This window comes from Camelina sativa, chromosome 5, assembly GCF_030686135.1.
Source record: "Camelina sativa cultivar CO46 ecotype springtype chromosome 5, ASM3068613v1".
NCBI classification, from domain to species: Eukaryota; Viridiplantae; Streptophyta; class Magnoliopsida; order Brassicales; family Brassicaceae; genus Camelina; species Camelina sativa.
This window is the reverse complement of record NC_141884.1, coordinates 25,115,792-25,176,739: the sequence shown is the minus strand read 5'-3', so window position 1 is coordinate 25,176,739 and position 60,948 is coordinate 25,115,792. Positions and strand designations below refer to the sequence as shown.

At 40.7% G+C, this 60,948-nt stretch overlaps 3 pseudogenes; 2 read left to right on the top strand and 1 right to left on the bottom strand.

Moving 5' to 3' along the window:
* The first annotated feature begins 15,540 nt into the window (after window positions 1-15,540).
* On the top strand, window positions 15,541-17,566 carry LOC104789477 (uncharacterized; annotated as a pseudogene).
* A 74-nt stretch (window positions 17,567-17,640) lies between these two features.
* Window positions 17,641-23,538, top strand: LOC147944325 (uncharacterized; annotated as a pseudogene).
* Window positions 23,539-26,954: 3,416 nt separating this feature from the next.
* Window positions 26,955-27,697, bottom strand: LOC147944324 (uncharacterized; annotated as a pseudogene).
* Between the last annotated feature and the right edge of the window lie 33,251 nt (window positions 27,698-60,948).

Here is a 60,948-nt window from a genome sequence, read left to right as displayed (position 1 = left end):
CTTTTATCTACCTTTATTCCATCAAAATTTATGATATATTGTTATTGAAATTTGATTTTAGGAAAAGAAAGAGAAACACATATTCTGTTGGGTTGATACTGCTCTTCTAGAAGAGATTAGGATGGTTGAAAGCAAACAAAAGCGATCTTAGAGGATTTCAATGACCTAAAGAAGATGGTGATGTACAATGTGGAGCTCCAAAAGGACATGGCGAAGGAGATGATGAACAAGTGTGACACAAGTGTGTGATAGATAATAAAAATATGTGTGATAAATAAGATATGATGTAAAACTTCTATAAATTAATAATGTTAGGACTTTGAGATTTTATTAATTTATAGTATTATTAATTTATCTATAAATTAATAATTATTAATTTGTTGTATAAATCAATATTTATTAATTTATAGAAATATTTACGCAAAGTACAATATTATTCACTGCATTAACTTTGAAATTATTCCTAAATGTAAATTTGGAATTTTTTCTTTAAAATTTATGTACTTTTTAGTATTTTTCTTTATTTAAAATTCCTTATACTTTGATAACATATTCAATTATGTTAACTTTCATATTTCTTTAGACTTCCTTAATTTTCTTTCAAGAAACTGTGTCTTTAATTATACGACAAGAACGTGAACGTGAATGTGAGCTACTCTTGTCTACATTACATCCACTACTTTTTATACAAAATATTAGCTATGAATTCTCATCTAAAAGGTGTTGCAAAAGCAACCATTACAGACCAAATGTAGTCAAAAATAGTTGCAATTATGGATTCAAGAAAAATTTCAGATACAAGTTAGTCAAGGTACAATCTCAAACACATTCAAACGTCTGATGAATATCTTTCCATCAATCTGAAATCCAAAAAATATATCAATCGCCACAAACCAGCAAAATATCCAAAGATGGAGAAAGTTTTTTTTGAATGGTTTCTTCATTACCAAGATCATGTGAATATGACCGAAAAACTAATTTTAGAGAACCCAAAAGAGACTATGAAACTTGTATACCCGGAACAAGATTTTGAGCACCAATTTTCTCAAGGTTGGCTTGAAAAATTCAAATTACGACACGGCATCAAGTCGTTTCGTCGGTTGGAGAAAGCGGTTCAGTTGATATTGATTACATGGAAAAGAAGCTGGAAGCTATAAGAGAAAAGATAGATAAGTTTTCTAAGAAAGATGTTTTTAATAGGGATGCAACTGGTTTGTTTTATAGGTTACAAGCTGATCATTCTTTTGTTACAAAATGTAACATCCCATCCCGCGGAACCCACTAGCCCCCCGCTAGCTGCCCCAACGGACCGTCCATGGACCCTGCTAGCCCCCCGCTAGCCGTTTCAACAGACCCCAAGCTGGCCCTGCAGGGCATCGATCCTAACCCCTCACCGTGGAAAGGAACTATTCATTCAAATCCACCAGTAGGTTATTGGTGCGCCAGGCGTTCCTCGAACCCTGGTCCCCACCCTTTAACAACCTTCCCACAGGACAAGTTGCCACCAAATGATCTACAGCTAGCGGGGGGCTATTGGGGTCCACGGGACGAGTTGTTACACAAAACTCCTTGAAGGGAAAAAATAAGACAAAGAAAGGTTAACGGTTGTTATTTGCTGTAATGAGGATGGGTCTGAAAAAATTCTCTTATGAATTATCGGAAAATATGCAAAGCCGCGCGACTTCAAAAATGTCAACATGAATAGCTTGAATTGTCAGTATTGTGCCAACAAAAGATCTTGGATGACAAGTCTAATTTTTGAAGAAAATATCTGTTGGTTTGATCAGAGAATGAATAGTAGAAGAGTTTTGTTTGTGATAGATAATTGCCCAGCACATCCAACAAACATTGAAGGATTACATAATGTTGAGTTGTTTTGTTTTTGCCACCTCACTTGACGTAAAAAATTTAACCTTGTGACGTTGGAATAATAAGAGCTTTTAAAATGCATTATTGAAGGAGATTTTACCTTGAGGTTTTAGAAGGATTTGAGTAATTGGAAAAATCTGATCCAATTAAGATCAATGTTTTGGATGCTATCAATTTTGCAGTCTCTGCTTGGACAGCTAATGTTCATCGAGAGACAATAGCAATTTGTTTTTGACATTGTAAAATCCGTTCGAGGGATGTCATATCAAGGAATTCAGAAGAGGAATAATTTTATGAAGATGTTATGCATGAACTTGAAGTGGTGATTAATAATCTTAGTTATCAAAATAAAATGGATGTCAATAGTCTACTCGACTATCCGGGTGAAAATGATGCATGCTGCCCTTAATGTTGATGAAGAAGCTGAAGATGATAATGTGGAACATTTGCAACCAGTTACACGTAAGGAAGTAAGTATCGCGTCTAAAATTATTCACAACTTTTGGATGCAAATCGAAAAGACAACACCAGGAGTTTTTGATGCAATAAGGAAAATTAGAGAAGAACTCCAACGAGAATCCAACTTTAAGAAGACAAACAAGATTCAAATTTTACAAAATTGCCTTAGTAGATACTCAATAATATTCTCTTATTAATTTATGATATTCTCATTTATATTCTCTAAGATTTATGATTATTAATTTATGATATTATTGAGAATATATTATACATGGCGATTTCAAAAAAATTATTATCTTATTATCTTATCGAATTTTGTTATTTTTTACACTGGCCTGACTTGGGACTACAATTTTTTTTTAATTTATAGTGTTTATTAATTTATAGAGTATTAATTTAATAATTGTAAGGTTGTAATATAAAGTATGAAAATATTTTAAGGAATAATCTACGTAATATTTCGTAAGACTTGTACTATAAATGGCGAAAGCTTGGTGAAGAGTTTCATTCAAGCTTGAGCGAGTGAGTTTGAGAGAGAGCGTTAAGAGTCTTTGTAATCATTTGAGTGTTTAAATAATAATTTTTTCCCCTTTGTATAAAGATATTCCTTATATCATTTGATAATCATTCTCTAAATACTTCCAAAACACTTAGCTTCTATATTTGATCGTGGAAACCTCCTTAGTGGTTGTACCACTATTTGTGTGTAATTTTGGTATAAGAGCCACAACATTCTAAACTCTATCATAGTGTTGAATGAAACTCTATCATAGTATTGAATAAACCTCCTTAGTGGTTGTACCATAGTGTTGTTTTCTACTATGCTAGTATGAAAGTATGCTCTATGGTTTTCATTTTTAATGGATCCTCCACATCAGAAATCTAACTAAGCTAATATAAAAGGTATAAAGAAAATTTTCTATGAGGTTGTACGGCTCGAAGTACCTTGAGGCTTATGCCTCGGTTTGCATAGCCAAGCACCTCTTGATTGCTTTCTCTATATTCATTGTGCATAAAAGAAAACAAGGAGACAACTTAAGGATTGTTATTGCTTCAAAGGCTACAAGAGAGTTATATTATTCTCTATTGGTTTCTGGTTCTATCGTATATTAAGGAAAATTCATCTTTTTTTCTAAAGACTCCTTTTTTTGACGATAAAATACTAAAAAAGTAGATTACTTTATGTGAGTGATGATAGTAAGGTTCATATTACCCAATTCCCATTACTTAATCCTCACAAAACTTTCACCAAACCAAATTCCACTTCTCCAAAAATCATTCGTCAAGTCTTTGTTCCAAAAAGGCACACCGCAAAGGAGTTTGTTCTAGCATCTCCGCTAGAACAACATCTAATCCCGGCGACAGAAACTGAACATATGATTCCCCTCAGGCTTAATGAAGGCATGATTCATCATTGGCGAACTAAAGGATATACCCATCTTCTCTATGGTGCAATACGCTAACCCTTCATGGCAGAAAAGGCTTACCAGTGGTAGCATGGTTTGCTCTCCTTGACAGTCGATATAGGGGAAACCAGCATGCTTGCATTGCAACTATCCTGACAATACTGAACGATGACACTGTTTTCATCACTCTCTTCCCAAATTTCAACTTGGCACTAGAAGACCCACAAATATATCAGAACATGTAAATCCAAGTGCAGATCACAGGCTTCACATATTGGAAACACCTATGCAGTAACACTTCACCATCAAATGGCGTATAGAGTCCAAAATCATGCTATGGACCTAAGTCTCCCCAGAGACACTGAATATGCACTACTTATTGAAACAACCCATCCCATTTTTTTTCTTTTAACATGACATTTAACTAGTGATCGCATACTCACTAACAACCTAGCAACCTTCAACAACAACGGATAACATAAACAACACCAATAGTCGAATAAATAACTTCAATACTTAACTAAACAACAAAAGTCTAAAAATTTCAAATCCAAATTTCAAGAAGCAAACAACCAGCATCCTAAAAATATTCTATGACCCAACTCTAGCATCCTAAAGAAGCAAGACCACAATAATCGAGCCACTAGAACATCCTCCTCTTCATCGCCCTGAAACCACGATCACACTTTGTCTTTACATGTGCCACAACACAAAAGAGAGGCGTAAGTATTACCAAAAATACTTAGTGAGACAATCCTCACATCAGCTGGGCTATACACACAAGCAATAAGATCTTAAGCACAAGCAACAAAACAAAAACAAGTCACAATCAGACCAAACCACAGAGCACACATACCAGCCGCCTGCTTGGAACCAATGTCGGCCGACACACGGCTTGTGTCGACCGATGCATCTCCCCTGCATCGGCTGACACACGCCTTGTGTCGACCGATGCATCTCCCCTGCATCGGCCGATGTACACCTTGCATCGACCGATGCAACTCCATTGCATTGACCGATTCACTGCTTACAACGACCGATGCACTCCTTGCAACGACCGATGCAATCCTCCAAATCCTTAGCTGCGTTGAACGATGTACTCCTCGCATCTACCGATACAGTGTACCGATTACTCGCATACCAACGCGACTAAGGGGCATCGAGTTTGGCCTTATATACTCGAGCCCTAGGCTTTCCAGCAATAAAACCGCAATAAGCTGGAGAAAATAGAACTAACCCTAACACAATCAGCGCAGTTGCATGGTTCGATGTACACCATAGTACTGATCGATATACAAACAAAATTTTTCCGGTTTGCAGGCGTTACACTTATACAACTAGAGTCACATCACAGTCCATCGTGCATCCATATTCCTCGAAAGATTCCTATAGATGAGCTTGTCAAGTTACTTCCAGATTCATGGGTCACCAATTACAAAAAAAAACTCCATGACCAGAGCACTCCAATACAATCGGTGGATTCGTCCTTTCACATAAGAAACGACGGAGCTGTAGAGATTGCTTTCAAGCAACAAGAAGAAAGATGTGACACTCTGGTTTGGGGAAAGGTTTAAAAGAATTGATTTGGCCACCTATGTCACCAAAGTTCACTTATCTTTTTGGTCAAGGGTTCTGAGAGAACTCCAGAGTTAAGCTTACTTGAGCTGGAGTAGTCTCAGGATGGGTGACCTTCTGGGAAGTGATTTTCGAACTGTGCAAGTGAGGACAAAACACAGGGAAAGATCATGTGGTAATTTTTAGGGACGATAAACAAGTTTTTAAAGCCTTCCGGACATAGCAAACCGACCGTCAGTTATGGATTGGATCATGGGCCTAGCGAGAGGACATGAGGCCCATTTAGTGAGGTGGGCCATGGGACAAGAATTGACATTAGCCCACTAGGCAAGGTGACGGTCGAGCATTAATAGTGGTATCAGAGCCAAACCCAGACGAGTGTGGAGTCGAGTGAGCTCACACTGTCAGGGTGATAGTCTAGATGCGCAACGTCGACATTGCGATCTGTTAATGAGGGTGAATTATGACACCACGGTTTACAGAGATGTTTAAAAGAATTGATTTGGCCACATATGTCATCAAAGTGCACTTATCTTTTCCGTCAAGGATCCTGAGAGAACTCCAGAGTTAAGGGTGCTTGAGCAGGAGTAGTCACATGATGGGTGACCTTTTGGGATGTGATTGTCGAAACTGTATGAGTGATGACAAAATACAGGGAAAGATCATGTGGTGATTTGTACGGACGATAAACAAGTCTTTAAAAGCTCCTGACGTAGCAAACTGACCGTCGGTTATGGGCTTACGGGCCTAGTGAGAGGATGTGATGCCCATTAAGTGAGGTGGGCCCATGGGTCAGGAATGGACAAAGGGCCCCTACTAAGCAAGGTGACGGTTGGGGCATTACAAAAATCAAGACTAACAACTTTCTGCACCGATATCAACACAATTACTCCATTTGAAGACGCTCAAATCTTGGAGTTCAATCCCCGCTTGCCTGGTGTTCCAATTGCATCTTTTGACTCGCTAGGAGATCCCATTTACTCGTTTGAAGATGATCTGGCCACAAATTCTTTGATGTTTGCGATTGCCAATATTGTTTGATGATAGCTCAGATGATGAGGATACTCCAAGGCGAAGAAGAAAGAAGAAATCTACGCAACAAATTCTCAAAGAACCATATGAGTCCAAAGACCCACAAGTAGGTCTTCTTGGAGAGCCAAGTGGCAAGAATTTTGAATACTATGTCTTGTATTCTGGTGGCTCAACTCCCACAACACCTGATCAAGAAAAAGTACAGATGAGATACATGTTTGGGCCCCCATCCCAACATGAGTCACCATTTCCATATAAGGAGTTTGAAGAAAACAATATCAAGCACTCATGGAAAATCTAGAATCCGAATGTTAAGAATCCAGATGGATCAGTGAAGTAGGTCAGGACCGCAGAAGCAACGTTGAATTGGCAATCAGAGAACGCGACAACCCAAATCCATCTCTTAAGCCAGATTGACAAAAAGGTAACAATCATGGACCTTTCCATTAAACAACTCACCAAAAGGATAACCTCTCTCCGCCAAAAACTTTTCCACCTTGTAACTACTGTCTCCATAAACTCTCCCCTCATGTCCTAAAACGAGTCCGAGCTAAAATCCTTACAAAATTAACCCAAAACCATATCCAATGCCATATGAACTTTTTACATCCATATCCCATCTACACACCACCTTACACAGCCCAAACACAACCGTTATATTTTTCCCAAAAACTAAGTATTCAGAGCATCCTCTTCTTATCAACAAATGTTGTTTCTGAACAACAAGCAACCAAAAAAAAAACCAACAAAAAAAAGATCAGAAAAGAAGCTATACCCGAACTACCCAAACCTTTGCCCGAAACATCTAAATCCCAAGACCAACCCAAAAAAATCAAAGAACAATTCATGGTGAAGCATGCTAATAGTAATCTTCTAGAAAAAGTAGCAAAACAAGAAAAGGGGTCTAAGCAAAAAACTGCCATCAAAAGGGCACCAAAAACACTTCATGATGGCTGAACCTATTGGTGGTCGAAGAAGACATGGAGAGTGAAGGAGGACATGTATATGAAATAAGTCAAGAATCTGCACAAACTCTGACAAAACAAAAAATCCGCAGTTCAGTCCAGAACCACCTAAGGGTTTCTCTTTTGACGATGTTCCACCTTCAAAGTGGCGTGACAAAATATACAAGATGCATGCTTGGCTGATAGAACAACTTCGTAACCCATGAGCCACTCTATCTACATTCAATCGATAAATTGGTGGCTAAATTCCAAGGACGCCTCAGAAAATGGTGAATAAGCCTAAGTCAATATCGACAACTACAAATCTGATAATCTCCGACAATCAATGCCTTGGTGGGACATATACACAATGAATTTATTTGCACATGAGATCACTATACTATTCAAGCGAGAGAAGAATATCTTAGCATGAGATGCTGCTCCTTCAACCAGAAGGATGTTGAAAGACATGATGAGTGAATGTCAAAGAGATTTTATGTCCTGAATGGGATTTATGATGTAAACCTCAAGTAGGCGTACTTGAATTCACCTCCAGAATATGTCTCTCAACCAAAATTCACTTGGAGAAATATATCAGATCTCTCTGGCTGCCCTTGAAAAGCTATGCAATCAGCAGAAGTTCCCACTATGTACGTACATGGTGTGCATAGAATTTCATGATAGATGGACTATATAGAGTAAGTACATTTGAAGCGAAGGCCGAATAAGACAATGTACGTACATGCAACTAAATTTACTGTGCAAGGACACACATGGGTAACATGTACACACATTGGATTGTATGCTTTTTAGGTTTTGGAAAAGAACTATTATAACAACCACCAAACAACATTTAGTACTTTGTTGTCATCTCACTATCTTGTCAAACTTTTATATCAAATACCTTTTAAATCGAACCAAAAATTCCCCAACTACATCAACAACTTTGTCTATTTAAGATTGCACTATAAACACAAAATTCTTACATTCTCATAAGAAACATGAGTAACCCCAATTTTCCTGACGAGGTGTTGGCAAAAATAGCTAAGAAGATGACAACCAAATTTTGGTTGTACCTGTTGTAACATCCGTGAACCAAATATTGTAGTTTTGGTGTGGGTGTCGATCGACACCCTTGGTGTATCGATCGACACCATGTGTTTCGGTTTGGTCGGGTTTGTTTTAATTGCTGTTTGGTTCGGTTTGGTTCAATTAGAATCCCTAAATCGCATTTATAATTGATTAAGCGACGAATTAAGGGTTTGGAGGGTCTTGTTTGCCGCCGTTAAGTGAGAAAAAAAGAGAAAAAGGAGAGGAAACATTGGAGAGTGGTTCTGTGAGTTTCTGGGTTTGTTCTTGGCATTTTTTGAGAGATCTGTGGCTGGAGAAGGAAGAGCTGTTGCTGGGAACAAAGGAGAAGCTTCCTAGGCTGTTGTTTCCACCGTTTCTCAATCTAATCTTCCTGTATTTGAGGTGAGTGCTTGACCATGGTTGATCTAAGCATGAGATCTCTTTTGTTTGGGGGTTTCTTTGTTGCTTGTGGTATTTGCTTGCTTGGGTTCGTTGTTTGTGTGTTTACCATAGGTTTCCGAGGTGTTAGAGTGAGTTTGAGACGGGTTCGAGGTGGATTGAAACGGAGGTTCGACGTTCATGTTCGCGCAGATCGTGTCTGCAGAAGAGGCATCGATCGACACCATGAAGCATCGGTCGACACCATTTCGTGAAGCATCGGTCGACACTGTTCAGCATCGGTCGACACCATGTCGTGTGGTATCGATCGGCACCGATGTAGCATCGGTCGACACCAGTCTTATCCGAGACTTGTTTTTGTGGTTTGATGTATTGTTGTGTGTTTGTTTGTTTGATTAAACATGAGAGTCTCAAATGCTTGTGTATAACCTAGTAGATGGGAGGACGACCTCACTAAGTATATATGATAATACTTACGCATCTCAATTGTTGTTTGTGGTGTGCAGGTATGTGATGTGGAATCATGGCGATGAGGAGGAGGATGAACTAGGGTCTCGGTTGTGTGTCGGATTTGTCATATTGTTTATGTTGGAACCTTGGTTAGAACTATGCTAGGTTGATGGATAGAATGGTTATATATGTTATTGTAAGGTTATTGTATATTAAGATGATTAATGTTATATGTTTCCGCTGTGCATGTTATTTGTTGTTGGTTATTATTGGTTGGTTAGTAATGTGTGGGTTGGTTGGCTTAATTATATATTGTATTTAATTATATAAAAAAAAGGTCGGGTTGTTTTATTTTGGTATCAGAGCCCTTACGGTTCTAGGATGGTTAAGAGAATGGTTTAGAGCGGATTAGGAATTTAATTGGTTGAATTGTTTTCCTGTTGCTGGATGCATGATGTTGTGTGGTGAAATTGAATATGTGTAGTTAGTCAATTTGTTTGTGGTATGGAGTCCTAGTATCATCCTCTTTGAGCCTTCAATGAGATTCCACGGTAAGTTGTTTTATGTGTTGTTAGTTGTGTAGTGTTTTTAGCTTCTGTGCGGTAGGTGCAGTTGGCTATTGGAAGTTGTTGAAAAGTGGTGGATCACGCCGGTATCGGGAGATACGATTGGCGGTGAATTGTGGAAGTGGATGTATTGCAAATGGAGTTCGTTTGGATTATTAACTCGTGTGTCATGTGGAAAGGAGATAGCTCGGGAATCCTATAAATAGAAAGTTTCAATAAATAGAAAGTTCCAGAAAAGAAAAGTTTCCATAAATAGAAAGTTCTATAATAGTTAGGACTTGTCTATTCTGGAAAGGGGATTTGAAATGCATGGAGTGGCGGGAATGTTAGAGGCTGACCGGATGAGTGGTCATAGATGAGATAACCAGTTCTCATGGATTTTTGATTGGTGATGTCACAGTGCTACAAGATGTGCGGGTTCTAAAAAAATGGGAAGTTTTATGAATAGTTAAAGCTTGCCTATTAATGAAAAGAGTTGAGGTAGATCTAGTCGGGAGGTACTCATTGACATCAGACTTGTTTGCTCAAGATTTTGTGGGCCCAACTCATATGATACCGATAGCTCGATGGACTTTGTGGCCAGAGAGTGGGAGTGGTATGTTTGCTTTGGATGACGATTCGTGAGCGCGCTTTAGGGTGACAACCTTAGAGCGGGATTTTGAGACTCCCTGGATACCGTAGCTGTGAGCCGCGGCTCGGCAGTGAGCCAGTATGTCTCGAGGGTTGCGACCCGAGAGTGGGGGGAGTGGGCGTGTGAGACTCCCTGGATATCGTAGCTGTAGGCTATGGCCTGGCAGTGAGCCGGTATGACCCGAAGGTTGCAACCTGAGAGCGGGGGGAGTGTGAGTGACTTCCTGGATACCGTAGCTTAAGGTGGTTAGCCTGATAGCGAGCCGGCATGATTCGTTGGTTGCGACCGCGGACGGGGGAAGCACTGAGTTGTGAGCAAATAATGTCTAGGATGTGAGTATATTGACTAGAGGGAGACCTCGTGGTTCAGTCGGAGGTGTGCGGGCTGTTGCGACAGTTGCAAGGGAAACCTTGGCTGACAGTGTTTAGTCCGGTCGGAGGACGTGCGGGCCGTGTTGACGGTGGCACAGAGGTTCTTGACGGATGGATGGTGTTGCGGGATTCGAGGACGAATCCTTATTGGTGGGGGAGAATTGTAACATCCGCGAACCAAATATTGTAGTTTTGGTGTGGGTGTCGATCGACACCCTTGGTGTATCGATCGACACCATGTGTTTCGGTTTGGTCGGGTTTGTTTTAATTGCTGTTTTGTTCGGATTGGTTCAATTAGAATCCCTAAATCGCATTTATAAGTGATTAAGCGACGAATTAAGGGTTTGGAGGGTTTTTTTTTTCGCCGTTAAGTGAGAAAAGAGAGAAAAAGGAGAGGAAGCATTGCAGAGTGGTTCTGTGAGTTTCTGGGTTTGTTCTTGGCGTTTTTGGAGAGATCTGTGGCTGGAGAAGGGAGAGCTGTTGCTGGGAACGAAGGAGAAGCTTCCTAGGCTGTTGTTTCCACCGTTTCTCAATCTAATCTTCCTGTATTTGAGGTGAGTGCTTGACCATGGTTGATCTAAGCATGAGATCTCTTTTGTTTGGGGGGTTTCTTTGTTGCTTGTGGTGTTTGCTTGCTTGGGTTTGTTGTTTGTGTGTTTACCATAGGTTTCCGAGGTGTTAGAGTGAGTTTGAGACGGTTTCGAGGTGGATTGAAACGGAGGTTCGACAATCGTGTTCGCGCAGATCGTGTCTGCAGAAGAGGCATCGATCCACACCATGAAGCATCGGTCGGCACCATTTCGTGAAGCATCGGTCGACACTATTCAGCATTGGTCAACACCACGTCGTGTGGCATCGATCGGCACCGATGTAGCATCGGTTGACACGAGTCTTATCCGAGACTTGTTTTCCTGGTTTGATGTATTGTTCTGTGTTTGTTTGTTTGCTTAAACATGAGAGTCTCAAATGCTTGTGTGTATAACCTAGTAGATGGGAGGACGGCCTCACTAAGTATTTATGATAATACTTACGCATCTCAATTGTTGTTTGTGGTGTGCAGGTATGTGATGTGGAATCATGGCGATGAGGAGGAGGATGAACTAGGGTCTCGGTTGTGTGTGTTGGATTTGTCATATTGTTTATGTTGGAACCTTGGTTAGAACTATGCTAGGTTGATGGATAGAATAGTTATGAATGTTATTGTATGGTTATTGTATATTAAGATGATTAATGTTATATGTTTCCGCTGTGCATGTTATTGGTTGTTGGTTATTATTGGTTGGTTAGTAATGTGTGGGTTAGTTGGCTTAATTATATATTGTATTTAATTATAAAAAAAAGGTCGGGTTGTTTCACCTGTTGTCAATCCTATGTGCTGGAAAACGAGGGAGAGATATCGTTTACAGTCCGGAAGTATTGAAAGAAGCCAACATCTTCAACTTTTGTAGTGAGCCCAATGACATGCATGTAGTTGGTCGACACAGGAATTTTTTTGAAATGTGCCTTAAAGTTGGAAATACGACTGACATATATTTTGAAGGCCTTTGTCTTGTAACACAAGTAGGAGTCATTGATGGAGCACTGAGGTTACTACAGTGTAACGTCTCATCACATGCCGACACAACTCTTGCAGCTGCTATGTTATCCATTTGTAATGGTACAATGACATGGGAGCTATTAGTTTTTGGTTGTTTGCTACAAACCACTACCCACTTGACTCTGAAGAGGTTGCAGACATGTGTGAGGAACTTATCAGTGAGCTTATAAAGTATGGGTGACCTTTCAGTAACACTTATGTTGTGTATTTTGATTACCTTGATAATAGTGAAATAACAACTGCTCTGTGCCTAATAAAGTGCGAAATTACATCATACATTAGTATGTTACGTCCTTACAAGCATCCTTGCAACACATGCGTAATTTGGTGGTGTGCTCGCAGCATTAGTCAAATACTTTAGTAGTTTAACAAAATGTATCTCTTTATCATAACTATATCTTTTTGTATTTCATCGTTTGCTACTTATTTTGCTTCTTTTTAATCTTCCAATAAAATGAAACAATTGTCAGCGACTCATTTTGTTAACTAAACGACGACTATATATTAAGCTACATACACAAACTAATGTACGTATAAAGCACATAATTTTAAATTACGTACACAGACATATGTACGTAATATGTTTAGTAAACTCTGAACTATTGTTACATTTCATACATAAAAGATGATACATACGATCATTTAACAATACATACACAAAGAATAGTACATACCTTAAATACGTACATGTACGTATATACATTTGTATTTAAACATCATATACAATAATGAATACAATAAGTTTACTTAAATATATATTTATGAGTTGGGGTTATCCACCTATTACTACAGTATCTTCCTATCCACCTAAGTTAATTAAATGTCAAATTTAAATTGATTTGACCTCCATCTTAGTCAATTTAAATCGATGAGATTTGCAATGAAGTATGTGTCAACTGCATTTAAACCACATATGTTATTAAACATATAGACGTACATGTATTTTAATGTACACTAGGATTTACTCTGTGGTACACCACAGTATAAATACCTTTTTTTACTTATATATATAACTTTTATGATTTTATGTAATAAAATGATTGATTTCTTTAATTTTTAATATAGATGTTGCGATGTTATAGATCTTGATTTATTTACAATAAAAAGTTGTAATTGTTACTGAATTTATGTTTTATATTTGAAAAAAACTATAAGTACTATATGTATATTTTAATATAATAAAACTCAGATTTGCTAAAATAATGTATGAGTAAAATACATTTATATCTGTAAATTTATTTATATTTCTAAGACTTAATACAACTCATTCTCCAAATTATGTGACTTAAATTTATTGTAAATATTGATGGTATTAAAAAAATAAATAATGAAGATCTGACCAATGCTCTATGATATTTTATATTTATTCTAATAACTTTTTACATCATATAACCCCGTTTTTTTATAGGAAGATTCGTAAATATAATTTCGGGTTATACATTCCGATTTTTATCCGATCGGTGGAGAATATATAGAGAAGATCCGTTTAGTGTAATTGGTTTAGATTTTTTGAGAAAAATCCGACCCGAATAAGGGAAAAAAAGTGGCACAAATTTGTACTCAAAAAATGTTAAGATAGATACACATCTCGTAACAAAAAAAAGAAATGGAACCTACCTTATATCATGTCGTAATAAGATACACCAGCTATTAAAGAAGGTAAATCCTCTCTTCTCTAATATTACCATTTACGTTTACCTACCCAACAACCAACAATTCAAAATTAACTTCCATTTATAGCAAATATTCCTTCAATGCTCTCTCTATATAAAAATGTTACGTATCAAACTATATATTTTCCTTCATAGCAAATTCCTCTCTTACCATATCATCCTTTCTCCTTGAAACCATGAATTCTCTCCTACTGAAAGGGGGTGTATTCAAAATAGGATTTTGGAGGATTTGTGATTTTTTTTTAAAATCCCTTGTTATTCAAGTAGTGATTTTAAAATCACTTCTCAAATCCACTGTTATTGAGTATGAAATTTGTTAAAAATCATTCAAAATCACTCACAATCCACTGTTATTTAATCAATAATTTGCAAAATCATAACAAATCCACTGTTATTCAAAATCTAACTTTAAAAAAAAAAAAACATAAAAGTGATTGTGAGAGACTTTGGTTATATATTTATAAGGGAAATCCTATTAAAAAAATCCCACCTACGGAAGTGTGATTTTGACCCAAAAAAAATATCATCTCTCTCTCTAACAAAAATCCCACCTTGAACCTTCCTCTTCTCTTTTCTCAAGGTATGTAATTCAGAATTCAGAATTTTTTCACATTCAAAGTTTTGAGCTCCATCATTGAATTTTTTGATTTCATAATACGAGTGCTTTAATTTATCTTTAACTTATGTTTTGTATTTTTCAATTTAAATCTTTGTGTTATGCTGTTTGGATCGAACTGAATATTTATTTTGGAGCAATCACTACAGGAAATGTGAGTATTGATAGCACCATAAGATAGCGTTTTGTATGTATATGCTATGTTTGACTGAATCGTGATTTAAAGATAGCGTTTTGTATATTGTAAACGCTACAAATTATATAAGCGGTATAATGAAAGTGACGCGGGACAATTTATTGGTTCGAGATCTTTATTGTCCCGCTATTGAAAATGGTAAGAGGAAAAAAACTAAAATTTTGTGTAAGGCAAAATAAAAGAAAACCCGAAAAGTCATTTCTCATTTTTTTGCTTAAGGCAAAATCATATCAGATCGAGAAGTTCTCGATCTCTTTCGATATCACTCTCTCTCGATTTCTCTCAATCTCACTCGCTTGCTCAGTCTCTCCCTCTAATTCGCACTTTATCTCACTCGATTTCTCACTGTGTCAGCTTGATTTCTCAGTCTCTCAACTCGATTTCTCACAATCTCCCTGGAATCTTCAATAGGTATGTTTTCATTCAATCGTAGCTTATTTGTTCGTTGGAATGGAAAACCATTTTCATTTGGGGTTCCGATTCTTGGGTTGTGTGAACATTGATGCAGAAGTTTGTGATTTTGAGTATCAATTTTGATTTTGCGTTTTGATTCTTAGTTTTGGTGAACATGCATGTCGATATTTGGCACATTTCCTTTTTCAATTTTGATTTTCTGTTTTGATTATGATTTTTCGGTTTCAATTTTCTGTTTATTGAAACTGTTCTTCACTTATCAATTCCAGAAATGGCGAAGACAAGAGGAGGAGGTCAAGTTGGTCCTCGTCGTAGTAGACGTAATCAAGGTTTGGAGGTAGAAGAGATAACAGCACAAGTTGCTCCAGAAACAACACTAAAAGTGAATAAGAAAAGAAAAAAAAAAAGAAAGTGGCTAGGAGAAGTAGTACTAGAAGCAAGAAAGTGGCTGCTCAAGATGATGAGGTAGAAGATGTTACACCGCAAGCAATGTCTGAAGATGAGAAAGAAGATTCTGAGAAGGGTAATGACAAAGATGTAACACCGGATGCTGATCAGACTGAGAAAGCAATGTATGATGATGAGAAAGAAGATTCTGAGAAGGGTAATGAGAAAGATGTAACACCGGATGCTGATCAGACTGAGAAAGCAATGTCTGAAGATGAGATAGAAGATTGTGAGAAGGGTAATGACAAAGATGTAACACCGGAGGCTGATCAGATTGAGAAAGCAATGTCTGAAGATGAGAAAGAAGATTCTGAGATAGAAGGAGAAGCTTGTTTGACTGGACAGGAACAACAGGAGGATGAAGAAGAAGCTGGCAATATGGAAGAAGATGGTGTTGGCAATGGTCAAGATAATGCGATTCCTAGCAACACTGATGAAGGAAGTTAGGTACCGGAGGAAAGAGTGAAAGAAAGAAAGAAAAAGAGGACCAACAAAGATGCGTAAAGTGGCTGAAAATCCTAATGAAAAGGTTTCAGTAACTTTCACTGACTTTGGTGATCATGTTGGACCTGTTTCAATAATATTATCATCTTTTCTTGGTGTCCTTGTGAGGGAACACGTTCCGGTTACAATTTCTGATTGGAGGAAATTTGATGCAGTGGCTAAACAAGCAACGTGGGAAGAAATTCAGGTATACATTTATATTCAACTATTTTTTGTTGAACAGATATGAAACATGTTTGACCTTTGCTTGTTGTATGTGATGCAGGGGATGTTTAACCTGCAAGAAGAATGGCAGAGAGTTGCTATTTTGAAGCAAATGGGAAATATCTGGAGGGCTTGGAAGTCAAGGCTATTGTCAGATGTACGTGCTGCGAAGACTGCTGCTAAGAGAATAGATTTAAAACCCACCAACATCCCATCCATTCAAGTGTGGAACTCTTGGGTTAGGAGCAAGACTAACGCAGATTTCACGGTTAGTTATCTACAACTAAGTAACTTTCTTGTTTATATGTCATGTCTGATAGATTTAATCACACTGATATTTATAATGTAGGAAATAAGAAACAAGTTCAGGAAGATGAGACAAAATCAGATTCCTCACACCACCATCCACAAAGGAATGCTTCGTTTAGCTGATGATATGGTAGTAATAGTTGTCAAATATCTATATATATTGTATATTTTGTTAGAATAAAATGGTATTGAGATATGTATATACTTTATATAGAAAAAAGAGTAGCGACCCAAGTAAGGTGACAAGGAGTAAGGTATGGATTGCGAGACACACTCATGCTGATGGTAGACCTGTGAAGCTTCAATTTGCTGAGACTATTGTAAGAATCCTGGAACTTGTTATATTGTGTATGATTAATGGATTACAATCACTTGATAATCACACTGAGTTTTCGTGTGTTTAAATGTTTGTATCAGGAACAAATACAATCACTTGATAGTCAAATGGACTCTACATCAACTGCTGATAACATAAGGGAAGATGCTGTGAGCAAGATTTTGGGAAAAGACAAACCTGGACGAGTAAGGGTGCTAACAGGATTTTCACCCAGGGTATCAATTCCCTATGCAGTTGTAGTACAAAGGGTTATCAATCCAAATGGTTGTTATGCTAGCAGATGAGACATGATCAGAACTATGCAAGTCAAGCCAAGCAATAAATGGGTTTGATCTAACAATCCTAAAATGATTAAAAGAAATTAAATAAACAAGAACCACACGACCTAAGCACTCGATGCAAACATTCGAGTACAGGATCAGGTGGAATGCTAAATGGCCAGACTTTGATGCTGTACCAAGGAATCTTTGACTTTGAATTTCTACAGATGGGGTGAACCCTTTCTCCATGCAAAACACCAATCACAGCACATGGCCAGTGTTGTTGGTGAACTATAACACGCCTCTGACTATGTGTATGAAGGCTGAAAATATAATGTTGACTTTGTTGATCCCTGGTCCAACAGCTCCTGGTAATAACATAGATGTTTACTTGGCACAACTGATAGACGATTTAAAAGACATGTGGGCTGAGGGTATTGAAGTCTATGACTCATTTGCGAAAGAGAATTTCACACTTAGAGCCATGCTACTTTGGAGTATCAGTGACTATCTAGCCTTAGGAACATTGTCTGGATGTAAAGTGAAAGGGAAACAAGCCTGCAATGTATGTGGAAAAGATACACCTTCCAGATGGCTTAAGTTTAGCCGTAAGTTTGTCTATATGGGGAATAGAAAGAGACTACCGCCTGGCCATCGTTACAGATATAAAAAGCTTGGTTTGACAACATTGTTGAGGAAGGGAATGCCAAAAGGATACAAACTGGCGCTGAAATGTATGAGACACTACAAGCTTTTAGGAATGATTTCTGAAAACCTCTAGACAAAGAAAATAAAAGGAAAAGAACTGAGTTGGAAGATGATGAGGTGGATCAAGAAGAAGAGTGTGAAGAATCAAATGATCTATGGTGGTGGAAGAAGAGATCAATATTCTTTGAACTACCTTACTGGAAGGTAAAGTAAAGTAATTGAACTATATTCTCTTATTGTTGGATCTGAACAAGCCTAACAGTTAATTCCTTAATGTGTTAGTATTTGCCTGTTCATCATAATATTGATGTTATGCACGTAGAAAAAAATGTGTCGGATGCTATATTGTCTATCTTGATGCAAAGTGCTAAGTCAAAAGATGGTTTGAAAGCAAGAAAAGACTTAGAAGATATTGGAATCAGAAATCACTTGCACACAGAGGTCAGAGGAAAGAAAACATATTTACCTCCAACAGCCTACTGGTTATCAAGAAAGAAAAGACCATTTTCTGCCAAAGGTTATCTAAGTTTAGAGGTCCTGATGGTTACTGTGATAATATTGTGAATAGTGTTTCAGTTAACCCTCCAAATATAAGTAGTTTAGAGTCGCATGATCATCATGTCCTAGTACAAAACTTGTTACCGGCTGCATTAAGAGGGTTGTTACATAAGGGTCCTAGGATTTCCATCAATAGATTATGCAGTTACTTCAACAGGTTGTGTCAGCGCATCATCAACCCGGAGAAACTAATGACAATAGAGACAGAGTTTGTGGAAACAATGTGTCAACTGGAGCGCTTCTTCCCTCCATCCCTTTTTGATATCATGTTCCACCTTCCAATTCATCTATCAAAAGAGGCACGTTTGGGAGGACCATTACACTTCCGCTGGATCTATCCCTTCGAAAGGTTTGATGTACTCATTTGCTTTAATATATGTATTTCCTGCAACTATGTTCAACTAATATACATTTCTTGACTAAGTTATAGGTACATGAAAACACTTAAGGCTTTTGTTAATGTAACATCCGCGAACCAATTTTTAAGGTTTTGGTGTGGGTGTCGATCGACACCCTTGGTGTATCGATCGACACCTTGTTTTCTGGTTTGGTCCGGTTCGTTTTAATTGCTGTTGGTTCGGTTTGGTTCAAGGAAAAATCCCTAAATCGTGTTATAAGTAGAGAAGCGACAAATTTAAGGGTTTTAGGGTGTCTTGTCGCCGTTTTCAGAGATAGAGAGAGAGGAGAGAGCCTATTGTGGTGTGAAGGAGATTAAAGGAGAAAGATCAGAATCGTTAGGGTTTGGGAGGAAACAGTTTCGGCATATCAAATCGTTCTCAAAGTTTCGTGAGACACGTTTTCTCAGACGCGAGTTGGGACCATCGGAGATTGTAACTGAGATCGTGGTCTCGTGTGGTGTCTGATCGTGCTGAAATTTTGTGGGACGCTTTGTTACGTCTAGGGGTAGCTTTTCACCGGAGAGATTTGATAGTTAACGGGCGTTTCTGGGCTGTTTCAGACGTTAGGAGGGTCTCAACTGGTTGTATTGGTTGTTATAATCAGTTGATAAGGTATGTGACGTGGAATCATGGCGATGAGGAGGAGGATGAACTAGGGTCTCGTTTGTGTGTTGTTGGTCTTTGTTATATTGTTTAGGATGGAACCTTGGATAGAGATATGTTAGGTTGCTGGATAGAATGGATAGAAGTGTTATTGTATTGGTTTTGTATTATTGATATGTTTCCGCTGTGCATGTAATTGGATGTTGGTTTATTATTGGTTGGTTACCATGTGTGGGTTGGTTGGTTTAATTAAGTAGTATGGGATACTTGATTATATCTTGTATTTAATTATTAAAAAGAAAAAAAAAAGGGGTCGGGTTATTTCATTTTGGTATCAGAGCCTTTACGGTTCTAGGATGGTTAAATGGATGGTTAGAGCGGTTAGGAATTTAATTGGGTGAATTATTTTCCTTTTTGCTTGATGCATGATGTTGTGTGATGGAATTGATTATGAGTAGTTAGTCAATTTGTTTGTGGTATGGAGTCCTAGTATCATCCTCTTCGAGCCTTCAATGAGATTCCACGGTAAGTGTTTTTGTGTATTGTTAGTTGTGTAGTGTTTTTAGCTTCTTGTGCGGGAGGTGCATTTGGCTATTGAAAAGTTGTTGGAAAGTGGTGGATCACGCCGGTATCGGGAAATACCGTTGGCGGTGACTTGTGTAAATGGATGTATTACAAATGGAGTTCGTTTGGATTTTTGACTCGTGAGTCATGTGGAAAGGAAATAGCATGGGAGTCTATAATTGGGAAGTTTCCATAAATAGAAGGTTGCTATAAATGGAAAGTTTCTAAAAATAGAAGTTTCCAGAAATGGAAAGTGTTGAGGTAGATCTAGTCGGGAGATACTCGTTGACATCGGACTTATTTGCTCAGGATAGTGTGAGCCCAACTCATGTGATACCGATAGCTCAATGGACTTTGTGGCCAGAGAGTGGGAGTGGTATGTTTGCTTCGGATGACGATCCGTGAGCGCGCTTTAGGGTGACGACCTTAGAGCGGGATTTTGAGACTCCCTGGATACCGTAGCTGTGAGCCGTGGCTCGGCAGTGAGCCGGTATGTCTCGAGGGTTGCGACCCGAGAGCGGGGGGAGTGGGCGTGTGAGACTCCCTGGATACCGTAGCTGTGAGCCGTGGCTCGGCAGTGAGCCGGTATGTCTCGAGGGTTGCGACCCGAGAGTGGGGGGAGTGGGCATGTGAGACTCCCTGGATACCGTAGCTGTAGGCTGTGGCCTGGCAGTGAGCCGGTATGACTCGAAGGTTGCGACCTGAGAGCGGGGGGAGTGTGTGTGTGTGAGTGACTTTCTGGATGCCGTAGCTTAAGGCGGTTGGCCTGATAGCGAGCCGGCATGATTCGTTGGTTGCGACCACGGACGGGGGAAGCACTGAGTTGTGAGCAAATAGTGTCTTTTGATGTGAGTATATTGGCTAGAGGGAGACCTCATGGTTCAGTCGGAGGTGTGTGGGCTGTTGCGTCAGTGCACGGGAAACCTTGGCTGACGGTATTTAGTCCGGTCGGGGACGTACGGGCCATGTTGACGGTGGCACGGAGGTCCTTGACAGTTGGACGGTTGTGCGGGATTCGAGGACGAATCCTTGTTGGTGGGGGAGAATTGTAACATCCGCGAACCAATTTTTAAGGTTTTGGTGTGGGTGTCGATCGACACCCTTGGTGTATCGATCGACACCTTGTTTTCTGGTTTGGTCCGGTTCGTTTTAATTGCTGTTGGTTCGGTTTGGTTCAAGGAAAAATCCCTAAATCGTGTTATAAGTAGAGAAGCGACAAATTTAAGGGTTTTAGGGTGTCTTGTCGCCGTTTTCAGAGATAGAGAGAGAGGAGAGAGCCTATTGTGGTGTGAAGGAGATTAAAGGAGAAAGATCAGAATCGTTAGGGTTTGGGAGGAAACAGTTTCGGCATATCAAATCGTTCTCAAAGTTTCGTGAGACACGTTTTCTCAGACGCGAGTTGGGACCATCGGAGATTGTAACTGAGATCGTGGTCTCGTGTGGTGTCTGATCGTGCTGAAATTTTGTGGGACGCTTCGTTACGTCTAGGGGTAGCTTTTCACCGGAGAGATTTGATAGTTAACGGGCGTTTCTGGGCTGTTTCAGACGTTAGGAGGGTCTCAACTGGTTGTATTGGTTGTTATAATCAGTTGATAAGGTATGTGACGTGGAATCATGGCGATGAGGAGGAGGATGAACTAGGGTCTCGTTTGTGTGTTGTTGGTCTTTGTTATATTGTTTAGGATGGAACCTTGGATAGAGATATGTTAGGTTGCTGGATAGAATGGATAGAAGTGTTATTGTATTGGTTTTGTATTATTGATATGTTTCCGCTGTGCATGTAATTGGATGTTGGTTTATTATTGGTTGGTTACCATGTGTGGGTTGGTTGGTTTAATTAAGTAGTATGGGATACTTGATTATATCTTGTATTTAATTATTAAAAAGAAAAAAAAAGGGGTCGGGTTATTTCAGTTAAGAATCATGCAATGCCAGAAGCATGTATGGCTGAGGGGTATTTAGCTGGAGAATGCGTTGCATTTTGTTTAGAGTTCCTTAAAGATTCAGTACCAGTACAAGAAACAGTTAATCGCAATGAAGGTATTGAGGCTGATAGAAGCGTGGTTGAAGGTCGACCTCTGCAGAAGGGTATAGAAGTTACCCTATCAGATATAGATAGAGACACTGCACATCGCTATGTGCTAATGAACATGGCATCTTTGGATCGTTATATTGAGTAAGAGTTAACCCGTTATGTTTCATCTACTAATTATTATTATAATTTTATTCTCAAAAAAGTTGTTTAATGTAAATCAGGATGCATTTGGAAGAATTACAAGCTAATGATGCTCGATGTGCTAAAAATGAAACTTTGTTATGGAAAAACCATACTGAGCAGTTTGCACAATGGCTTAAAATAAAGGTTTCCAGATGCAACTTGTCTTCTTGATTATTTGTTATACAGCTTGTTAAATTGACTGATTAGCTTGTTAGCTTCATGATAATGTTTTGCTTGATGACTGGTTAGCTAATCTTGTAGCTTGATGGCTGGTCTTCTTGGACCAGATTGTTAGCTTTTCTTGTAGCTTGATGAATGGTTTCTTGGCACAGATTGGTAGCTTCATGATCATGTTTTGATTAATGACTGGTTAGCTTAGCTTGTAGCTTGATGACTAATTTTCTTGGCACAGATTGTTAGTTTCATGATCATGTTTTGCTTAGTGACTGGTTAGCTTAGGTTGTATCTTGATGACCGGTATTCGTGATAATAATTTTAGCACTTCATCTTGATGATCAAGGTTGGAATTTTACTATGGCAGATTCATTCAGACTCAACAAATAGTCATTCTAAGGAGATAAGGTGGTTGGCATTTGGACCAAGAAATTTTGCTTTATCACATAAAGGATTTATCTTTAATGGGCAACGGTTTTATACAGATGCAGTTAAGCAAAAGACACAAAATAGTTGAGTAACTTATAAAGCATTTAGCATGTGTAGATCAAGTGCTCGAGATATGAGACAAGTCACTGATATGCTTACATATTATGGAGTGATAAAGGAGTTTTTACTTATGGACTATCACATGTTCAAAGTGCCGCTGTTTAGATGCAATTGGGCCAACACAAGGAATGGTGTGAAGGAGGAAGATGGTTTCACTCTTGTCAACCTTCATATGAACCAAATAGCCTATTTGAAAGATCCATTCATTCTACCTTCTCAAGCAAAACATGTTTTCTATTCTAGGGAAAATGATAATTCAAATTGGTATGTTGTTATGAGAGCACCACCTAGAGGCTATCATGAGTTGGAAACATAAGAGGATTTAGGAGCTGCACCTTTGCCTGTCCAAGAAGTCGATGATTTGGATAATGAAGCTTGTGATGATGATAATGTTTATGTTAGGGATGATTGTGAAGGCTTGTTAGTGGTAGATTGATAGGTGTTTGTGGTTTTTGTAAACGATGAAATTTGTTCTGGTTTTCTACATATTTAAATATTTCTATATTTTGTATTAATTTTAATTGGTCTTTTTTTACAAATATTCGAAATAAATTTTTTATTTTAAATAATAAATAATTCGTAATTCATTTTAGTAAAAAAAATTTGAATAATTTAAAAACAAACTAATAACACAAAACATTTGCTATCTTTGCTATAGGTAAAATCAAATTAATGAGTTTTAATAACATTTGTATCACGTTATTATAAATATTAACAATTGCACAGTAGCCATCGCTATCGTTGTATAGTTATAGCAAACCGACAATCCGCTATTAAAAGTGTCCGACCTACTATAACGGGCGATCTCAGAGCGTTTTAGGAAACACTATAATTGTCAACTCATAGCGTTTAACGGCCGCTATTAATACCCACACTTCCTGTAGTGAATGAAGCTATCGTTTCTGGATTTGAATTTGGAGCAATGAAGCTCTCGTTTATAATATATATGGGTTTGTAAACGAGATTGTGAAGAAGACACGAAAGCAACAAGAGGTGTTCTATTGTTCTTTACTTTGTTAGACCTAAGTTCGACTTTGTTAGACCAATATGACTTATAGTCTAATATGACTATTAAGTAGAGGAGAATGACTGGGTTTAAAAAATTAAAGAACAATGTATTTTGTGTGAGAATCTCTTAAAATAAACTAAAACCCCACTTAAAGTCTCACCAAATCTTATCAAATGACCAACTATTTTTAAAAAATAAATATAGAAAATAATAATAAATCTACCAAAATACCTTAAAAACTCACTGTAAATCTCTTAAAATCCAAAATATCGTAAATCCCACAAAATCCTCTAAAGTCATAATTTGAATACACCCACGAAATGTTTCTCGTACCAAATCCTACAAGCGTTCTCGTCAATTTCATCCCTGTTTCTGTAACACCACTCTTTGTCTTGATAGAAGCGGTCAACAGCATTGACGTCAACACTGTCTCACTCGCTCAGTTTGGCGCCTGGCCTCACTTAGCTTCATCCAACTGGATTCCAAGTTTAGGGCCTACTTTGAACTTCTCCTGCAACGGGGAAACATCATCGCGCTGTACCTTGAGGCGTCAGGCTTGCCTCTAACTTTCAAACTGTTGCAGAAGGTATGGAAATGTTCCGTTCAGTTGCACATATTGATCCATATGTGAACTTTGCTTATGTTTGTTTTGCAACGTGCACCGGTAATGGCGTCGAGGCTGAGACGTTTGCAAATATGTTCTGGGAGAAACTCCCTCAGTTGAACAACGCTATCGAAGTGGCTGAACTGGTCATGTTCCATATGTTATATTAAATGAACAATATAATAACGTATCCAATAACAGTTTCTATGTACGTAAACAACATCAATGATTTGAGTGTACGTACACAGATGAAGAAAACCGTACATCACAAAACATATAAACACAACACAAGAAGGACTGTAATGAAACCAATATATTATATTTAATGAACAATATAGTAACATATCCAATAACAGTTTCTATGTACGTAACAATGTCAATGATTTGAGTGTATGTACACAGATGAAGAGAACCGTACATCACAAAACATACAAACACAAGACAAGATAAGATTTAAAGAAAACAAAGGGTCGCAATTAACAACAGGTGAGACAAAGAGCCACGAGTAAGACGCAACGTTTAGTCGTGACTCTTTGTTTTCTTTAAATCGCATCCACCCTTTTTCTTTTTTGAAAACAGAGGAGAAAGAAGATAAACCCTAATTTGAGAAAATCATGAACTTGAGAGTCGATGATATTGCTGATATTTGTCCCGGAAGAACAAATTGGTGTATCCACGCCAAGGTCTTACATTCTTGGAATGTCCACGATTTCTTCTCAAAACGGGTTATGTTTCTTGTGGATGAAAAAATTAGAGTAGTTAATTGAAGAAGATTTTTACTTAAATTTGTAATTCTAACAGTTCTTATATAAAATATATTTTACACAATTGTTATGAAAATTTGTAGGGTGGCACAATCGAAGTGGCTTTTTTACGAAAAATCCTAAAAAAATCTCTGGAAGTATATCGACGATGGTGAGTGGTATGATATTAAGAATTTCAAAATAATCAATCCAACACTCAAGGAGAGGATTACTCATCATCCTTACCAAATCAATTCACGGATGATTCAACGATGACGCTGCTCCAACCATTGAGTCCCAAAAATTACTACCGATTTGAGGATTTTGATGATATATATCATGGCAGAGTTAATCATCCTATATCTTTCGGTAAGTTTTTCTTTAATTAATTTTATATTGTTATAATAAAATCCGTGAATATAGTTAATTGGTATCTTTGTGGTCGAGAATCTGGAGTCTTTTTAGGAATTTTGTAACTTTGTGTATTGGTTCCTCCCATAGAAAAATACAAACTAAACTTTTACCAAAAATCGATTTGAAAGTATCATTGTACACTTTGAAAAACTAAATTCTTTCTTTTTCCGAATTAGATGTTTGTGGGTGTATAGTAGATGTGGAAGACAAAAGAAGACATGACAGTGCCAATGATTGTAATGAAGTTGTCTTCAAGCTATTAAATGACAGGTAAAACACATTAATTCTACGTTTAAAGGACACTTACGTTTTAAAGTTTGTTTCTGTTAGGATTTATATTAACTTGCTAAACCTATAGAAATGAAACTGTAGAGCGTCATGCCATAGACAACTATGCTTCTCGATTCATGTCTTCTTGGGAATCAAACAGGTGTCATCTCACATATAAATCCAAACCCGTGTTTTGTGTATTGCAGTTTTGGAAGGTTGGAGGGACGTACGAGTAAATAGATCTCATTGAATCAACAAAAGGTAATCTAAAAATTCACTTTATATGGCAAATGTCTCTAGGTGCACCATGTCTTGTAAACACATTAGCCTCTTCGAAGATCTTTATAAAACCGGAGCTCGAAGGACTTGAACATCATAAGGCTATGTAAGTTGTTATTGTGTATATAAAAATCTAATTATGTATGTTGTTAGAGTAAAAATTTTAAATACACTTTCTATATTTACAGTTCTTAATCTGCTGGACGTTTTCGCATAAACCATGTGATGGAGCACGAAGGGGAGAGCTCAGGGACTCAAAAAGAAAGAATGGATCCTTAAAGATCGTTTATGTTTTTTTGAAGGTTTATTTATAATTCTGAATGGTATGAATGTTTGTACTAACTCTGAATATTTATAATTCTGAATGTTATATTTAATCAACAGTATAATCACGTTTCCATCAACATTGTATATGTACGTACATAACATTAATGACTTGAGTGTACATATACAGATGCAAAGAACCGTACATCAGAACACAGTACTAGCAAAACACATCGTACATTGGTCCGTTGACAAGAATAGTATGGTATTTAAATTGGATTTTTGCAAGTCTTCTTGTTATGGCCTAAGCTTCTGCACCTTGTACACTTATTTGGTAGAGAGCATTTTTTTTTCTGGTAATAATGATTAGAAAATTTCAACTTCAGGTCAACCATATATAATTTAGAAAATATAATCGAAATCTGAAATTTAGAAACCATAACTACTAACCCTGTTTTCTCCCTTTGACGGTATCCCCTTTGAAGTTGGCCTTCCTGGTGGTCGTCTACTATGTGGGAGAATAAATGAACTTCCGAGATACCAACTGGGATTTCAATGTCGTTTGGATCCTCAATAGGTAAAACTGGTTCTTGATTTGAATCTCTAAACGTGTTTAGCATATACCACCTAGCAGCCACAAACTTCAGATTTATCCCAAAATGAATTGCAGCCGCTAAACCGTGTTCACATGGAATTCCTAACTTGTGTACACAAGACAGGTACACGTACACCAGTAGAGAAAAACATGGAAATGCTCTCCTGACTTGCTAGTCACTTGGTAATTCCACGGTCCAGACATAATAATTGAAAACTTCCTAGATTCAGGAAGAACTTGCAAGAATCGGTCATCAACTTCAGGAGTTACTAAAGACTTACACTTGTCAGCTTTTTTCCTCCTTTCTCCAAACCATCACATTATTACCTCCCTTATGAACTCCAACATGTAGACAATCAGATATGTTTTGGCTTTTGTGAGGACATTATTCAAAGACTCACCAGTGTTGCTTGACATTATATTATATCTCTCCCCTTTACAATATGCTCTTGTCCAATGCTCCAGTCCAATATCCTCTAAATATTTTGCGCATTTTAGACTCCTACTCCTTAATTCCTCAAAATTTTTGTAAAATCTTTCACCCGATATACTTTTGCAGCGCTGATAAACAATCTGGATACTCCAAACCTACTATAGCTTGTAGAAATATTCCTCTCCAAATGGACTATGCACGCTCCATGATGCGCCTTGGGGTACACTACACTGATCCCTTTATATATTGAAGAATGTTGGTCTGAAACAATCATTTAAATCTTCATCGTCTGGAACAATCTCCTTTAATTTATCAAAGAACCAAATCCACGATGCATCTGTCTCCCAATAAACAACACCAAAAGTAATGGGAAATAAGTAGACATGATGATGAATTTTGATGACAATGCTAACATCGGATCCATAACCCACACCTTTTTTTTGAAGTAATATATACTACAAAACAATTTTTATATGAAAAGAAAAACTTTAGTTATCATTATAATTGTTTGGTAGATGATCATGATTCATGAATGAACTACTTGGATCATTGAGATTCACAAAACCCATCATCCCCTATAAATTGTAGAGACGTTACTATATGATGATGATGCCAAAAGAGGAAGAAAAAGGATATGTTACTACTTACACTATATTACTTTTTCAACAATGTTCAGTCCACATGGCAATTTATAAGGTCCCGGAAAATGAAGTTTAATTCAGACGGTGCTTATTTATTTATTTATTTTAATTTATCTAAAATTGGCCAGTTTTTTTTCTTTCTATAGTCGCGAGGAAGCTCGTTGGATTTCAATATCAATGGCGTCTGCAACCACACTCCTCTTCCACCATGGTTCTACTCTTGATCACCTCTCCAACAACTTTATAAGTAGCATGTTTACCATAATTCTTCCGGGTGTCGATGTCACAATTATGAATATCCACATACCGCCATGGACAAAATTAACAATGTTTTAGTGCATGGAAAGACATTGTCTTCTGCAATATTTTTTTGTTTGAAACAAACTTCCAACATACAGTGTCTCCCCTGTCGTGCCAATTTCAACTTATGTCTTATCTGCTCTCACATTGAGTAAATCATCAAACACTGGAGCATCAACAAGATCGTGTAACTCAGCCTCATCGCTTCGAAGCCATTAAAAAACTTGGTACGACTCTTTCAAGGTGACTAATCTGTCCCCTGATTCAGATATCACAGCCCTTGATGCCTCTCCAATTTCAATCTCTAAACTATTTCCTTCTCCTATAGCAGGTTCTTCTGTATTTGTGTACATAAAACAATCATCTTTGCATACTTCATCATGTACACATGCCATATTGTACGTACATACCTCAGACGGTTAAATATCACCATTCTCTTCAAGATAATCTATGTTTGGCCCATCATGTACACAACTGTAATAAGTGGCTAAATTCTCCTGGTGTACCCGTTGGTGGTAGATTGTCGCCAACGTCTCCATTATAGCCTATCCCATATTCTCGTTCCAAAAATTGTAATCATAATCTTCGTCATCTCCTTTACTACCTTCTATAGTTGGATCAAGCGTACACCCACCACTTGATCCATTATTGTACTCACCTTCATCATCCTCTTCATCATCCACTTCATCATCCTCTTCATCATCCTCTTCAACATCCTCTTCAACATCCTCTTCAACATCCTCTTCAACATCCTCTTTATTCTCATTTTTCTCGACCTCTACCCCGTCCTTGCGTTCATCCACAATTACTAACTCCAACATCGATTTTGTTGGATTGTCAGTCCATGTGCACTTTGTATTTTCAGTCCCTGACAACTTGTTATTTTCATGACTGTTAGTGACAACTTGTTATTTTCGTGACTGTTAGTGTCCACACATACCTTAACTTTTGGTCAAAATGAGACACACATGTTTACACTTTCATCACCACTACAGATGACAACGAATGTTTTCAAGCTCTTTTGATTGTTAATGTGCACAGGAGGACGTTTACATTCTATCATGACAAACATCATCAGTTATTCTATCATGATAGAATGTAAACATCCATTCTGGCATCCAATAACTGATTGTTGGAGTAAACTCTGTAGCCGGAATGATGAACAACTCACATAATGTTTCGTTTCAGTAATAAACACTTACCAAACTTTCCTTTCTCAGGTTCAAATTCTCATTCTTCTTGTTTAGTACATATCCAGTCACCAAGAACAATAAATACAGGAATATCCATTACACATCTGCAACATAAATGCATCATAAACACATTAAATGCCATGGCTATAACTCCATACACAAATAAATTCCAAACAACACAAATTAAACACACAACAAACATTAAACCCACACAGATTTTCCTTTTGCTTTGTTCCCCAATGAAATGAAAACTATTTATTTTTTCAATAAGGATTGTTGTTCTTATAGAATAGCTCTTTTTTTTTTTGTGCAAACATACGATTTCATTCATTCAAATCAAACCACATACAAGAACAGGGATAAAAAACCCAAAGTTTATAAGGTTACAAAGAAGGGCTTTCCCCAAAGCCTTAAACATAAAGATAGAAACAGAACACATCAAGTAATAATCCATGAGAGCTGTGATGCAAACTCCTAGAGGCAGCTTGGAACATGTGAGGTCACGGTTACTTGATTTCTCATCCTCGAGAGACTCGCAGGATGACAAGATTTTCTTGGTCATAGGACGCTTTGACGTTAAAGAAAGAATCATATCCAAGGATCTCACCGGATTGAGGTGCAATGGCATAAACAGAGCATTGGAAATGATTAGGTGAGCTATAGCCCGGTTGATAGAGAGAATGTTGAGCGCCGGTTGCCTAGCTTTGTCGGATGCAAACATTGTAGTCCAGGGCAGAAGACCATACAACAATAGACAATTAAAATCTGACCATCCAAAGGTAACAAAAGCCAGAGATTGCCAAAGAGATATAGCAATACGTAACAATACAGGTGGGTTCTCTCTCATTTGGCGCCCTTTGCCAAAGAGATTAAGAAGTCCACACAAAGCATGTAGTCGTATTGCTAATGGGATATAAAGATCAGGCTTGAGCTTTTGGGATGTTGGTAACACGGATAGGGTTTGGTAGGTGGAGAAGGTACTGAAAGATAATTGCTTTATGTCGTCATATGAAAGTATTGGAGTCCAGGGCAATCGACCATAAATCTACAAGCCTTTACATTCAGACCATACCAAGGGAGGAAGGCACAGGACAAGCCACCCAAATTTGCCAAACCGTAACGATACATGTAGGTTCTCTCTCATATGGTGCCCTTTGTCAAAGAGATTAAGAAATCCACACAAAGCATGTAGTCGGTTCGTCAATGAAAGATAAGAATACGGCTTTGTCTTTAGGGTAGTTGGAAATAGACACAGGGTTCGGCTGAAGGGTTTTGGAGGAGAAATAGAAGCGCTAAATGGTAAATATTTAGACAAGTTTAGGTTCTTCCAATTGTGATATACCACAGACAATGTCACACAAAGAGCAAAAAACAGGGTTCTAGCATACCCTATGCATATCCAAAACATTCTAGGTAATCGGAGTCTCAGATGCAGTCTTCGAACAACGAGAGCAATCAATGAGCCTAGGAAATGTCTAACAGATAACAGCAAGATAGATATAGGAAACCTGGACTTTGGAGGATTGGGCAGGAACATATGAGATGCTATTAGTCCGAAATCATAACTAAGGTTAATCCACAGAAAACCAAAGTCTTTTGTGGATGTCCCGGGAAGATGAATCGTGCAGCGGCTGACCGGAGAGAGTGAAGGATGTTTCATCATCTTCGGTGGAAGCAAGATCGGTTCTGTCAAGCTCAGGAGGTGACTTGAAGTTGGGGCGGGAGTCCAAAAGCGGAGGCAAGTCTCACCAGTGGAAGATTCCTCGCTAGCCATCTTCGCTTTACAGGACTCAGGTGATGGGGAAAGAGGGGGAATCAAGGATGGGAGACACAGTCCGGATCGAAGCATAATAGATTACAAGAACTCTGGATCCGCCGACAGAGAAGCTGGGACAATGAAGTAGAGAGTGGGATTCGCCGGATTCCACGCTGTTCTGAAAATAAAGAAAACAGAGCTTTCTCCGCTGTCTGGGTTTCTTAGTAGGGTTTTTGAAAAATACAAAAGGGGCCAAAAAGGGGAAAAACAAAACAAAGAAGTGAGCTAATAGGGTACATAAAGCTTAGAAAGGAAGCAGGAATCGGAATATCCCGACCCCGGCGAGCCGGAGCCCCACCGGCGTCGGAGAAAATGGGAGGTAGCGGCGCTTCGATGTTTGTGTCTGAGAGAGAAAGTTAGGGCGAACAGGTCCTTGCAGATTCAATAACCAAGTTCCTTTCTTATAGAATAGCTCAAACTTTAACTTAACCACTGCAAATATTACCTGCATACTCTCTTTCTTGCCTACGCAATTTGAAATTTCAAAAATTAATTTTCTTCTTCTCCAAAATCTCATATTCGTTCATCAATATTTTTTTTCCTCCTTTCTAACTTTCAATTATGTATCTCTGAATCTGCCAATAGCTCGTCTAGGGAAAGAAGACCTACTCTTGAACGCCTTTCACTAGCGACTCCTTCCGTCAAATCCAGATTAGGAGCAGGCACTTCTATTGATTCAACTCTGCTCCACGATGTAGAAATCAGGTACCAGGAGGATTCACACATCCCTACGTTTGGGACCTTCACCACCTATCGTGACTACCACTAGAGGTAGAAAACCGGGGAGAAAACCAGCTGTCCCAAAAGCTGCTCCCAAAAGGAAGGTTCCTTGTGTTCCAATAAAAAGCAGAGGAGCTAGAAGTCCACTACAAGGAGTCAAGTCCAGGAAGCTCAAAAACCATAACTGCTGCCAACCAACCAAACAAGCGAAGATGTGTAAAGAAAGGGCAAGGCGATACAGTCTCTTCAGACGTTCCTGGTCCAAGCACTCGGGCAACAGGAACCTACCCTGCAGGTGGATTTTCAATCCCCACCAAATCCTCTTCCTTAGTAATGATGAGCTGGAACTGTCAAGGGCTTAGGAACCCCTTCACAGTTCGACGTCACAGAGAGATTCATAAAACAATTTCTCCTAATATAATGTTCCTAATGGAGACTAAAAACCCTGATGAATATATTTCTGAAAAATTTGATTGGATGGGTTTTTCCTCTAAATTCACGGTTCTCCCCATTGGTCTGAGTTGTGGTTTAGCCCTTCTCTGGAAAGACTCAGTCGAAGTCACAATTGTACACTCTTCAGTGAACATGATTGATACTGAAATCAAGTACAAGGGAATCTCTTCTTTCATCACCTTCATCTATGGTCCTCCTAATATGGAGAATAGAGCTGGCTTCTGGAGCCAAATGACTGAAATGGGGTCCCTCTGATCCTCCTCGTGGCTCCTCACAGGAGATTTCAACGACATATTGGAAGACTCAGAAAAACAAGGAGGCCCTGCACGATGGGAAGGATCTTTCCTCAACTTTCGTAATTTTGTGTCACAAAGTGGTTTGTGGGATCTCAAACATTCAGGATGCCCACTATCTTGGAGAGGAACAAGATGCAGCCACTTTATCAAAGCTCGACTAGACAGATCCTTAGCAAACTGTTCTTGGTTTGAGACTTATCCTGCAGGTCGATGTCATTACCTCCGTTTTGAGGGCTCAGACCACTGTCCTTTAGTGACTTATTTCAATGTCTTGAAAGATAAAAAAACGAGGCGTGTTTCGGTTTGATAGAAGACTAACTGAAAAAGCAGAGGTTACCGAACTTATCAAGAAAACCTGGAATCTCTCCCAGGAGGACTCTGTGTTAACAAGGCTCAACCTATGTCGCAGAAAGATCATTTCCTGGACAAAACCGCAACAGCTTAATAGTAGCAAAGCTATAAAAGAATTTCAAGAAGGGCTTGAGAAAGCTCTTTCAGCCACTACACCAAACCCGGAGGAAATCTCTCACTACACTGAGTCCCTTGACAAAGCATACAAAGAGGAGGAAAGCTTCTGGCTTCAAAGAAGCCGTATCCAATGGCTCCAAAGCGGGGACCGTAATACCGCTTACTTCCATGCTATCACTAGAAGCAGACGTGCTCTGAACTCCTTCTCAGTCATTGAAGACGAACAAGGAACAGAGGTGCATGAAGAAGATCAAATCGCGACACTCATTGCAGAGTACTTTCAAAACATTTTTACCTCCAACTCGAATGAGGATCTTAGCATTGTTGAACAAGCCCTTCAACCAAAGATTACACCCGAGATCAATGCAAAGCTGATAACAATCCCAGATGAGAAGGAAATCAAAGAAGCTGCTTTCTCTATAAACCCAAGCAAAGCTCCCGGACCCGACGGGTTCTCATCAAGTTTTTTCAAAGCGTATTGGGATTTCATAGGGAAGGATGTATCCCAAGATGTTCGATCCTTTTTTGAATCAAGCTTTCTCGATCCAAGACAGAATGAAACTCACATATGGTTGATCCCCAAAGTCACAGCCCCAAGGAAAGTAAGTGATTATCGGCCTATAGCTCTGTGTAATACCCATTATAAGATCATAGCGAAGATAATCCCAGGGAGACTCCAACCTCTGCTCCCCAAACTTATATCCATCCATCAGTCGACCTTTGTTCCTAATAGAGCTATATCAGATAACGTGTTAATCACGCATGAAATTCTCCACTTCCTCCACACCTTAGAGGCTAAGAAATATTGCTCCATGGCGGTTAAAACCAACATGAGCAAGGCCTACGACCGCATCGAGTGGACTTTTCTAAAAGCTGTGCTTAAACGTTTTGGCTTCCACGAGACTTGGATCACCTGGATCATGGAGTGTGTTACCTCTGTTTCTTATTCTTTCCTTGTCAACGGCATCCCACAAGGAAAAGTGATCCCCTCACGCGGCATTCGTCAGGGAGATCCACTGTCTTCTTACTTATTCATTTTATGCACAGAGGTTCTTTCAGGATTACGCACTAAGGCTCAAAAAAAGGGCACCCTTCCAGGGATCAGAGTAGCAAGAGAAAGTCCTCTAGTCAATCATCTCCTCTTCGCAGACGACATAATGTTTTTCTGCAAATCATCTACCACCTGCTGTGCAGCCCTTACTCACATTCTTGAGTCCTATGAAAAAGCTTCTGGTCAGTGCATCAATCGCATGAAATCGTCTATCACCTTCTCAGCTAAAACTTCCCCAGAATGCAAGACAAGAGTTAAAGCAGCTCTGCAAATTGACGCTGAAGGTGGTATAGGCAAGTACCTCGGTCTTCCAGAACATTTTGGAAGGAGAAAAAGAGACATCTTCTCCTCTATTGTAGATAAGGTTAGACAGAAAGCTCACAGTTGGTCCACTAAGTTTCTCTCGGGTGCAGGGAAACAAGTTCTTTTAAAGTCTGTACTCGCAGCCATGCCCTTATACGCCATGTCCTGCTTCAAACTCCCAAGCTCACTCTGCAAGCAAATTCAGTCGGTCCTCACTTGGTTCTGGTGGGACGACAAACCTGATAAGAAGAAGATGTGTTGGGTTGCTTGGAATAAACTGACTCGACCTAAATATGCAGGAGGACTTGGTTTCCGTGATCTAGAAGCTTTCAATGATTCCCTCTTGGCCAAGATCAGTTGGAGAATCTTGAAAGAACCGACATCCCTTCTAGCGAGAGTTTTACTGGGCAAATATTGTCACTCCACCAACTTCATGGAAGCGTCATCAAATCCATCGTCTGCCTCCCACGGATGGAGAGGCATCCTGCTTGGCAGAGAGGTCCTTTGTGAGGGTCTCGGGTGGACCATAGGAAATGGAGCGGATATTAATGTGTGGAACAACTCTTGGCTCTCAACTTCCCACCCAATTTCTCCTATAGGTCCCCCAAATAGCGATAATGCATCCCTCAAAGTTAGTGACCTGCTTTGTCCTGACTCTAATGAGTGGAATGTTAATGTTATTCGAAACCACTTACCTCAGTATGAGGATATGATCAGAAAGCTAATCACAAGTAATCACCCTCTTCGAGATTCTTTGGCTTGGCTCCCTGAGAAATCTGGTATCTATTCCACGAAGACGGGTTACTCTCTAGCTATCTTAGCTACACCCTCCGATGACAATCCTGCCTTCAATTGGTAAAGAAATATCTGGAATAAGCAGACTGCACCAAAACTAAAAAGCTTCCTGTGGAAAGTTGCCAACCACGCCCTTGCGTTAGGTTCTAACTTAGCAAAACGAGGCATGGGGTCTGCTAACTCTTGTAAAAGATGCAGAGCACCTGAGGATGAACTACATATCTTTCTCCTCTGCCCTTATGCGGCGAAAGTATGGGATCTGACCCGAGGCCTGAAGAAACCTACCGATAACCTTCCTGCTTCCATTTGTCAGTTTATAAAATCTGCAGGTCTAATGCAGAACCTTCCTCCAACAGGTATTGCATCCACTCCTATCTTCCCTTGGATTCTTTGGCATTTGTGGAAAGCACAAAACTGTTTGGTGTTCGAGGATCGTGTAATCACCGAAATATAAACAACTACCAAGGCCATCAGGGAGGCCAAACTCTGGTACGAAGCACAAACCAAGTTTTCCAAACCATTAGGGATCACTCTGCAACCACAAGTTCGAGAACCTCTCACCTCGGGTTTATCCTGCTTCGTTGATGCTGCGTGGTCACCCTCTTCGTGCCAAAGCGGATTGGGATGGGTGATCAAAGACCCGGTGTCCCTACAGTCATCTTTATTCTCTGCGAATAGAGAATTTGTAGGCTCTGCCTTAGTAGCAGAGGCTCTCGCCGTCCGCAGTTCTCTCACCAAGACTGCAGAAATGTTTGGCGCCATTAATCTCTCAGTGTTCTCGGATTCTAAAATCCTCATGACACTCATTAACACAAAGGATAGTACTACAGAGCTCAAGGGGATCCTCCATGATATAGCTCTGTTAAAGTCCTCCTTTGCTTCTATCTCTTTTAACTTTATTCCAAGAGCTTGCAATGTTGCAGCTGACTCTGTTGCTAAATCTGCCTTAATGGCTTTAAACAATTCCTCCAGCCATGGAGTGTAACTCTCTCTTTTCGTTTTCTAATGAAATCCTTGTTTCTCCAAAAAAAAAAAAAGGAATAAAGATGTTTTGCATTAATTGAGGTTGGTAATAGTCTTGTCTTCACTTTTGCATTAAAGACTATGTGACATAAAGAGAATTAATTAAGTTTTTTTTGTTTACTGTCTACTGTATCAACTAGCTTTCACTCAACCAAGGTTAATCAAACAGAAACAAACTTAACAATTTCAGTATCGTTGACAACCGTGACATCATTTGAAGGGTATAACTGTCCAAAATTTTAGAGGTGGCTAAAAGGTGAAAAATGCTTTTCACTTTGACTTAAACTGTTTAAATAAAGGATTTTGGCTAGAAATGCCATTTTTCTTAAAAAAACTTTGCAAAAATGCCACTTTTCTTATTCTCTCTGAGAAATGCCATTTTTCAAGTGAGTAGGAGATATAAGAAGACTAAATTAACCTTGGCTTATTAACTCAGAAATGTGCACGTGGGATAATTTAAATCAGCTGACATAGAATGTGACTTTTTTGCAACTGTCCAAACGAGTATTAATTGTTCTCTTTACAATAGTTGGACCTGTAGAAAAAAAAAATTATTGTCTAATATTTTTATTGTAGATAATGAAAAAAAGTTGAACGTGTTGCTCTATTTTTTAGAAGATGATTTAGTAGACAAATCTTTTATATCCACATTATTTACTTCTTGTCCATATTGTATTGTGGACAAGTCTTTTTTTGAAAATTTGGTCCACTATTATGGTAGAAAATATGTTTAAACTATAAATTTGTCAACATGTTTGTTGTAGACAAGATGGTATATAACAATGATAAATATGTAAAGATGTTTGTCCAATACTTGTGCTAAGTCTATCCTTTTGTCCACTCTTTATTCTGTTTATGATGCTTGTCCATAATTTGGTTTATAAAAACATGTCCATCGAACAAAATGACACATGTCCATCGAACATAAGAGATACTAAAGAGATGAATACAACAAACAAACATGCTATAATTTAAGAAAACAGGCTATCACAAAGTTAGTAGATGAATTAGAAGATGGACAACATTTTAGATCTAGTCCATCAGTTAGTATCTAGTTAGGTCTTTAATGTTTTCATTCGGGAGTCACACCCTTGAATTCTCTTCAACATTTGTGTCTAATGATGGTTGGGAGATATGCAAAATGGACAATAAAATGAGAGTTAGTCAATTTTTGACAAAGGGATGATGGACAAGTTATGTGAATGATACGTTAATGTCCTCTAGCTATTGTCCATCAATTAATACCTAATTTTGTCTCCAAAGATAAAAGATAAATCTCATCTCTAATCTCGACAGAAACATGAGCACCTCCTACAAAATTTAAAGGTTTTAGTCCACCAGATCTATTCCTTCGAATCTGGTCTACCAGATCTGGTCCATCGAAAAACAAATATCAGGTCAGATGTCAGATCTGATCCATTAAAATTGTATGGAAAAAGAAACAAACAAAAGAATCTCAAAATTGAGAAATATCATACTCAGCCTTGAGGAGAGCATCTCTAGAATGAACAAAATTTTTTGATGAAGCTACTGGAATTAATTGGAGATGGAAGAAGGGATAATGAGGTTTCTAGGGAGGAAAGAAGAGAGAGAAAGAGAGAGATATGGAAGAAGATGAATAATCGAAGGTGAGAGAAATGAGAATCCCATAGAAAGATGACAAAAGATAATATTAATTATTTATTTTATTGTTCAGTATTTTTGGGACAAATTCGTCAATTCAAGAAGGAGCTGTGGCACCCGAGAAAAGTTTTAGGAAAACTGGCATTCTTAATTAAGTATGTCACTGTTTATGGCATAAATGATAATTTTCTCTTTAAATAACTCCCCATGTGGCTAAGGTATGTAATTTACCCTATTTATTATATACTAGGATGAGTCGCACACACTGCATGGGTTTAATAATATAAAAAATATACTATAATTTGAAGTTTAATATACTGAGATTTGCTTAGATTTTTTTCTCAAATTGATTATTTTGTATTATATATCTGTTAAAGTAAAAATTATCTTATAGATTCTTATACAAAATGCTTGTAGCAAAATATTAGATATGTGCAATGCCGAAAAGTAGGAAATAATTCATTTAACAAATTGAACTGTAAAATTTTTGAATGTTTAATTAAGTTGAGTAAAGTTTTTTGTTTTGGAATATCAAAATTTTCTTTTGTTAACTAGCAATAGTTAGGTAAGATTTTTTTTTACAAAACACTATAGAGGAATCTTAAGAATAAATGTTGAGGTATATAGTAAGAAAAACTTCATATTTGTTGAATAAAAAATAATTTTTTTTCAATAGCATGTCAATGGAAATGCTAACTAGAGATCGAACCCGCACATACGTGCGGGGTTAATTTAAAAAAAAAGTAAGTTTGCAATTAGGTTTGGACTATTTTACGTACATGTGGAGTTACATAGGTAAACATATTAACATTCATAATCCAACTTTGTACCAATTAAATTTTCAATTTATTTTCAGTTTGGTACAGAAAAGAAGATGATTAGATTTAAGTACATTAAATATAATAAGAGAAAGATAGTTAATCTGATTCGGGAACCCGTCCCGTACCATATATGGTATGTCATGTTTTTGTCTTGTAATCGTAGCTGTAATAATATTTTTTATCAATTTGTGGTTGTATATTTTAGTCCAACAAATAAGGAAGTAGGTAAAAGATTTGTATCCACATAATATTTTTTTACCCGATCTTCCCTATAAATTAGTTTTTTAAATTAGTTATGTATAAGTAAAACCCAAATTATTTGGGTTAATTTCTGTAAACTAAACCTATGGATCGACCCGCACTTTCGTGCAGGATTTTTAATTATTTTTTTTAATTTTTTTCGCCAAGCAGTTTGGATGTTCAGACGATAATCCCCAAGTTCATATCCGTCTTCGATAGGACCAGACCCATGCTACATCATGGGGGAATATTTACAGATACATATGACTCATGACAGATTGGAATATGTTACAAAATATATTTGGATAAAATCTTATAAGAAAAAAACCAATATAGTAAATAGTTGTAACATCCGTGAACCGGAATCCGGGTTTGGGAGTTGCATCGGTCGATGCAGATGGTGCATCGGTCGATGCATGTTCAATTCTGCGCGTTTTGACTTAAGTCAAACGTTGCGTTTTGGTCAGAAGAGAAAGGGAAAACCCTTAAGGTCGTGTCTTTTGTCTCATAAGACGTGTGTGGCCGTTTTTGAGATAAAAGGGAAGGGAGAAAGAGTTCTTGAAAGTTCTTGGTGATTTCTGGAGATTTGAGGCGTTTTTTTGGTGAGATCTGTAGCTGGGATCGTTGGAGGAGCTTCTTAGAGGCTTGTTCTTGTTTGTTTGAGGCTTGGTTTCTTGTGTGGCAAAGGTAAGTGCATGACCATGGCTTATCTAAGCTAGAGATCTCTCTGATTTGCTTGTTATGTGTTGTTAGGCTGGTTAGATTGTTGTTTGGGACGTTAGGAAGCTTTCTTGTGGCTTGGGATCGAGTTTCGTGGTTGCAGGAACGAAGATCCGGCGAGAAGCTTCGGAGGAAAACGATGCTCGGCATTGCATCGGTCGATGCACTTTGTGCGTCGGTCGATGCAGATGCGAGGACGGCGCGTAAACTCTAGGGTTTTCGTGTTATGTCGAGCATGCATCGGTCGATGCAAGTTAACCTTGCATCGGTCGACGCAACCTCCATCTGGTGTCGGTCGATGTATGTTGGTATCAGTTGATGCAGAATCCTGGTTTGTTATTGTTGATTGTTGAATGTTGTTTGATGGTTAGAGATGTCTCTATTGCTTGTGTGTATAGCCCAGTAGATGGGAGGATTGCCTTACTGAGTGTTTATAAAATACTCATGCATTGCAATATGTGTTTGTGGTGCAGGTAAAGGCAAGGTGTGATCGTGAAATCAAGGCAATGAAGAGGAGGATGTTCTAGGGACTCGGTTTTATGTTGTCTGGCTTTGCTAGGTTGCTAGAGTTGGGTCATTAGAACATTGCTAGGTTGCTGGTTCTATGATTCCTGTTGTTTTGGATATTGATTATGTTGGAATATGGTTATATTTTACTATTGGATTATTATTGAATATTGGATGGTTATTTCCGCTGTTGAATATGTCTGTGGTTAGGTGGCTAGTGGGTATGGGATCACTAGTTGTATTTTATTTTATTATATTATATTTATTATTTATTTATTAAAAAAAAAAAAAGGTCGGTCGTTTCATTTTGGTATCAGAGCCCTTACGGTTCTAGGTTTGGGTTCACTAGGTTTCTGTTGTAGATGTTTGGGATTGCATGTCTTGATTGATTATGTGAGTTCGTCAATTGTGTGAGGCATGGAGTCCTAGAACATCCTCTTCGAGCCGACAGTGTGATTCCACGGTGAGTTTGTGTTTTTGTGTTTTTTGTGTTATGTTAAGATTGCTTGTTAGCCTCTGTTCTTGGAAGTGCAGTGGTTAAAGGTGTTTGAGTTGTTGGTCGTGGACGGGGACGTTGTCGTGGTCATATTCGGGTGGGTCCCGAGGCTAGCGAGTGTGGGGTCCAGAGTTCCACGAGGAGGTACGTTAGAGGGTCGCAAGCGTATCAGGAGGGACCAGAGGGGGTTAGCCGGTGAGCGTGCCGGGAGTGCTGGGAACCCAGAGGTGAGGTTGCAGCAGGTGTAGCCCAGGGTCGAGATGATCGCTTGGTGGATCTGTTGGCGTGCTGTTGGAACGGTTACCGAGAGGGGTACCAGTGTAGGCTCCAGTTGTGCCGCATGTGGCGGGGTGCAGCCGAGGGCTGCAGATGTTGAGGAGTTTCCATCTTATGTTAAGAGAATAAGCAGTTGTAGATGACTGGTATGAGATTATTCTCAAGGGGTATCGAGCCTAGAGAGGCGGATAGGTGGATATATGCAGTTGGAGCAGATATTTGCTCTGTTTTGGGGTTAATCCAGTTGGATATTAGAAGTTTAGTGGGCAGGTGTAACATTGCAATGTTATACTCGGACCACAGGAGGTACTTATGTCGAGAGATGTTTATAGTCGTTAAGGATTGTTGCTCCTGAGGGGATGGTGATTCCCCTGAATACCGATAGCTCGAGGGGCTAAGGCTCCGAGAGTGGCAGAGGGGACGTTGTTCTCCTGAGGGGATGAGTAGTTCTCCTGATACCGAGATCTTGAGGATTGTGGTCCAAGAGTGAGACGGTATAACTCGAAGACGCTGGTCTGAGAGTGAGATTGGTATGACTCGACGGTTGCGACCTAAGAGTGGAAGAGTTGGGAGCAAGCAATTCCTAGGACGTGAGTATAAACATAACGATTGAATGTAGACCTCGAGAGTGATGGTGGTTTAATCTTGGATTTTAGGATTATGTTGGCCGATGGGCCAGGGTTTTATGAACCAGAGCGGTTATGAATGTGTGGCTGTTTTGCCAGGATTGTGAGGCCGGTGGTGGCGGAGTCCCGGGAAGGGGAGTTACAGCAGGTTTGAGCCGGGAAAGGCATGTTTGCCAGATACATAAGTTCACGAGAAGCCTTCATGGCAGGATAAACTAATCGTTGTGACGATGTTGGATGAAGTTCATTGGAGATGGACAGGGTTGCTAGATTTAAGGTTTTGGTAAGCTTGTTGGAGGAAATAAGTCAAGTGGTTTGAGTTAGCGGCCTGTAAAGCATTTGAAGCGGTGAGTCAGAATATGCAAACCTATGGTACTTGTTTGTTTTATTACGTTTGTATTGATGATTTGCTGTGGAGAATTGCCAAGCGGAAAGCTATCTTTGGAATAAGCTAACTTGTGGAAGTTTCCCTAACTGGCAAGTTACTAGAGGTTCTTGGAGGAACAAGAGGGTTGATATTCAGGTGGCGGCGAGTTGATGTTGGCATACTTGAGTATTTGTTTAGTTGAGCCGAGGAAGTAACTAGAGGATTTATGGAGCAAGGGATTCATACGTTCTAGTGTATCACCGTGGAGAGCACCGATGTTGTTTGTTAAAAAGGACGACGAAAGTCTCCGCTTGTGTATAGATTAATGGGGTTTGAACCGGGTTACTGTGAAGAACAAGTACACTCTTCCTAGGATTTATGAGTTGTTGGATTAGTTGAGGGGTGCTACTTGGTTCTCCAAGGTAGATCTGGCATCGGGTTATCATCAGATACCGATAGATGAGGCAAGTGTGAGGAAGACTGCTTTCAGGACGAGATATGGGCACTATGAGTTTGTGGTGATGCCTTTTGGATTGACTAACGCGCCAGCAGCGTTTATGAGATTGATGAACAGTGTGTTTCAGGAGTTTCTGGATGTATCTGTCATCATTTTCATCGACGATTTCCTGGTTTATTCTAAGAGTCCTGAGGAGCATGCAGTGCATTTGAGGGCAGTTATGGAGAAGCTGCGGGAGCAGAAGTTGTTTGCTAAGTTGAGCAAGTGCATTTTTTTGCAGCGTGAGATGGGCTTTCTGGGTCACATTGTTTCTGCAGAGGGGGTTTCTGTAGATCCAGAGAAGATTCAGGCTATTAGGGATTAGCCTAAACCGCAGAATGCCACAGAGATCAGGAGTTTCCTTGGATTGGCAGGTTACTACAGGAGATTCGTGCAGGGGTTTGCAAGCAGAGCACGTCCTATGACTAAGTTGACAGGGAAGGATGTTCATTTTGTCTGGTCAGAAGAGTGTGAGGAAGGCTTTGCAAGCCTGAAGGAGATGTTGACTACTGCGCCAGTGTTGGCTTTGCCTGAACAGGGAGAACCCTATGTGGTTTATACGGATGCATCCAGAGTTGGTTTGGGGTGTGTTCTGATGCAGCATGGGAAGGTGATTGCCTATGCTTCGCGGCAGTTGCGGGTGTATGAAGGCAACTATCCTACTCATGATTTGGAGATGGGTGCTGTAGTTTTTGCCCTGAAGATTTGGAGATCTTATCTTTATGGTGCAAAGGTACAGGTGTTTACAGATCATAAGAGCCTGAAGTATATATTCACTCAGCCTGAGTTGAATTTGAGACAGAGGCGGTGGATGGAGCTTGTGGCGGATTATGATTTGGAGATAGCCTATCATCCTGGTAAGGCTAACACAGTTGCAGATGCTCGGAGTCGGAAGAGGGTAGCTTCGGCTCAGGAGCAGGAGATGGAGTCTCTGGTAGGGGAGATCAGTGCATTGAGCTTGTGTGCTGTTTCACAGGAACCATTGGGTTTGGAAGCAGTATATAGAGCAGATCTTCTGAGTAGGGTGCGGTTGGCTCAGGAGAAGGATTTGGGGCTGGTGAATGCCTCTAAGGATGTGGATTCGGAGTATCAGGTCTCAGATAATGGTACTATCTTGGTTCACGGTCGGGTTTGTGTGCCCAAGGATGAGGAGTTGAGATAGGAGATTATGAGAGAGGCTCATGCGAGCAAGTTGTCTATTCATCCAGGAGCGACTAAGATGTACCGTGATCTCAAGAGGTACTATCATTGGGTCGGGATGAAGAAGGATGTAGCGAGTTAGGTTTCGAGGTGTGATGTGTGTCAGCTAGTGAAGGCTGAGCATCAGGTTCCTAGCGGGTTACTGAAGAGTCTACCCATTCCTGAGTGGAAGTGGAATATGATCACCATGGATTTTGTGGTAGGATTGCCAGTGTCACGGACCTTTAATGCTATTTGGGTCATTGTGGACCGGTTGACTAAGTCAGCACATTTTCTGGCCATTAAGAAGGCTGATGGAGCAGCGGTCTTGGCTAAGAAGTATGTGAGAGTGATAGTCAGATTGCATGGGGTGCCAGCGAGCATTGTGTCTGATAGAGATTCTAAGTTCACTTCGGTGTTCTGGAAGGCTTTCAGGCAGAGATGGGAACTAATGTGCATATGAGTACAGCTTATCATCCCGAGACAGATGGACAGTCTGAGAGGACGATCCAGACGCTGGAGGATTTGCAGAGGATGTGTGTGTTGGATTGGGGTGGCCATTGGGCAGATCACTTGAACCTGGTAGAGTTTGCTTACAACAACAGTTACCAGGGGAGTATTAAGATGGCTCCTTATGAGGCTTTGTATGGGAGGCCATGTCGTACACCATTAAGCTGGACTCAGGTGGGGGGGAGAGGAGCATGTTTGGTGCTAGTTTTGTTCAGGAGACCTCAGAGAAGATTCGGGTTCTCAAGCTGAACATGAAAGAGGCTCAGGATAGGCAGAGGAGTTATGCTGATAGGAGGAGGAGAGATCTTGAGTTTCAGGTAGGAGATAGAGTGTACCTCAAGATGGCCATGTTGCGGGGTCCGAACAGGTCATTGTCAGAGACTAAGTTGAGTCCGAGGTATATGGGTCCATTCAGAGTGATTAAGCGGGTTGGACCAGTGGCGTATAAACTGGAGTTACCTGAGGTGATGCGTGCATTCCATAAGGTTTTCAATGTGTCTATGTTGCGGAAGTGTCTCCGTGAGGGTGAGCAGGTGTTAGCTAAGATTCCTGAGGATCTTCAGCCTAACATGACAGTGGAGGCGAGACCAGTGAGGGTTCTCGAGAGGAGGATCAAGGAACTTCAGAAGAAGAAGATTCCTTTGATGAGAGTCCTGTGGGACTGTGATGGTGTTGAGGAGCAGACTTGGGAGCCTGAGGCAAAGATGAAGGCAAGGTTCAAGAAGTGGTATGAGAAACAAGCCGCGACTTGAGCTTGTTTAGCCTAGTCCCATCTGTAATCCGTGGCTGGAGCGGGAATGGAGTATTCCAGCGCATCTCTCTTGTTATTCGGTCGCTTGGGGTGGTTGGTTGTGCGACTCAGTAACAAGATGAGGTGGTGTTCGGGGTACAAAGTTTCCGTGAGGCAGGGTTTTGGAGAAAAGTTTCCGGGAATAGGAGTTTCCAAAAGTGGAAGTGCTAAATATGGAAGTTTTATGGGAGTTAGAATTTGTCCATTTTAGCGGTAGGAAGCCTTGGAGGGGCTTTTGTGGCCTTTGTGGCGGACTTTCGAGTCAGTGTGCCTGTGTGTGGCGGTCTTTTTGACATTGTGTGGTCTTTGTGGCGGGCTTTTAGCCAGTTGTTGGCCTTTGTGGCGGGCTTTTAGCCGAATGTGTGGCCTTTGTGGCGAGCTTTTAGCCAATTGTTGGCCTTTGTGGCGGGCTGTTTAGCCAGAGTGTCTTTGTGACGGTCCTTCGGGACAGATGGTCTTTGTGACGGTCCTTCGGGACAGATGGTCTTTGTGACGGTCCTTCGGGACAGATGGTCTTTGTGACGGCCCTTCGGGACAGATGGTCTTTGTGATGGTCCTTCGGGACAGATGGTCTTTGTGACGGTCCTTCGGGACAGATGGTCTTTGTGACGGTCCTTCGGGACGAGTGGCCTTGGTGGCGGTCCTTTTTAGGACATTTGTTTAGCCTTGGTGGCGGTCCTCGTTAGGACATTTTGTTGGCCTTTGTGGCGGCCCTTGTGGCGTGTATATAATCCTTGTGTGGTCATGGGGTATCCCGGTGAGGGGATATGTGGTTGGTAGGACATTGAGATGTTTTACGCGAGCCACGGGAAGGAAACCTGGATAGGGATAGGACTTAGACGTGTTCAGAATTGTTTGCTCGCGACTCTTGGGGGACTTAGGTTCTCCTAGTACTGCCATATTCAGAGACTTTGTGGCTTGGGAGTATGGTTGGTATATCGACTTCGGATGACGATCCGGGGGGGCGCTGTAGGGTGGCAACCCGAGAGACGAGTTTGGACTTCTCCTTATATATTATGGCATGCGGGTCTTGGCCCGATGAGGAGCCAATAAAAACTCAAGGTTTAGGCCTATGAGTAAAGGAAAGTCCAAAAGTCGAGAGCAAATGACGCCTGGAGCGTGAGTCTATCGCCTAGAGGTGACCTTCTGTAGATCAGTCGGAGAAGTGCAGGCCGTGGAGACGGCTGCACGGGAGTCCTTGGCTGATGGTTGTTCGGGATTCGAGGACGAATCCAGTTTGGTTGGGGAGAATTGTAACATCCGTGAACCGGAATCCCGGTTTGGGAGTTGCATCGGTCGATGCAGATGGTGCATCGGTCGATGCATGTTCAATTCTGCGCGTTTTGACTTAAGTCAAACGCTGCGTTTTGGTCAGAAGAAAAAGGGAAAACCCTTAAGGTCGTTTTTGAGATAAAAGGGAAGGAAGAAAGAGTTCTTGAAAGTTCTTGGTGATTTCTGGAGATTTGAGGCGTTTTTTTGGTGAGATCTGTAGCTGGGATCGTTGGAGGAGCTTCTTAGAGGCTTGTTCTTGTTTGTTTGAGGCTTGGTTTCTTGTGTGGCAAAGGTAAGTGCATGACCATGGCTTATCTAAGCTAGAGATCTCTCTGATTTGCTTGTTATGTGTTGTTAGGCTGGTTAGATTGTTGTTTGGGACGTTAGGAAGCTTTCTTGTGGCTTGGGATCGAGTTTCGTGGTTGCAGGAACGAAGATCCAGCGAGAAGCTTCGGAGGAAAACGATGCTCGGCATTGCATCGGTCGATGCACTTTGTGCGTCGATCGATGCAGATGCGAGGACGGCGCGTAAACTCTAGGGTTTTCGTGTTATGTCGAGCATGCATCGGTCGATGCAAGTTAACCTTGCATCGGTCGACGCAGATCTTGCGTCGGTCGACACAACCTCCATCTGGTGTTGGTCGATGCATGTTGGTATCAGTCGATGCAGAGTCCTGGTTTGTTATTGTTGATTGTTGAATGTTGTTTGATGGTTAGAGATGTCTCTATTGCTTGTGTGTATAGCCCAGTAGATGGGAGGATTGCCTTACTGAGTGTTTATAAAATACTCATGCATTGCAATATGTGTTTGTGGTGCAGGTAAAGGCAAGGTGTGATCGTGGAATCAAGGCAATGAAGAGGAAGATGTTCTAGGGACTCGGTTTTATGTTGTCTGGCATTGCTAGGTTGCTAGAGTTGGGTCATTAGAACATTGCTAGGTTGCTGGTTCTATGATTCCTGTTGTTTTGGATATTGATTATGTTGGAATATGGTTATATTTTATTATTGGATTATTATTGAATATTGGATGGTTATTTCCGCTGTTGAATATGTTTGTGGTTAGGTGGCTAGTGGGTATGGGATCACTAGTTGTATTTTATTTTATTATATTATATTTATTATTTATTTATTAAAAAAAAAAAAGTCGGTCGTTTCAATAGTAATATAATGAGTTTTGATATTATAAAATAAATAATTAGCACGACAATATTAATATATACAAATACTATGATCCATAACAGATTGGATACACTATTCGTTTTCATTTCACTATATTTGATCAATCATGGAGAGTATCATATTTTTGTAAAGGTTGCATTCATAAAAATTACACATTCACAATGAATGTTTTGACAGACTAACTCAAATTCACCCAAAGTAGGTTATCTCATGATAATTTTTAAATATGTAATAATTGAAACGACGGACCTCTTTTTTTAAAAAAAAAATAATAAATATAATATAATAAACTATAGCTAGTGGTCCCATACCCACTAGCCACCTAACCACAAACACATTCAACAGCGGAATAACATAATCAATATCCAATAAATAACCAATAATAACCAACAACAAACCAATATTTTAGCAAAGACAATATCCCAATACCAAACAACAAGAAACAAGGAACCAGCAACCTAGCAATGTTTCTAATAACCCAACTCTAACAACCTAGCAATGCCAGACAACATCCACTCGAGTCCCTAGAACATCCTCCTCTTCATTGCCTTGATTCCACGTTCACACTTTACCTTTACCTGCACCGCAAACACAAATTGAGATGCATGAGTATTTGATAAACACTCAGTGAGGCAATCCTCCCATCTACTGGGCTATACACACAAGCAACAATGATTCCAAAGTTCCAAAACAAGCAACAAACAATCACACAAACCAGGAAATCAAACATCGTCTCGCTGGAAGGGAGGTGTCGACCGACACCAGCCTAGTGTCGACCGACACTGGCTAAACGGTGTCGACCGACACTACCCCACAATGTCGATCGATGCCTGACTTGCTGGTGTCGACCGACACCAAGTGGTGTCGATCGACACTCCCTCTGCAACTGCGATCCGCGCGAAGTCGAGAGTCGAATCTCACTCCCAATCTCCTCCAAATCGCCTAATACTCAAAACCCAAGCCTTATACCTCCGTAGAAACCTGTATCAACCAATTCCCAGCAAGAAAAACACACAAACAAGCAACAACAAGCAAGAACAAGGGAATCAAAGGCTTAGATCAGCCATGGTCATGCACTCACCTCTTTCAAGAAGATTCTGACCAACAAGAACGAATTCCCTCACTCCTAACAAGCTTTTAACACCTTCCCAGCCTTAGATCTCCTAAGAACAGCAAGGAATCTCTCAATCTCTTCCCAAAAGCTCAAGAACACTCTCTCTTTGTGTTTTCTCTCAAAAACGGCGAATAACCCAAAACAACACGACCCTAGGTTGTTTTCTTCCTCTAAAACTCGATTTTAGGGATTCCCTAAACCAACCACGCAAACCGGACAATTAAAATTGAACCGACCAAACCGGCCACAATTGGTGTCGATCGATGCCTCACTAGAAGGTGTCGATCGACACCCTTACCAAAATACCAAAAATTGGTTTGCGAGTGTTACAATTCCCCCCCCACCAATCTAGATTCGTCCTCGAATCTCGAACAACCATCAGCCAAGGACTCCCGTGCAACCGTCTCCACGGGCCGCACTCCTCCGACCGATCTACAGAAGGTCACCTCTAGGCGATAGACTCACGCTCCAGGCGTCATTTGCTCTTGACTTTTTGGACTTTCCTTTACTCATAGGCCTAAACCTTGAGTTTTTATTGGCTCCTCATCAGACCTAAGTCTGCATGCCAAATGTTGGCTCCTCATCAGGCCGAAGCCCGCATGCCATAATATATAAGGAAAAGTCCAAACTCGTCTCTCGGGTTGCCACCCTACAGCGCGCCCCTGGATCGTCATCCGAAGTCGATATACCAACCATACTCCCGAGCCACAAAGTCTCTGAATATGGCAGTACTAGGAGAACCTAAGTCCCCCAAGAGTCGCGAGCAAACGATTCTGAACACGTCTGAGTCCTGTCCCTATCGAGGTTTCCTTCCCGTGGCTCGCGTAAAAACATCTCAATGCCCTACCAACCACATATTCCTTCACCGGAATACCTCATGACCACAAGAGGATCATATACACGCCACAAGGGCCGCCACGAAGGCCAAACAAAATGTCCTAAAGAGGACCGCCACCAAGGCCAAACAAATGTCCTAAAGAGGACCGCCACCAAGGCTAAACAAATGTCCTAAAGAGGACCGCCACCAAGGCCAAACAAATGTCCTAAAAAGGACCGCCACCAAGGCACTCTGGCTAAAAAGCCCGCCACAAAGGCCATCTGTCCCGAATGACCGTCACAAAGACCATATGTCCCGAAGGACAGTCACAAAGACACTCTGGCTAAACAGCCCGCCACAAAGGCCATCTGTCCAAAGGACCGTCACAAAGACACTCTGGCTAAACAGCCCGCCACAAAGGCCAAACAAATGTCCTAAAAAGGACCGCCACCAAGGCCACACAAATGTCCTAAAGAGGACCGTCACAAAGACACTCTGGCTAAAAAGCCCGTCACAAAGACCACACATTTTCGAAAAAGACCGCCGCACACGGCACACTGACTCAAAAGTGCGCCACTAAGGCCACACACAAGCCCCCTTTAAGGCTCTCCACCGCTAAAATGGACAAATTCTAACTCCCATAAAACTTTCCATATTTAGCACTTTCCATTTTTGGAAACTTTCCACTTTTGGAAACTTCTCCTTCAGAAAACTTTCCTTCACAACCCCGCCTCACGGAAACTTTGTACCCCAACACCACCTCATCTTGTTACTGAGTCGCACAACCAACCACCCCAAGCGACCGAGTAACAAGAGAGATGGGCTGGAATACTCCATTCCCGCTCCAGCCACGGATTACAGATGGGACCAGGCTAAACAAGCTCAAGTCGCGGCTTGCTTCTCATACCACTTCTTGAACCTTGCCTTCATCTTTGCCTCAGGCTCCCAAGTCTGCTCCTCAACACCATCACAGTCCCACAGGACTCTCATCAAAGGAATCTTCTTCTTCCGAAGTTCCTTGATCCTCCTCTCGAGAACCCTCACTGGTCTCGCCTCCAAAGTCATGTTAGGCTGAGGATCCTCAGGAATCTTAGCCAACACCTGCTCACCCTCACGGAGACACTTCCGTAACATAGACACATGGAAAACCTTATGGAATGCACGCATAACCTCAGGTAACTCCAATCTATATGCCACTGGTCCAACCCGCTCAATCACTCTGAATGGACCCATATACCTCGGACTCAACTTAGTCTCTGACAATGACCTGTTCGGACCCCGCAACATGGCCATCTTGAGGTACACTCTGTCTCCTACCTGAAACTCAAGATCTCTCCTCCTCCTATCTGCATAACTCCTCTGCCTATCCTGAGCCTCCTTCATGTTCAGCTTGAGAACCCGAATCTTCTCTGAGGTCTCCTGAACAAAACTAGCACCAAACATGCTCCTCTCCCCCACCTGAGTCCAGCATAATGGTGTACGACATGGCCTCCCATACAAAGCCTCATAAGGAGCCATCTTAATACTCGCCTGATAACTGTTGTTGTAAGCAAACTCTACCAGGTTCAGGTGATCTGCCCAATGGCCACCCCAATCCAACACACACATCCTCAGCAAATCCTCCAGCGTCTGGATCGTCCTCTCAGACTGTCCATCTGTCTGGGGATGATAAGCTGTACTCATATGCACCTTAGTGCCCATCTCCGCCTGAAATGCCTTCCAGAACACCGAAGTGAACTTAGAATCCCTATCAGACACAATGCTCGCTGGCACCCCATGCAATCTGACTATCTCTCTCACATACTTCTTGGCCAAGACCGCTGCTCCATCAGTCTTCTTAATGGCCAGAAAGTGTGCTGACTTAGTCAACCGGTCCACAATGACCCAAATAGCATCAAAAGTCCGTGACACTGGCAATCCTACCACAAAATCCATGGTGATCATATCCCACTTCCACTCAGGAATGGGTAAACTCTTCAGTAACCCGCCAGGAACCTGATGCTCAGCCTTCACTAGCTGACACACATCACACCTCGAAACCCAACTAGCCACATCCTTCTTCATCCCGACCCAATGATAGTACCTCTTGAGGTCACGGTACATCTTAGTCGCTCCTGGATGAATGGATAACTTGCTCGCATGAGCCTCTCTCAGAATCTCTTGTCTCAACACCTCATCCTTGGGCACACAAACCCGACCGTGCACCAAGATAGTACCATTATCCGAGACCTGATACTCCGAATCCACATCCTTAGAGGCATTCACCAGCCCCAAATCCTTCTCCTGAGCCAACCGCACTCTACTCAGAAGATCTGCTCTATCTACTGCTTCCAAACCCAACGGTTCCTGTGAAACAGCACACAAGCTCAAAGCACTGATCTCCCCTACCAGAGACTCCATCTCCTGCTCCTGAGCTGAAGCTACCCTCTTCCGACTCAGAGCATCTGCAACCGTGTTAGCCTTACCAGGATGATAGGCTATCTCCAAATCATAATCTGCCACAAGCTCCATCCACCGCCTCTGTCTCAAATTCAGCTCAGGCTGAGTGAATATATACTTCAGGCTCTTATGATCTGTAGACACCTGTACCTTTGCACCATAAAGATAAGATCTCCAAATCTTCAGGGCAAAAACTACAGCACCCATCTCCAAATCATGAGTAGGATAGTTGCCTTCATGCACCCGCAACTGCCGCGAAGCATAAGCAATCACCTTCCCATGCTGCATCAGGACACAACCCAACCCAACTCTAGATGCATCTGTATAAACCACATAGGGTTCTCCCTGCTCAGGCAAAGCCAACACTGGCGTAGTAGTCAACATCTCCTTCAGGCTTGCAAAGCCTTCCTCACACTCTTCTGACCAGACAAAAGGAACATCCTTCCCTGTCAACTTAGTCATAGGACGTGCTCTGCTTGCAAACCCCTGCACAAATCTCCTGTAGTACCCTGCCAATCCAAGAAAACTCCTGATCTCTGTGGCATTCTGCGGTCTAGGCCAATCTCTGATAGCCTGAATCTTCTCTGGATCTACAGAAACCCCCTCTGCAGAAACAATGTGACCCAGAAAGCCCATCTCACGCTGCCAAAAACTACACTTGCTCAACTTGGCAAACAACTTCTGCTCCCGCAGCTTCTCCATAACTGCCCTCAAATGCACTGCATGCTCCTCAGGACTCTTAGAATAGACCAGGATATCATCGATGAAAATGATGACAGATACATCCAGAAACTCCTGAAACACACTGTTCATCAATCTCATAAACGCTGCTGGTACGTTAGTCAACCCGAAAGGCATTACCACAAACTCATAGTGCCCATACCTCGTCCTGAAAGCAGTCTTCCTCACATCTGCCTCATCTATCGGTATCTGATGATAACCCGATGCAAGATCCACCTTGGAGAACCAAGTAGCACCCCTCAACTGATCCAACAACTCGTCAATCCTCAGGAGAGGGTACTTGTTCTTCACAGTGACCCGGTTCAAACCCCTGTAATCAATACACAACCGGAAACTCCCATCCTTTTTCTTGACAAACAACACCGGCGCTCCCCACGGTGACACACTTGGACGGATGAATCCCTTACTCAACAAATCCACTAGCTGCTTCTTCAGCTCTGCCATCTCTGCTGGAGCCATTCTGTAAGGAGCCTTGGATAACGGTGTCGTCCCCGGTTCCAGTTCAATGGTAAAAGGATCCGACCGAGATGGTGGTAATCCCTGCAAAGACTGAAACACATCCTCAAACTCCTCCACTACCAGAATACCGCTAACCGTAGACTTCCCCACTGACTCTGGCATAGATATAGTAACCAAATAAGCCTCACGGCCTTTCTCGATCATCTTCCCAGCCTAAATGGCTGAGATCACGAGACTCCCTGAAGTCGGTCTAATACCCTGAAAAACCAACTTCCCTCCTAGACGCTCAAACTCCACTCTACCCCGATAGCAATCCAAATGCACCCTATGTCGATGCATCCAATCCATCCCGAGAATAACATCATACAGCTCCACTGGACTGATAAGCAAATCCGCTGGCCACGACTCTCCTGCGATCTGAATATCAATTCCTCTAGCTCGTCCAATAACTCTCAGGAACTTGCCTCCCGCAACTCTAACAACTCCAGTACGCTCTCCAGGATCCCCGCTGATCCCCGCACACTCTGCACACTCTGGAGTAATGAAGCTATGCGAAGCTCCAGAATCAAACATAACGTGGGACTTAAACCCGCCCACCAACAAGGTCCCTACACAAACCTCATGTGTTGAGAACCTAACACTTTATCACAGGAAACATATACACTCTGAACCTACTAAAATTCACAAAGTTAAAGTACCAGAAAATATACCTGTGATCGCCCCGGCACTGGTTCCACCAGTCTCAACTGTCGTGTAAACTCGTGGCGCCTGCTCAATCCGTGCCACCTGCTGACCCCCAGGCTGCACCTGCTGCAACGCTGCCACTGCTGCCGGCTGCAACTTGGGACAAAAAGGCCTGATGTGCCCTGTCTCCCTACAGTGATAACATACCCGAGGTCCTGCCGTCGGAACACTCCTCTTGGGACAACTAGCAACCCTGTGATCCCTGCTCCCACAACCGAAGCAACCCGCACCACTCGGCTTCTGCGTAGCCTCCCACTTCCTCTTGGTTCCCTGAGCATGCCTACCGCCCTGCTAGAACCACCCTGCTGCTGAGCCTTACTAGGCTGAACTGCTGGAGCTACCGCCACTGACTGTGCCCGGATATCCTCCTCAATCTCTGCTGCAGTCTCAACCAGCTCTGCACGCGTAGCATAACTCCTCCCTCTACAGTGAACTCTCAAGTCATCACATAGAGCCCTCAAGAACCTCCTGATCTGAGCCTCCTCAGGCTCCATAGCCCGACCTCCATAACACAGAAGTCGACTGAACTCCAAGTCCAGCTCCCGCACTGACCGTGTCCCTGAGACAACTGAAGGAACTGCACCTCCAAACGATTTAATGCCTCTCTAGGAAAATACTTGCGGTTGAACTCCAAAACGAAGTCAGCCCAAGTCATCTCCCGCTGCACCCTCCTAGCAGCCACAGATCTCCACCACAACTCAGCATCACCACTCAAAAAGTAGACCCCTAAGTCCACCCAGAACTCCTCAGGACATCTCAGAGTGTGGAAGTTACGTTCCACTCTCGTCCTCCACGCATTCGCAGCAGTAGGATCTACACCTCCTGAAAACTGCTCGGTACGCAACCGACCCATCTCTGTCAACATGCTGAGATAACAAGCATGGACCCCCGCATCCGCAGCCACTGGCTGCCGCTCCTCCGCCACCACTGGTGGCACTACCTGAGCCTGAGCCGGTACCACTGGTGGTAACCGCTCTAACACCTGTGCTAGCAAAGCGGCAACGTCTACACCAGGGACTCCACCCACTGGGACCCCCACACCCGGGACCCTAGCATCACCGGCCACTGGAGCATCAACACCGCCCCCTCCTGCCACACTCACGGAATCCCCCGGAACATCCTGCGACTCGCCAACACCCTCAGCTGTCACACTCTGGTCCTCGGTCTCACTAACCACTGGGGCTCTACCCCTACCACGACCACGTCCGCGACCACATCCGCGTCCACGACCTCGACCAGTCACATCATCCTCTCTAACCATCTGCACTACCATGAACAGAAGGCTAAGCAAACAATTTCTATTATAACACAGAAACATAAACTCACCGTGGAATCACACACTCGGCTCGAAGAGGATGTTCTAGGACTTCATGCCACACACAATTGACTAACTCACATAATCAATCAAGCATGCAAAATCCCAAACATCTACAACAGAAACCTAGTGAACCCAAACCTAGAACCGTAAGGGCTCTGATACCAAAATGAAACGACCGACCTCTTTTTTTTTTTTAAATAATAAATATAATATAATAAACTATAGCTAGTGGTCCCATACCCACTAGCTACCTAACCACAAACACATTCAACAGCGGAATAACATAATCAATATCCAATAAATAACCAATAATAACCAATAACAAACCAATATTTTAGCAAAGACAATATCCCAATACCAAACAACAAGAAACAAGGAACCAGCAACCTAGCAATGTTTCTAATAACCCAACTCTAGCAACCTAGCAATGCCAGACAACATCCAATCGAGTCCCTAGAACATCCTCCTCTTCATTGCCTTGATTCCACGTTCACACTTTGCCTTTACCTGCACCGCAAACACAAATTGAGATGCATGAGTATTTGATAATCACTCAGTGAGGCAATCCTCCCATCTACTGGGCTATACACACAAGCAACAATGATTCCAAAGTTCCAAAACAAGCAACAAACAAACACACAAACCAGGAAATCAAACATCGTCTCGCTGGAAGGGAGGTGTCGACCGACACCAGCCTAGTGTCGACCGACACTGGCTAAACGGTGTCGACCGACACTACCCCACAGTGTCGATCGATGCCTGACTTGCTGGTGTCGACCGACACCAAGTGGTGTCGATCGACACTCCCTCTGCAACTGCGATCCGCGCGAAGTCGAGAGTCGAATCTCGCTCCCAATCTCCTCCAAATCGCCCAATACTCAAAACCCAAGCCTTATACCTCCGTAGGAACCTGTATCAACCAATTCCCAGCAAGAAAAACACACAAACAAGCAACAACAAGCAAGAACAAGGGAATCAAAGGCTTAGATCAGCCATGGTCATGCACTCAACTCTTTCAAGAAGATTCTGACCAACAAGAACGAATTCCCTCACTCCTAGCAAGCTTCTAACACCTTCCCAGCCTTAGATCTCCCAAGAACAGCAAGGAATCTCTCAATCTCTTCCCAAAAGCTCAAGAACACTCTCTCTTTGTGTTTTCTCTCAAAAACGGCGAATAACCCAAAACAACACGACCCTAGGTCGTTTTCTTCCTCTAAAACTCGATTTTAGGGATTCCCTAAACCAACCACGCAAACCGGACAATTAAAATTGAACCGACCAAACCGGCCACAATTGGTGTCGATCGATGCCTCACTAGAAGGTGTCGATCGACACCCTTACCAAAATACCAAAAATTGGTTTGCGGGTGTTACAATAATACAAAGTAGGATATATTGTTTACATGTTCTGACCTGTTGCAAAATTACATATATCTCTATAAAAAATGTATATGATTAATTACTCCAATAAATGATTATTTTTACTTGATTTACTTAGTACTTATGCAATTTTTTCCCCTCAAATATACTTATACATTTTAATTAAAATATATATTTAAATAGTATCGGATGTAGCTAGGATTACATTTGAATTTTTTTGATTCTCTTAAGTTTCCTGCAACTGTATAAAAATAAAAATACTAAAATAACAAGAGAAGAGAATATTCTACTTATGACATTAAAATATAATTTTTTAATTAACTATTTTAAATGAAACTTTCTGATTGTTTGGTGTTGATTTAGTTAAACATCAAATTAATCTTTGCGCAAACGATTTTTACGCTTGAATGATGGGATTAAATGATAGATAAGAATCATACAAAAATTTTATTTTGTGTATGAATTTCTTAAACAAAAAACTTACCAAACATAAACCAACATCGAAAGTTTTTTGAAAGTATTTATCACAAATATATATATATATATATATATATATATATATATATATATTAAAGCACAAGTAAAAACGTCCCACATTCAATCTCAACCATGGATTACCGTTTTGCCATTAATGAAAAGTGCCCCTGACGTTAAAATATTTTGCTCACAGACGTAAATTTACCTATTTTCGTATTAAAAATAAATCAAAAAAATCGACAGAAATAATCTAATTACTCAAAAAGTTATTTGCAAAACTAGAATTTTCTAAATTAATCCCTATATTTTTTGAAAAACACCCTTTTTGCAACTATAGTTCTGTTTTAGACTACAAATTCTACAGATTTGAGATAATTAATTGGCTTAGATTGTTTATAGATAGATCAATTTTAATCTAGAATTAATGGGATTCTGCAGGAAAAAAAAACCGACGACAATACACCTCCTTACTGGAAATCCTAAAAAAATAGGTCATTTACAACTATAAATACAATGCTATCGTTTGCTTCCATAACTCAACAAAGAAAGAAAAAAAAAACTCTCGTCTCTTGAATTTATAGTTTTATCAATTTCAATAATTCTTTCATCATGTTCTCAAATTTATATTTGTATTCCGATCTAGCTGGTTTTTTATGATTCATCGACTGAACCTATTTATTTTTCTGTTCATATAGTGGTTTTTTGGAAAGCAAGATCCACAAATCATAACGCTTTGGTTGTTGTTGGTTCATCTTTCAAAAAATGTATAATATTGTGCTTTTTGGTTGAAGTTTTACACTAAATTCTTTAATCATGTTCTCAAATTTATGTTTGTATTCTGATTTTCTATTTTTATAATTAATAGACTGATTCTTTTTATTTACCTGTTCGTATAGTGGTTTTTTTGGAAAGCAAGATCCATAAATCATAAAGCTTTGGTTGTTGTTGGTTCACCTTTCGAAAAAGGTATAATAATTATGCTTTTTAATGAGATTTTAAATTTAATTCTTTTATTATGTTCTCCAATTTATATTAACATTTTAAAAAATAGAAATTTTCTTTAATTGAATATTTATAATATATTCTTATAATTATCTTCCATCTTTTTAAATAAAGATATTAACATTTTACAAAATAGAAATTTTGTTTAATCAAATATTTATAATATATTCTTATAATTATCTTCCATCTTTTTAAAGAGAGATATTGCATATGGATCTTATTATTCTTTTATTTTCCTGTTAATATAATAGATAATAACAGGTATCATGGACCAGATGAATCGATCAAAAAATTTGTTTCTAATTACTAATTAGTGTAACACCCGCGAACCGGAATTCCGGTTTAGGGTGTGCATCGATCGATGCAGTAGTAGCATCGGTCGATGCTGGTTCAATTCTCTGCGTTTTGACTTAAGTCAAACGCTGCGTTTTGGTCAGAAGAGAAAGGGAAAACCCTTAGGGTCGTGGCTTTTGTCTCATTAGACGTGTGTGGCCGTTTTTGAGAGAAAAGAGAAGGGAGAAAGAGTTCCTGAAAGTTCTTGGTGATTTCTGGAGATTTGAGGCTTTTCTTGGTGAGATCTGTAGCTGGTATCGTTGTAGGAGCTTCCTAGAGGCTTGTTCTTGATTGTTTGAGGCTTAGTTCTTCTGTAGTAAAGGTAAGTGCATGACCATGGCTTATCTAAGCTAGAGGATTCTTTAATCTGCTTGTTGTGTGATGTTAGGCTTGTTAGATCGTTGCTATTAGGAAGCTTTCTTGTGGCTTGGGATCGAGTTTTGTGGTTGTAGGAACGAAGATCCGGCGAGAAGCTTCGGGGAAATCACGGTGCTCGACGTTGCGTCGATCGATGCATATCTTGCATCGGTCGATGCAAGTGCGAGGACGGCGCGTAAAACTCTAGGGTTTTCGTGTTACGTCGAGCATGCGTCGGTCGATGCAGACTGGGTATCGGTCGATGCAAGTTACACTTGCATCGGTCGATGCAGCTTCTGTGTCGATCGATGCTTCCACATTTGGCATCGGTCGATGCATGTGTGGCGTCGGTCGATGCTAAGTCATGGTTTGTTATTCATTGTTGTTGATTGTTGTGTGATGATTATTGATACTCTATTGCTTGTGTGTATAGCCCAGTAGATGGGAGGATTGCCTTACTGAGTGTTTATAAAATACTCATGCATTGCAATATGTGTTTGTGGTGCAGGTAAAGGCAAAGTGTGATCGTGGAATCCAGGCAATGAAGAGGAGGATGTTCTAGGGACTCGGTTTGATGTTGTCTGGCATTGCTAGGTTGCTAGAGTTGGGTCATTAGAACATTGTTAGGTTGCTGGTTCTTTGATTCTTGATGTTTGGATATTGTTTATGTTGGAGTTATGGTTATATTTTATTATTGGATTATTATTGGATATTGGATGGTTATTTCCGCTGTTGAATGTGTTGTGGTTAGGAGGCTAGTGGGTATGGGACCACTAGTTGTAGTTTATTTATTATTATTATTATTTATTATTTATTAATTTAAAAAATAAAAAAAGTCGGTCGTTTCATTTTGGTATCAGAGCCCTTACGGTTCTAGGTTTTGGGTTCACTAGGTTTCTGTTGTAGATGTTTGGGATTGCATGTCTTGATTGATAATGTGAGTTAGTCAATTGTGTGTGGCATGGAGTCCTAGAACATCCTCTTCGAGCCGACTGTGTGATTCCACGGTGAGTTTATGTTTCTTTGTGTGATATTGATTTGTTTTATGCTTGTTAGCCTCTGTTCTTGGAAGATCAGTTGTTAAGGTGTTTGAGTTGTTGGTCGTGGACGGGGACGTGGTCGTGGTCATTGTCGGGTGGGTCCCGAGGCCAGCGAGTGTGTGGTCCAGAGTTCCACGATGAGGTACGTCGGAGGGTCGCAAGCGTATCAGAAGGGACCCAAGGGGGTTAGCCGGTGAGCGTGCCGGGGGTGCTGGGAACCCAGGTGTAGGGTTGCAGCAGGTGGAGCCCGGGGTCGAGATGATCGCTTGGTGGATCTGTTGGCGTGCTGTTGGAGCGGTTACCGAGAGGGGTACCAGTGTAGGCTCCAGTTGTGCCGCATGTGGTGGGGTGCAGCCGAGGGCTACGGATGTTGAGGAGTTTCCATCTTACGTTAAGAGAATGAGCAGTTGTAGATGACCGGTATGAGATTATTCTCAAGAGGTATCGAGCCTAGAGAGGTGGATAGGTGGACATATGCAGTTGGAGCAGATATTTCTCTGTTTGGGGGTTAATCCAGTTGGATATTAGAATTTTAGTGGGCAGGTGTAACATTCAATGTTATACTCGGACCACAGGAGGTACTTGTGTCGGGAAATGTTTATAGTCGTTAAAGATTGTTGCTCTCGAGGGGATGGTGATTCCCCTGAATACCGATAGCTCGAGGGGCTGAGTGCTCCAAGAGTGGCAGAGGGGACGTTGTTCTCCTGAGGGGATGAGTAGTTCCCCTGATACCAAGATCTTGAGGATTGTGGTCCAAGAGTGAGACGGTATAACTTGAAGACGCTGGTCTGAGAGTGAGATCGGTATGACTTGAAGGTTGCGACCTAAGAGTGGAGGAGGTGGGAGCAAGCAAT